Source organism: Acomys russatus, chromosome 4, assembly GCF_903995435.1.
Source record: "Acomys russatus chromosome 4, mAcoRus1.1, whole genome shotgun sequence".
NCBI lineage: Eukaryota > Metazoa > Chordata > Mammalia > Rodentia > Muridae > Acomys > Acomys russatus.
Window position 1 is genome coordinate 51,077,614 of NC_067140.1, and position 72,089 is coordinate 51,149,702.

A 72,089-nucleotide genomic window follows, 5' to 3' on the forward strand; every position below is an offset into this window, starting at 1 on the left:
GGCACTGAGTTTCAGCCTATTGTTCAAAATGAAAACCCTGAAATCCTGTGACTAGGTGAAAATCTAACTAGACTGTTAGATTTTTAAAACTCCAACCAGTCATGCTAGTAAAATGTAGATCAATGGAGCCATTGGTTGGGGCCTTGAACACTTGAAGAGTAAGTTTTCCTCCCTCCCTTATTAGAATGCTTGTGGCAACACCTAAAGTAATATTCAACTGCCCTTAGTGTCATATCTTTAAATAAATGTGATGCATACTTTATAGACATAGAAGCTCACCAACTGGACAAATTGGTGAAAATAATCATTTCCTCTGTAAACAATTATGCTAAATAAGTAGTAGTACTTATTTTTATTTTGCCATTGTTAGTTACTCAATTCTGTTTCATGTGGGTTTTCAAGATAGGGTCTCACTCTGTAACCCAAGCTGGTTTTAGAGGCTTGGCAGTTAATTCTCATACACCCACTCCCCGAGGGCTGGGATTTCATTTTGCTTTGTTATTTTATTTTTTGCAGAGGCATTAGAGAGCACTCAAGGCTTACAGCACAGCAGAGACTGGGGGTGATAGACCCCACTGTTGCACAGCACTGTTGCTAATGGGTACCCTTCTCCTTGCCCCTGTCAGCTACCACAGAGCCTCAGTTGTAGAGGTGTGCCTTCGTATTAGGGATGAACAGGAATTAAGATATTCCAAACCAAATAGAAAATTGACAGCAATATTTAATGAGCTTTTAAGCCTTCCTCTTTATAAACCACCAAATTCTAAGGACCTCTTTTTACAGAAGATGCTTCTTAGGAACATTTCTTCTCCTTTTCCTCTAGATTTGTGCTAGGTCTAATAATCTCAAGAAGTTAAATAGCCAGGCAGTGTTTACAGTCTAGCACAGACAGAGTCATCGTCAATGTTTCTGGCCACTTTGATTTTCTTAGTTTATCAAAGTGTGATCATCTTCCATTTTGTATGTGGGATGCTAAGATCTTCTGCAACTTGTCATCTAGACTGAAATGTTTGTATTTTGACATCCCAAGATTTGTGGACCATTTCAGAGTAACATCCAGTTCTGCCATATAGTTAGAGCGGCCTTTGTAGCTAATGGTAGATTGTGTATAAAACATTGAGTGCATTCAGTATTATGTACCATGTTTGTCACGTGGTGAGTAAGCAGCTTTGAGTGCAGCATGCCATGAGCATAAGGCATCTTCAAGACCTTTACCCATGTTCCATTTTGGCTGAAAAAATCCAGATGTTGAGTGGAAGTTTACATTGGTCTTCTCTCTGAGGGTTTTCAGAGTAGTCAGTATAAAGTCCGGAAGAAAAAAAAAAAGTGAACGGTAGATTGTTCTTAGCATGCAGGAAGTAAGTTGTCAGACGGAAAAAGGATATGGCTCTGTTTGCATGCAAGGGTTGGTATTTGCTAGCTAGATATTTCCGCTGTGTCCACACGACAAGAAAATCCTTGGTTTCCTGTGCTGGACAAATAGCAGGAAAGGGCGTAAGCGTTATTGAATGACATTATCATGTTATAAACTCATGGGCAAGGGAAGGTCTTATCAAAGCTGAGAGCTCACAAGACTGGATGGGGAGGAGACCAAGCTGCTGAGTCATTCTCAGTGTTTTTCCTTTGGGTGCTTTGGCCCTCATAGACCTGAAATTCTTCCCCTGAGATAGAAGGGACTGCCTCTTACTCACTGGAAAATTACTCAGTTCCAGCATTTGCCATCTCTTATCTGGCAAGCAGTTCACATGGAAAATCATCAGAAACAGCCTGATAGGTAAGCAGACCACGTCAAGGCCTTCCACACCGCCCTCTAAGGCTCACCCTTGTGCATTTATGCTTTCCACTCAACCTTAGTCATCCAAGCATGGATTGTGCCCATTGCAAAGCCCATTTCTCGTTACAAATGGAGTGAAAAGTGCAGTTCCGTCTACTACTTTAAACTTGCAAGTGTAAAGAACTGTTTTGTAACCCTTAACTTGTGACTGGAGGAATTCACAGGCAATGTCTACACCTGGCAATTTATTTGGATATCAATAATATTATTAAGTGTAACTGGGCATTCATCTGTTGGTTGTACAATTAATCGGTATTTACCACTTCCAGCAATGATTGTAACCCTGAATCAAGCAACTTGGTAAAGTAGTGGCCCAATGAGAACACACTCATATCAGCCACGTGCTTTGGGATAATAAACAGTTTAAAATTAGCTCCCAGGAAACATCAATGTCGGAAAACACAGAGAGCAAAACAAATTGGTTGAGGTGATGGAGCCCACATTTAACATAATACATTTTGTTTTCCTGTTTAAAGTCTAGTGAACCCCACTCCCCCGCTTTATTATCTGCTAACAATATGTATGTTCCATAAAGGACAAGATCCATGTCTCTTCTCAAGGAGAAGTTTTCTTCTACAGATAAGTAATGGGAACACTTAATCTTCTAAGGAGCACATCAAAGAGAACCGAATTAAACCTTTAAAGACAACAATAAAATGACTAACAGAAAACATCGCAGAGCACTAAATACCAATAGAAGAGAGTTTCACAACTATTCTTTGGAAAATGCATCAAGTCTCTGGCGCACCCTAGGGAGGAGGGGCATAGTTTATCTTGAAGTCGGAAAATCTTTTATTTATTCTCTTATGCTAATTTGGAGGTTTCCTTTCTTCACATAGATTTATCAAATAAAATATTCTTCCAGGGCTATAAGTAGTTCTAATAAATTTACAGCCAAGTTATACAGCTTTAAAAAGATTTATGGCATGAAGAACAAATCATGGTTGTAAGGAGATTTTTAAGGGTAGTTACCAAAATTCTCTTTCTCCAGTGAAAAACACTGTTTTCTAATCATATACCACCGACACGAAAAATAAAGAGCAGCATTTTTGTAGATAACCTTAGTTAGCTATAAAGACAAACAATAATCAACATATATAATTAATATTTTAAAAAATTGATCTATTACATAATCAAGTCAAATGCCTTGGCTTAATTTAGTCAAGTGAAAATTCTGAGAAAAGTCAAAGGGAGCATATTGTTGCTCCTGATTTGATTGACACAAACTCAGTGGAGAGGAGGCTTAAGATGCTATGAGGAAGGCTTCCGCTGTCCTGAGTGACACCCAGTAACAGACTCCAGAAGCTCTTTATGGCACTTTCCACCCAGAGTGAGTGCCATCATTTGCCCCCACCCCACCCCCAGCTCCCTCTTGGCCTGATTCCCAACCTCTCAAGCTTTCTCTGCTTTGAGCATTTTCTACACTCTTTTCAAAATTATTTTGCTTCCTGAGAGCTCTGACCATGCGTGCCATTGCTGCTCAGGCCCCAAGAGGCTTCTTCTTCGCTGTTCAGCTCCGAAGCTGACTGCTGCCTTCAAAACTGGAACATGGTTCCCTCGTGACCCCTCTGTCCTTCCTCCCGCAAAGTCACAGCAGCATGCTGTGTGACAGGCTAAGAGGACAGAGGAAGAAGGCGCTTGCTGCTTACTTCTTTGTTAACCCAGAGGTGTTGGGCCAGCTTGCTTTCCATCCCCCAGGTGTTTTAACAAGGTAAACGAGGAGCTGTGAGTTAATGCTTGTTCCGGCTAGAGGCCTACTTGTACACAAGTAGCAGGAATATATACGTTCAATAGACATTTTCATAAGCAATTTTTCTCTTTTTTAACTTTAATGTCTTCCCATATTGCATTCATCTGCATAACAGTAAACACATGCCCCGACAGAAAGTTGCAGGCAAGGGTATTTATTTATAACAGATGGCACAAAGCAGGAGGATGATGAATTGGTGTGTGGCTCCTGAACTAGCAGGCCCATAAATAAAGTATCCTCAAAGCTACTTTGGGGATCCTGCTTGCTCAGAAGGAAGAAAGGAACGATGATGCTCACAGTTTTGTTGCCTTATATAAAATAACTCCAAACATGTGCAATTTAACCACATCCAACCCTAATTTTGTAACTGAATTTTTCATCCAAAAAAATGTGCTTATAGGTAGCGTTTTAGATCCATGAGACAATCACGACAATTGCAATTTTCTTTCCCTACTTCCTTTTGTGTAGTGACCTAATGGCTCAGAACATTTTTAAAAGGATAGAATTGCAAACTGATAATGGTCAAAATGAAACAAAGACCAATACCATTGGCATAAGCATTTTGGGTGAAACTGGATCTATTGATAGCTAGAATAGAGATTTTCCCCAAGAATACAGTAATTAAAGATGCAAATGGTCATTTGTGACACTGAGTAATTTTGTTGCTGTCCCAATATAAAAAACAAAAGAAAACAAAAAACAGATTAGCAAACATCAAGACTCCGTTTGGTGGATCTTATGAATGTAGATCTTCACTTCAGAGACAGTGTTTTTATTTTATTTTTTTAGTGTATTTTGGAGATTTGTTGCTACTTTTAAGAGATTCTGGGTTACAGTTTTTAACAGTTTCATTAATCCCTGAATACATAGAATAATCTGAATGCTAGCACAAAAAACATGTATGTGTTGGTAAATATGCAGGGACTTGGAAATACTTTTAACCTACCAATATTTTGATGATAGAGGAGACAACTGACATACAGAGGTCCTAGTCCATGAGGAAATATTTTCCATGTTTTAAATGTAACGTGACCTAGACTTAAAGCTTGACATATACATATACATATAAAAATGTATATGTAAAAAAGAAGAACAATAAAAAGGAAAAAAAAAAAAAGAAAGAAATGTAAAACAAACCAACAACAAAAACAGAAAAGGAAGTGTGGGCTTCCTGAATAGGTAAAATTTACAACTGTGTTTGAGCTGCCAATTTTCTATGTGAAAGGAGTCATCTCACTCAACATCAAATATCGTCTTTGGGTTCTTTTTGGTCGGTGAGGGGGAGGAGCACCACAGGCCTGGCATCCTTGCATACTAACAAAGGCTTCTGCTAGTGCAGCTGCCCTTGTGATCACAGTATCAAAGTGCAGGGTGGCCTTCTGCGTGTTTTCCACAATTCCTTGGGGGCAGAAGCACAGAGGGGTGGAGAATCTGGAGAAGTATTTGAAGGAAGGTCACACATACCCAAGATGTGAATTTGAAAGAACCTAAAAAGGAGTGGTCCATGGGGAGTGAAGAGAGTAACGGGGGCAAATATGATCAAAATGCGTCATTACCGTCATTACCCACGCATTAAAACTGTAAAAGAATAAAACGTTTTTTTTTTTTTTTTTTTTAATTAAAGTGATTTTTAATGGTTTCTCTGCTGAAAACATTTCACTGGTCATTTGAAATTGGCTAGGTTCACTCATGACAAAGATGCATGAGGAAGTCTTGCTGGTCTCATGCACAAATGACAGGACTCAGCACCGTGTGGAGGAATGCCAGAGCACGAAGAAGCCTCCTAGCCCACTCTGTGAGCTGAGTAGAAGCAAGACTGTCTTCTCTTTCAACTATGTAGAACAAAGGCATGCGTAAGTACACGTCTCTTGTTCATATGCTTGAGACAAAAAGACTTTGAAAAAGTTTAGAAATTATTTGTATTTGTATTTGATAAATATATAAGAATGATTTGTCCTGCCATTTTGGACACTTACAGTTGACAAACTCCAGAAGATGCTTTAGACCAGGTACTTGTCCTAGTGACTTTTATTGTGCGTGTGACACGGCCTAGAGTCACCCACTAAGGGAATCTCAGTAGAGGTAGGCGAGGGATCAGATTGGTCCTTGGGCATGTCTGTGGGAGATTGTCTTGATTATTGATAGGTATAGGAGAGCACAGCCCTCAGCTATTACCTGAGTAAAATATCTGGCTATATAGAATTTTAGACACACTGAGATAGGAAAGATGTTTTCTTCAAGGTTACCAAATACAGATAGCCAAAACACTATGAATGTAACATTGGTATAATTCCTGATTGTTTCATGGCTTTTTTTGATGTAGGTAGTTTATTGTATATATGTGTAATAATATAAATGTATATATAAAAAAGAAGAACCGTAAAAAGGAAGAAAAAAATGTAAAACAAACCAACAACGAAAACAGAAAAGGAAGTGTGTGCCTATGAGAGGGTCAGATAGATAGCAAACAGCATCCTTCTGTAGTTTCTGTTTCCGGTTCCTGCTTCAGTTAGCTCTCTGATTTTCCTCAGTTACAACCTGTAAGCTGATATAAATAAACCCCTCCTCCCACATTGGTTTTGGGAGTTTTATTATAGCAACAGAACAGAAGCTAGGACCGTACTGTCTTGGCTAGTTCTGTCATCAACTTGATACACCTGGGAAGAGGCGATGCCAGATAACAAACTACCTCCATCCGATTGACCCGTGGGCACGTCTGTGGGGCATTTTCATGCTTGATAATTGGTCCTGGAGGGCCCAGCCCACTGTGGGCAGCACAATGCTTAGGCGGGGGAACTGAGAAAGCCAGTAAGCAGCCTTCCTCTGGGGTTTTTGCTTCAGTTTCTGCCTCCCGGATTCTGCTTCAAAATCCCGCCTTGTCTCTCTTTAATGACAGACTGTAACATATAAACCAGGTAGACCTTTTCCTCTCCCATGTTGGCTCTTACAGTGCTTTATCATAGCAACAAAAAACATGTAAGAATAAACATGTATGAAATAATCCCTCCAAAACCTTCAGCACGTGGGCAGGGAATAATAAGTGTTTTTCTAATCATTGACACCACTCTATGACTCTGGTACTTGGCCCACTGCACAGGTTTGTGTTTAGGAACCTTAAGATATTAGTAAATTAAAAAAAAAAAAAAACTCCTATTAAGCTATATGAAAACAGGAGACACTTTTACTAATTAGGGGTGTATTTAGCATCAAGATACTAAAAAGTTGTATAATGATTAGGGAGTGTTCTGGAAGACTGTGTCTCCTAGTAATGTCAGAAGCTACACCCATAAAGTCTTACCAGCATGAGCTGAACAAATAAGAAGATGACACCAATAGATATGCCGGAGTAGACAGAGGCATCCCCAAGAGGCTTCAAGCCCACAGACAACTAAGGAACACTGAGAGTGGGAGAAATGGTCTTCTCCAGGGAGCCACACACTAATTGACTTTCCAATATCAAAGGGCTAGCCCTTGAAGATACACAGAGTGACGTTATGCATACTGAGCAGGTCACACTTACAAATGTATATGTGGTTACTCATACACATATGCACGTAACAACAATTAATGGGAAAAAAAGACCATGAATTTGAAAGACACCAAGGACAGGGTGTATGGGAGAGTCTAGAGGGTGGAAAAGGAAGGGAAATATGATGTAGTTATATTATAAATTTGAAAAGAAAAAAATGGAAAGCCAATGTTGACTAGTTGATTTGTATTGGAAACAACACAAAAGGCCAGGGATATTGGGGCAATGGTTCGGCGCTTTACAGTCTGCGGGCTGCATCTCTGGTCTAGAGAGATCTGGTCTAGAGATCTTGCATTGATGGTGCACTAGTAAGCAGCAACCATTGGTTCTCTTGGCATTCTGTGTGTTCTTCCCGGCAGGAAAGCAGAGAAGGTACTCCCTTGTGATAATTCACCTCTTGTTCCGGAAGGAATTTTTTTTTTTTTCCCAAAACCAGAATTCACTGTGCTTCTTATTGTAGAGAAAGCTTGTCATCCAGTTACCTCAGCTGTGAGAGGCACCAGGAAGCTGCATGTTTTACTTACAATATTCAATCAAGAAGTGCAGGAAGGAAACTGTTATGGCATACACTTTGAGTAGATTAACCTGCATTTTTCTGACCCAACACTATAGTTAAAATGGCCATGTATCAAAATCCTACTTTGTTTTCATAACTTACTTAGGTTTAGTGTCCGTAATAACATGAGGTCTCTGCAAATCCAAAGCAGTGTCTAATTGTTTTAATGTATTTTTGTGACCTATGTGTCTTAGGGTTTTATTCCTGTGAGGAGACACCATGATCAAGGTAACTCTTATAAAAGAATACATTTAATTGGGCCTGGCTTATAATTTCAGAAGTTTAGTCCATTCTCCTCATGGTGGGAAGGATGGCAGCATCCAGGTAAACATGGTGCTGAAGAAAATGAGAGTTCTACATCTTGATCTGCAGGCACCAGAAGGGGACTGTGTGTCTCATTGAGTACAACTTGAGCATCTATAACCTTAAAGGTTGCCTCCGCAGTGACACATGTCCTCCAACAAGGACACACCTACTGCAACAAAGCCATGCCTCTTCTTATGGGCCAAGTGTTCAAGCACATGAGTCTATGGAAGCCATACTTATTCAAACCATGATATTATAGCAAATAAATTAATCAGAATTTTGAAGAAAGTATAATTTTATATACTTTAATTATAAAGAAAAATTTCAGTTAAGTGAATTTATAGATATTCTTCTTGAACGAAATCTAGTAACTATATGTGTTAAGTGTAATTGTGGCCACTCACTATGATCTTTTCCTCACAGACTGTCTATGAAATTCTGATACTTCAGCCTAGGAGTCTTAGACATTACAAAATTCTAAATGAGGGATTTAATGAGAGTGTGTGCTTCAGCCCTGGAAACACAGCGTGCTAAGTACAAATGCATGCTTGTTTGAATTGGGAGCTATCCCAGGAAATCAAACATACTTAGTAGAGGAACAAAGGCCCAAAAGTATATTTAGGGAAGGATTCCTACTTGCTCCTCCATCACGAAGGACTTGTATGAATTAAACACTAAAATTAATGTGAACTGTGCTCCATGGTGATAGTTAATCTAAGATTCATGCAGAATTATCTGCAGCTGCTGATACTCTGTCACACCTAATACACTACTAACGGTGTGCATGTGTGTGTATGTGTGTGTGTGTGTGTGTGTGTGTGTGTGTGTGTGTGTGTGTGTGTGGTCTATCCCCAACTAGACCATACTCTGTGATTTCTCTCTTCTCTCTTTGCAGTACATACCTTCTTAACCGATGGTCCTGGACTTTAACTATTCTGAGCACCTTTAGATATTCATTGTCTCACGATATTCAACTCACGGCTAGCTTAATATAGCCAATGGTCAGAACATTCTCCACAGTTGAGTGGAGAGTGGGATATGACTTTCTCATGTACTCTGGTGCCTCACATTTGACCATGTCCCCTGGAGGGGGAGACCTGGTGGCACTCAGAGGAAGGACAGCAGGTTACCAAGAAGAGACTTGATACCCTATGAGCATATACAGGGGGAGGTAATCCCCCTCAGGAACAGTCATAGGGGAGGGGACTAAGGGGAAAATGGGAAGGAGAGAAGAATGGGAGGGTACAAGGGATGGGATAACCATTGAGATGTAACAAGAATAAATTAATTAAAAAAAATAGGCCACCCACAAAAAAAAAAAAAAAAAAAAAAAAAAAAAAAAAAAAAAAAGAAAGAAAGAAAAGAAAAAAAAAAAAGAAAGAAAAGAAACAGCAAATGGAAAAGTGGTAAGGTCCTAGGAGAGCCTATCTGGGAAAAACAAACAAGTGTGCTTTCCTACAACCCACACCTTATTTGTAAATTCTCTTCTGTGTCTTCTCACTGGAAAGCAGCAGGATTTATATAGATGTTTTTCATTATAACTAACAGTGTCCTATTTTATTTTTGTATTAAGAGGGGCCACTGACATGATTATCTATTCACAATAAACTAGCCACAGATATTATTATGGCCAAAAATTCAAATAAACGTATGAACACTCCCTTTTATCTCTTCAGTATATATTTACATCAGGACCATAAGAACGCATTCTCTACTAAATATTATCTTTAAAATGCATTATTTTTTCTTGACCACATGTGATGCTTGTGTTAGGGGATTAAAAGTCATTAATTTTAAGAGAATTTATTATAAATCCAATATTTAGATAACTAGTTTTCTTTCTCTTACTCAAGCTTAGAAGCCATCCAAGAAGATTCTGGACTTCAGGTACCTCTCATACTTTGATAATTCAGCAACCAAACTTAGAACTTGGAGAAAACCAAGAGTGATGGATTTGAACTTGTACATGCATTCATTGGCCTAAGAGGTAGAAGAAAAGATGTGCTGGTTTAATTTTGTGTGATAACAGAGGCATTAATTCACTAAGAGTGAGTGACATTGGTTGAGTCACTCTTAGTCTAGTTCTTTTATTTTATTTCCCATTCCAAAATTCTATTAGAAAATGGAAGTGGAAGCTGTGTGCAGTGGTACATGCCTGTAACCCCAGCACTCAGGGAGGCAGAGGCAGGCAGATTGTTATGAGTTGCAGGCCAGCCTGGTCTACAAAGCAAGCCCAGGACAGCCAAGCCTACACAGAGAAACCCTGTCTCGAAAAACAAACAAACAAAGCAGAAAGAAAATGTAAGCGGGAATCTTTCCATAAAGTAACTTATATCAAAGGCACTTTTATTAGGCTTGGGTTTCTGCAATGCTTTGGGTAATTGCCTTCTTTAATATCCCCCATTATCTTCCCATCACTAGTATTTGTCCAAGTGGATCGTACAAGTTTTAGATTTATTTGTCTTATATTCGTGTATATGTGTGTGTCTGTATGTAGGTACTTGGATGTGGGTAAAGATGCTCTAGGAGGGGCTTGAGGCAGCAGATTTCTCTGGAGATGGAGTTACGTGTGGTAGAGAGCATCCTGATGGGTATGCTGGGGACTGAACTTGGGTCCTCTTCAAGAGTATGGCATGCCCGTAACTGCTGAGTCATTCTTCATCCGCTGAATCGGCAGCAGGATTTTGCAGATTAATAAAGATGACTTTCTCTTGGCAGTCTACATATTATTCTTTTATACCTCAGTGAGTTAAATACCTGGAAAATTCAATCTAATAAGTTCTGCTATTTTGACCTGTTTCTCGGAAACCATTTAATCCACCCAATGCTCTGATTGTCTGTAAGAATGTTAATTTTAGATGGAGCCTCCTAGGCATAGCTATCTGGAGAATGTGCTTGCTTTTCTCCGCCATTGTCAGCCTAGTTCGAAATATGGAATTCAAAAGCAACAAGAAAAAGAATGATAACAAATTTGGAGCACATTGCAGCACTGGAATTTGAAAAGTGTTTTCATGGAAGGAGGCGCACTATGAGAGATCTGAGGTGCCTACATGTACAAAGATTTTCCCATGGGATATGAAACAAGAAAGGACCAGAGATGCTTTTCAGAGTGGATATTTTACAGATAATTGAGATTGTGTGATGGCAATGGATCAAGGAAGTCTCTAAAAATGGTCACATGAAATCATTTAAAAAAGGAGTGTGTCTCCCTAACCTATCCACCATATATACTTTATGTTTCTATTTTATAATGCTGCTATGACTTTTCCAAGGCTGGACAGGATTTCTGCTGCTGTGACAAAATGTCCGAGAAAATCAACTGAAGCAGGAAAGGTTTCAGTCATGGCTAGCACTGTTCTGGGCCATGGTGAGACAGTCCATCACATGAGCATAGGAAGCCTCTATGCCTCTGGAAAGTGAAAAGAGAAGAGTTGGGATCCCAGACACAGGGTCTCTGGTCTACAAGTGGCTGCCATTGAATCCTGTCACTGTGGAAGCCCGAGAAAATTATGATGTTTGAAGATTTAGTTTCCTTATCTGTTAAACAAAGATAACAATAGTAGTAGTTAGCTCAATTGATTGTTCTGAGATTAAGTGAAATTATACAGAGCATTAATACTGAGCTAACTATTATTTTCCTCATTCCTTTATTACTAGTTGGTATTCCAGGCATACATTTCCTCTAAGTATGGCTTTAGCTATATCCGTAAATGTAGCATGTCCTTTGCTCGTTGGGTCTGAATAGTTTCCTAATTTTCACTACTGAGTCAGATTTGATTTAGTGTACCCATGTGTTTTTATGTTGCTAAACTCAGGAATCTTTGTAGGGGCCTGGTGCTATATTTCCATATTGAGGAAATGTTTGTATACATATTTATATTTTCCCCATCCGTGAAATATGATTATAGACATATTACAGATAGCATAATACAAATTTCATGGTATTCATCAAGAATTATTTGAATCAAATACATGGTCAGTTGTATGAGTGTTTCAGTGTTAGCTAAAAGGAAATGTGTATACTTTAAATTTTAGAGCTCCATATATGTTAACTAAATAATTGATAACAATGTTGTTTTGTTATTTATATCTTAAGCATCCTTATTAGTTCATATTTTTCTTTAGCTTGTATAGTACTTAACATACGCCATTATAACTGTGAATTTACAATACTTTTAAAGTAAGTCAGAGAGTTTTTAGCACTGTTTTGTTAGATACAAGCTTGGTTATTTTAGCTTGAGTCAGTCTGCTTGTTTTTCATATTAAATATGACCCTGACTATCCCACTGTGCTCTTAAGCTAAATATTCACCCATCAGACACTATAGCAGAATCAGGTTTGTACTTGTTAGCACTTACTGTGCTGTGGGAATTTGATTACATTCAGTGCTCCAATACTTATCTATGGGGGTATTCCTGCTCTCAAGCGTGACTTTGTGGCCCTTCTTGAAAGGTGAAGTCCATGTGAACACTCTGAATATAGGTTATTCTTGTGATTTTGTTTTTTTGCCAATTTAGTGAGTAGAAACGGCAGTGTATCTCTTTAAGCTTAGGCCTGCAGAGGCCTTCTCTGTTTCTTTTCTCACTTAACATTCTATAGCAGCTTAGGGTAGCAGGCTGGAAGATGAGAAACATGTGACTAAGTTGCAAACTCTTCCCTGCCAGTCAAAGGCTAGCACGCCAATCAAGGCATCCTAGACCAAGAACACGGCCTTTGACAGCAGGTGCCTGAGGGAGCCAATGCGCTGATCATGAACCCAATCACTACAAGTTCCAACTTGACCTGAAGGTCATGCTGCTTCTATTTTATGACACTAAATGTTGGAGTGCTTCATTATTAACAGTAGCTAGTTGATACAAACAGTGAGAGATGAGATTCCCGAACCTTCCATTGGCATCCCTTTAAAATCACTGATAATGTATATACAATGTGCCACTTGACTGCTGGAGTTGTAGTTACTTGGATACACTGTCATTTTTAGTGTGCTTCAGATATAATAATTAGATTCTGAAAGCTCAGCCTGCAAATTTTTCTGGTGCATGTGCTTTCCTTGTGATCACTGACTTGTGGGGATGTGTATGCAGCAGTGTTTATGATATTTGCCTTGCATTTTCATTGGTATTGTTATTTTCCTTTCCTTGGTTTACATATCAAATTGCAGAAGGTTTTTCTTTTTCTTTTTACTAGTTTCAAAGGAATACTTTCCAACTTTCTTAGTAGTTATGGTCAAGTGTTCACTTGAGACCCTTATGACGTATTTATCACCTCAGTCGTTGTAGTTTCTTGTCTTTTATGCTTTCTCCATAATACTTTTCTTTCTGGAAGCTACCTTTGATGTTCTTCTGCAGAGGTATGGAATGGCAGGCTCTCGGGTTTTCTTCATCTGAAGATCATGAGTTTTGACTTTATTCCTGAGCATTGAGTAGGTGGGCATAGAATTCATGGTTTGCAAGCATTCTCCGCTAACGTTTCAGCATTTCAGGCATGCCGCTCTCCATCTCCTGCTCATGCTAAGCTCTGTCTGCAGCTGTACTGGGCAATCACATGTGCGCATCCTGCTCCATTTAGTTGCCTGTCAGAGTTTTGGTTTTCACAACCTTACAAAGAATATATATTAGTGTACATTTACTTTTATCTATCTTGCTTAGGACTTTGGATTCCTATATTTTTTGCTTGTGAGCCTAGACTTTTAACGGCTGAGCCATCTATCCAGCCCAAGGACTTAAAATTATTGAATTGAGTATTTTTTCTTTAAATATGGATGACTTTAAGTAGCTTCCATCTTTAAGTATTTTTTATGATTTCATTTTCTTTAGATCATCTTTATTCATTTTTTCATGAATTTTATTAAAAATAAATTTATAATATTAACTTTTTCCATTGTACATATGTACAGTCTTCACTAAGATATTTTCCTACATTTGACATAGAGCACTCGATTGTATCCCTCTTCTCTTTTTAGTCCTGTTGCTATTCTTGACAATTTCCCAAGATTTATGCTTCTATTCATTGACTCTTTGCTATGTCTCATCTTTCATTCACACCATTTCTTGAGGGTTCCATGACGGCAGGTTTTATTTTACAACGTTTCTTCGTTTATTTTCTCAACATGCTTCTGCAACTGTCTACTTCTTTCCTAGGATTTCTTTTCCTTTTTCTTAACAGTTTCGACTTGTCCTGAAATGAGAGCCCATAGCTTCCTGATTAATGTCAGTGTCCTCAGATCACCCTTAAGAAGATTCACGTATGTGTGTTCTTTGGGAGGCAAGGGAAAGACAGCAAACAGTGTAGGAGGCATGCTTCAGACTCATCACCACCCACCTTTCCCTTGTTTAGGAGTGAGGGCCACGTTAGCTAAGGGTGGCTCTGGAGGAGATAGTTCCCTGTAACTGTGGAGTCTGCCATAGGCAAAGCTACTGCTGCCGTTGCTTTAGGGGAAGGCCTCAGGCAAAGGTACAGATACCTGCCTTTGAGAGGTGACAGCAAACATGAAAAGGGCAAAGTCTAAAGCCCAAGGCATACTATGAGAGAGCAATCAATATCCTAGCAAGTTTTGTCACTTGCTCTTGTGTTTCGTAAGGTTTAACTGTGAGCTTGGGTGGTGGTGGTGGTGGTGGAGGTGGTGGTGGTGGTGGAGTGTGTGTGTGTGTGTGTGTGTGTGTGTGTGTATGTGTGTGTGTATTCATATTCAACACTACTGGACTTAACAAAGTATTAATCTATCATGCTTTTACTTTTTCTTAAACCTTGTGGTTCAAGCACAACTTAAAAATTTATTTCTCATTTAGAGGAAATCCTGACCTGTGAAGTGAAGGTAGCATGATTTCAGCCCAGGATTTGGTTTGTGTATGTTGCTGGCTCACAGTTTTTATTAATCATTTTCTTCTCCCTGGAGATCAAGGCAGGCTTCCTCATCATATCCCCTGAGTGCTGGACTTTTATCTCCCTTCTCCTTTTCCCTGAGCCCGTGGCTTTGACAGCCCTGGCTTTATGTTCAATTTCAGTTCTAAGTCCCAGTATCACATAGACCCAAGGTCTTGTCACCTGTTTTTAAGTATGCTTTGCAACCCTAAGCCCCTGGCTGCTGCCAGGTTTGAAGACCCTACCCCAAGGCTGCTGCCGAGTCAGCTCCTGTACTTATAATTAGAACATTCTGTTTCCCTGTTTCTGTCACCTGGGACTTGGACTTGAAACTTTTCAAATTCAGATACAGGGTAAAATCTTTGTATTTCCCCATTGTTTCTAGATGTTGGTTGCAGACTGGTTACAGCTTCACATCTGCTATTCTTGATGGAACTGATCATATGGATTTATCTTTTTTTTTTGTAACCTAAGGGTTATTATTTCAAAATGCGAATGTTTGGTTTTAGTACGGTGTTTTGTTGTTCAAGTAAAAAGATAATTTGTAAATGGAATTAAAAACTATTAATATTACTTAATGCTGGTTGTTAATACAATAGTAGTTATTCCTTTACAGGCTATTTTCCATGTAAAAGACTAAGAGACCTGTTAGATTTATGATAAACCTTAAGGAACTAAAGCTGAGCAGATATTAACCTCTAAGCTATCTTGTTTACTTCCCAGTCACGATCCTCATGAATGTCTGCACAAGTTCCATATGGGCTGCTTCTGCTTCATCAGGCCAGTCCTTGGAACAAGCTGCTCTGGCCATGTACCCCTGGTTTTCCCATGGTGACCTGCTCCTCTCTCCTTCTTCCATTCTCTCCCTTCTGCCACCCCCAAAGCCTGGGAAACTTAGCTCCACCTCGCTCTTCCACAGTCCAGGCTGTAGACAATTTTATTAGCCAATCGGGGAAAAGTTCGGAGGCAAGGTTCACACAATGTCATTTTGGATATGTGTAAATTTGCTCACTGGACAATAAAGATCTTGGGCAGCGAGCAATGAACTTTGAATGCATATTAGCTTCAGATCAATCCCCCCCCCAGCAATACTTGGAAGTCTAGACACTTTAGCACCTTAATGGGGGACTCTTTTATTGATGAACTAGCTCTGCCACAGACCAGCTGAGGCATACTTAGTGTGTGTATGGAAGGATGTGCTCCCTAGATACTACACATGTGGAGGCAGAGGGAGATGTTGAGTGTCTTCTACTCCTCCCCAGCTTATGTTTTGTGTTGGAGTGCTCACCATTTGGAATAGGTTGCCTGGCAAACAAGCTCCCTGGATCCACCTATCTCTGCCCTTACTCCCTCAAAACAACCATTATAGATGCATGGGTTGGCTTTTATGTGGGTGCCAGGATCTGAACTCATATACTCATTGCTTGCAAAGCAATCCCTTTATGCGCTGTGCCATTTCGCTAGCCTCTTGCTTACAGATTTTATGAGTCAATTTAAATACATATAAAAGAGAACAGACATTTGAATAAGACCCCTTACAGGATTGAATTTTTATCAACTAGTTTATAATTGGGTGCTCAATCCTGACACAACCAACTCAAAGTGGCTAATGTAATTAGTACTGCAGTAAGACTTATTCACCTAGCCTCTTTATTAAATTGTTAGTACTCCACAAGAAAGACAAGATGGAGTTTTATATCCCTGTGTACCTAGTGCATAGACGAGCTTCTAGCACAGCATGCTGGAAATTTAGGAAGTATTCCACACAAGAATTGTAGTGATTCAGAGTCACCATTTTATCACACTTCCTTTCTGTTGCTTTTCAGTCATAACTAAAGGCACATTGTTTCAAGCACACTGTTGGAAATCTATGTCCTCTTTCTTTTATTGCCCCTTTCCCCTCCCACAAAGTCTTTGAAGCAATCATGTAGCACCTCTCTCAGCTGCCAAACTCTCCTTCAACTTCATTTTTAACGCTGAGCTCTCCTCCTATTCCAAACTCAATGGTTTCTCATACTTAGTCCATCTCACGGCTCCTTTATTAGTTGTATACCAAATCTTAAAATTGTTCTTGTTTTTATTTCATTTCATTCAATGTTTCTGCTCAAGCTGCACGACCTATTGCCAGAGCTTGAGTTGCTACTCAAACATTGATGCATGTAATTTATTGATTTTTGTCAGTCTGCTCTCCATCATAAATATAAGACTCAGGAATTTCCCATGTCTGTACAAAGGTAGAAAAAGGAAAAAGAACAAATATGTAGAAAAAATTAAAGTCTATAAAGAACCTTTGAGATAAAACTCAAAGCCCAGAAGACTTTGCACAAAGTCCAGAAGACAGGAGGGCAGTTTCAGAGGTACAGCTGAGGTTTTGTTTACTTGAAGGACAGAAAACTTGAAGGGTCCCATGTCCTTGTGACTCTTAAAGGCTGTATAATATTCTGCTGTTCAGGTATTTCTTTATCCATGCATCCTGTGGAAGGGCATTTGCATGTTCCTAATCCATGATTATAAGTAGAGGTGTCGTGAGCATTCACGACTACAACATTGTGTGGACTACATCATTTTTTTTTTTTTATGTCGCTTGAGTAAATCCAGGAACTAGAATGGACAGACTATAAACTAAGTGTTTATTTAAGAAAATGTCAAGCTGCGTTATGAAGCTGTGCTGGTTTGCATTCCCACCAGTTGTGCAAATGACTTCTGCTCCCTCTGCGTCTGTGGCAGGCTTGCCAAGGTAAGCACTATCAATTTACTACTTCAGTAGATAAGTCATACTATCTCAGGGTTCTGATTTGCATTTACACAATGGCTAATAATAATGCATCATCTCTGTATGCTCATTTTTCACATGTATCCTCTGTTGTAAAGTGTCTGTTCATTTTTCTCCAGTTTAACATTAGGTTTCTAGTCTCCTTAGTTTTGAAGCATAAGACAACCTCCCTCTCTCTGTATGTTTGTATGTATGTATGTATGTATGTATGTATTCAGGTGGAAGGCATGGTAGGATAACTCAGTTCATGGTGGCAGACACATGAAGTGGGGATCATTATATCACCAGTTGGCAGAGTGACAGAATCCAGGCCCAATATAATCTTCAAATTCTTCCCCCAAATGACCTAGGTCCACCATGCAGGCTCAGTCCTTAGCCTGGGATAATTTTCTGTAACTATGGGATAGTTTCTGTAAATAGCACTTCCCTAACAAAAGGTCTGGAGTAGAGAGATTGTGATTCAGATTCAGGCCATAATACAATTAAGATAAAATGTGAATGATCTGTGAAGCTCAGAAAGCTATCAAAGCAGGGGTATTTTCTGAAATCTCAGAGAACCGAGTTTATAAAACAGGCAGCAGAAAAGTATTGAATTATAGGTTGATGCATCAAGGTAAGAAATAGGAGATTCAGAAATACCATGAACTAAAAGGGAGAAAACAGATGAGGAAATAGAAGCAAAACCATGCTGTTGTGAAGATGACGACCTTAAGACTATACTTTCAGGGATCATTTCTACAGTTCATGAAGAAAAAGGCCTTTAAGCAGTTTAGATGATATCCTTTGTTATGGAAAAAGAGAGTAGCATATGAGGCCCAAATACCTATCATTAGATGTTTGTTTCTTGGCTTTGATAACATTTACAGGCATAATGGTGCCAACAAAGATAACATTTTAGTTTATTAAGATCACTTCAGTGATCAATAATTTGATGCTTTGAAGATGAAAAACTTAGATGAATGTTTGAGGAAATGACTCCATCAACAGATGTCTACATAGTGGGAGAATAGGGACAAGTATCACATGATAGAAGTTTACAGCATCTTCTGGAGAAGGTACTCTGCCATGCATACTGCTGGTATTGGGATCAGCATAATATGTGATCTTCTGCAAGACTGGAAGAAAGGTTTTTCAAGGAAAAGAGACCCACAATAATGCCTCATGATTTTATTTGATTCCACTACAGTTCTACTGTCTATGTTGAAATTAAGTTAAGCTAAAAGAATACTTGGCCCTAGAAAGGGTTAGGATTAGAGAGAACTTACTGTTAGAAGTGTATTACTGCAGGAAAAAAAATTACCAGGAAAAAAAAAAACATATGGAGAAATAGAAGCCAAAGAATGCTGTGCCTGTGGGAGGGTAAAGGGATGGTTACAAAGAGAAAGGGGCGGGAGGAGGGTGCACCACAGATGATTCAAACAATCTTTTAAAGGTTTGCTTCCTCTTTTTGAAAAATTTAAAAATATTTTCAGCAAACAATATTGCTCCTCTCCTGGTTCTGTTTTATTCAGTCCTTCCTTTCTGCGCTGTTGTCTGTTCTTTGTTTTGTATGCTCGCCTTACATGGGGAATTCTGCCTAACCAGACACTAGGGGAACTGCCAGCTATGTCAATCAACTGTCATAACTAGGGCTAGAGACCAAAAAAAGAGCAGCATAAGCCAAAGGGGGGGGGGGGGGGGGGAGACAGAGATGGTGTGTGGGAGTGCATTGTGGGTGAAGCTGGTGGGGAGGGCTGGAGGAACTTGGTCGGCTGGGAAAAGACATTCTACCCATTTCTCCTGAGTCACTGCAGCTACATTTTTTTTTTTTCTTCATCTCTGTGGGAAATCAAGAGCAAAGGCCTGGCTTATCAGTAGTTTCCCTGGGCCAGGAATCTGAACGCTGAAGGGATATCCTGCATCAAGCTTTGAAATACTGACCTCAGCACAATCCCCACCCTGAAGACCAAACAGAAAAGGATTTGGCGTAGATAGGCAGGCTAGGGAGGGCCAATAGGGATACTGTAGGGCTAAAAAGTACACGTCACAGACTGGACAGAACAGCGGAGCTCTCTCTTGGAAGCATGTTAAATACGGAGGACTTTGTGAACTCCAGTCATTTCCTCTTATTTGGATTTAGTGGAGAAAGATCATTAGATACGCCCTTCTGCCAAACACAGATAGGACTGGTTAAGGCTGGTGCCCAAAGGCAGACCTTGAGCTCAGTGTTGTGTCCACCATGTGCCTTGTCTAATCCAGAACAGGCTCGCTTGCTGGTTCTTGTAGGTTCTTCCCAGAGGTTACACAACCACCAGGAAAACTGTAATTGGCCAGCACTATTGAAGCTTAAGTGTTGTTTCAGTAGAGTGGGAGACTTAGGTCATAAACTTAACTGAGGTCGGATGCCTTCTTTGACACAAATGTATGAAAAGCAAAAACAAAACAAATCCCACCCTCTTTAAAATAGATCACCCTGGTTGCTTATGAAGACTACATTCATATTTGTTCTCCTTATCTGGTACCTATTCCAGTCACTATCTATAACTTGATTCATCCTTTATGGTCATGTGATGTCATATTAACCCAGATTTAAGTGTGTTAAGGCTTGATGAAGAATAATAATTACATATGAATTCCCAATTACATTATTTTTAATATCCAACACTGTATATCAAAAGATAATCAATTTAGCTAAAGAAGAAGTTGGACTGCACGGTCCTTTTATTATCACTCATAGATACAGGAACTACAATAATATACTTTGGGTAATCAATAGATTAGAATCAATTATATATTAACACTTAGGAGGTTCTCATTTCCAAGGGCCTCACCAATATGGATAATATTTCTAGTGTCAAATTTATCTTTAAGGATTTTGACTTCAGTGATTACAGACAATAAATTCAAATGGCCATCTGCCCATCTGTGCATTGTTATTGAAGAACACTCAGTTTAGCAGAGGTTGACAGTTGCACTCTTTAGCATGTCTCTAGAGAGTCATCCTTCACTTGGTTAGACCAGAAAAAGTTTTACCTATTTCTGTCCAGCTACTTCTGATTATGTGTGTGTGTGTGTGTGTGTGTGTGTGTGTGTGTGTGTGTTGTGTTCTCTCAAGGAGAAATTCACATCTATTTGTGATTATAAAGTTTCAGGCAAGGATTTGGTTGCTTTTTTTAACAGCTACTTATAGAGAACTCAAAAGTCAAACTTGAATAGCTTAAAAGGCAAGTTGTTTTTCTTAATAAGCAGTTCATTTTGAACACACTTGAAATCGATATATGCACCATAACAGGAAATGGTGTACATGAAATAGTATTTTTACGGTATGTAACATCTTGTCATTTGTCAACACATTTGCCTTTCATATCCCCCTGTAGCTAAATTTGGCATGAAAAAGTCTATATAAAAAGACATCTATGTATTCTTATGTTTCTAGTGCTCATCTCAGAAAGGCCAAAGCACTTGACAAGCTGGCTATTTTAACATAAAATGATAGAACGGGACAAGGAGCCAATACATAAGGAGACTAGCCAACATTTCTGCAAAACTCCAGGCTATTGTGACACTGAGGATTTATCAGCAGACTAGGTCATTATAAAAAGCAGAGAGCTTCCTAAGACAAAGTGATGGTAAAGCTCATTCTCCATTGAAAATTCTCATTGTTGTGTCTTGAGATAAAATTATTTCTGCGTATATACATGAATATAAATATTTATTTACCTTGGTAGCATTAGGGGTTGAACTTAGAATGTCAGTGCATACAGACTGAGTATTATATCAATAAGCTATAGTCCAGCTTCTGTGAGTTTATCTTTAAATAAACTAGATTTCACTTTCTTTACAAGGATGCAATACAACTTATTTAAGATTTAGAATCCAGTAGTGCAACATAGTGTGCTGAACTTGTAAAGGAGGTTCAATTGAAAAATGTAGGAGTCCTAGTAAGGAAGAATGATCATAGAAAACATGTAGATGATGGAATGTCGAGAAAAAAATCCTCTTCATTCATTCATTCATTCATTCATTCATTCATTCATTCATTCATTCATTTTCCTTAACATCTATAGCAAGGTCCACTTAAGACATAAAATTACCTAACCTTGTAACTTATGTGAGCTTATATAGTTATGAAACAAATTAACATGACTTTTCAAGGCTTGAAATGTTTTCAGGGCTCCCAGTTGTCACACATACACATAGGGTTGCACACACACACACACACACACCCTTCAGTAACATCCATTAAACATAAGGCTGGACATTTTATGCCTCAAGAATTTTGCTGTTCATTTTCAAGGTTTAAAATTTGACTCAAATTCTAGAAATTTGACTCTTCTGATCATTTCATAACATTCTTGGAAAAAATTTCCACTAGTCTTCCCAGAGACCAGATCTTTCCCTGCTGTGCTCATGTTTCCTGGACATACCTTCCTCTTCACCAGCTGCACTGAATGTAAGACTGACTGAAAGAGTACAACTTACAAAGAGGAAAAGTTCCAGCCAACAGATATTTTTATTTGCTTTCATGGAGAAGAAGATCCTTCCTCCTTGGAGCATTGAACAAGAATCTCAAAGGTTAGCTTCCAAGTCCAGGATGAGGGGCTATGATTCACCCTAAATTCCCTAGCTTTTTTGAGTGAACACTTACTATGCATTCTTTCCAGAAATATATTAATTCCATGCAATAGGTACTAGAAGGAAAAGTAACATATTATCTGAGATGCAACAGTGGCAATACTAATGAATGCTGAGAACATCCCTTTAAAATTTGTGGTATTTTCCATAAAATGGTACTGAGAAAATGAATGGAACTTTCACATGTCAGCATTTCTATAGAGTACATTGCCACTTCCAGTAAATGTACTCCATAGAGAGTAATTCTTAAAATAAGATAAATTTGCTTCAACAATCAAACAGTATTGCTACGTAGAAAGCCCTTTGACCTCATGAACCCTCTGCTGGTGTGAGGGTAGATGTGGAGCTTTCCTAGCTTAACTGCTATCTTTATTTCTCTTTAGCTGTCTCCTGGGCTTTGAAGTTCTGTTTTATATTGCCCCTTGAGTATATCCATCAGCATCCAAAGTTCATGCTTAATGTTAAAAAGGTGGATACTGGCAACGAGGCAGTCCAGAGCAAATTCCTGATGTCCACAGAGACAAATGGCAGGCAATGGACAGTTCTGGCAATACAAGATCAGCTTCTGCTCAGCAACCTAGTCAGACACAGGAGATTATTTCTAAGCTTGCCAACATTATTTGGGCCACACCTTTTCAGAGATTGTGGGAGCTTTTTTACAATATTTCTTTTTAAGTAAGAAATTCTAAAAGATAAGTAAAAATCATAACTCCTTCCTTCTCATGCTAGTTAGAGAAATGTTATTGTTTATACTGTGATCTTACCATTAACAAAGTAACCTAGATTATAAAAAATTTTCAGTAGACTCCATGGGGATTTTTTAAATCAGAAAATATTAGTTATGTCTGTACCTTCTATAACAAATAATACAACGTTTTATTTTCAGTGGACACACAATTCTTTTAAAAATGTGAATAATACATATTTTGTTCATCTCTGACAATTTTCCAGGAAGGTTCCCAAAATGTATTAGCCTTGCCAGATATAGTCACTATACTGGTAATCCCAGATTTTGTGAGGTGAAGGACCAGGATTTGGAGAGTCAAAGACAATCAGGATTTTATGAGACTTTATCTTTAAACAAAACAATATCATCAACAAAAACACAGTGAAAAGAAATAAGCAAAACCCACATGGTTAATATATATATATATATATATATATATATATATATATATATATATATATATATATCCAAATACCTTCAATAAAACTCAATGCATAAACAAGATAATAAATTCTAGATATCTATGTTTGTTTTATGTGGAGTCAAATATAACTTGGCGAATGTGACCTCTTCTGGGATGCACACACAGATAGGTAGAAGAAAAGAAAGATGTTGGAAAAACAACTAAAACAACATATCTAGGTCAATTCTCTTCTGGAATTATGTTTATATTTAGCACCAATAAATCTGCACTATTTTTGCCCTTTTTTAGTATATGTAAAAGAAAAAGGTCAAAACAGATTTTCAGCCTTTTGTATCATAAACATTACTCCAGAAGTATTTTTAGTTTTGTGTTTTTTGAAATAGCACCTTGCTTTGTAGCCCAGGCTGGCCTTGAAAGGTACTAGAATTAATGATGTCTGCCACTATGCCTAGCTACAGAAAAACTTTCTTAAAATACAAACATAATTATCTTGATGAGTATTACATTAATATATTAGCACTAAGTAAGTACTTATTTAATCAGCAAAAGTCGGGGTTAAGCAGTCTTGTAAAGGCAGAGGATGGTGGTAGAGCGTGGCAAAGCTGAGCATGGTGTTGGTTAGGCAGAAGTGTATGGGATGCGAGTAGGGAAAATGCACATTTTGAGAACTCACAGAAAGTACATTCTCTCTGAGGAACACAACCCAGCTAGCAAGCACCTTCTTGAGTTGGTGGTGAACTCTATCTTCTAATGTGATGGCGGTGTATCAGTGACAATACGGGAAAGAAAGCAAGGGAAGGTATGATTCCTCAGACATCTTTCTGAGATGTCTGAAGAAATAAGAAACTGGTGGGTCTTCAGTAAGTATCAGTATGTTTGCAAGAACCAATATCTCTAAATGTGTTATTTTCTCCAGACATGGTGACACATGTCTCCTGATCCCAGCAACAGGGAGGCAGAAGATGAAGGACAGAGAGCCCAGAGTCAAGCTCGGCTACATTACAAGACTCGTCTCACAGAAACAAGGCCTAAGGAGACTGACTGTCCAGTGACACAGCACTTGACTAGAACGTGCACAGTCCTTACCTTGATTTCTAGAACTGAAGGAAGAAAATGGTTTCTTTCCCCAGGTATTTTCCTGGACTGCTGAGAATGTGTGTTGGTTGACTTGAGGAAAACATTCAGTTTTTCATAGTTTCTAAATTTAAAAAACTCAATCCTAACCTTACCCAGTCTTTTCTGTGCTCAGATTTCTCAGGAACTTAACAAAATATTATTTTGTAAATAGTTTTACTTTAACTCATTATGCTTACATTTGTAATGATATGTTTGTTTTGTTGGTTTTTAACATTAAAACCACCCTAGTAAATTACATAAATGCCAATGTCTAAAAGTATGGAGAAACACTATTATTTTCTGTCTTATCTACAGTGAGATAATTTGATAAGTCAGTAGGCTAGAAGCTAAACTGTGCTAAACACCAAAGGACACTTCCTGGAATTTAACTGGTAGCTTTAAAAACTGGCAGAGATGAATATTATTTTAGCTAAAGCTTCTTAAGTTGTGTTTATATTTGACCATGATGTTCATTTTATGGATCTGTAGGGTGAAAGAAGAACATAGGGCTGACAGGACCATGTTTTTAGTGCTTAGGGACCTTGGTTCTAGAATTAGATAGATCATCAGTAAAAGGAGACATCTATGTAGATAGATTTTTAATTTATGAGTCTGATTTCTGTCGATGGAAAACTATTTCAGCTACATAGATAGATCTGAGGGATTTGTTATGACACCTCAGGGATATAATTAGCTATCTTATAGTGGAATACATCCAGGGCTTACTCTGTCTACTGCTTGTGGCTAGTGTAGAGCACTCTTACACGTGTTGAATGTGGAGACTACCTCAACTCCTTTGTCACCTAATCCCAAATGCCTGGGACCAGAGGTTGGATCCCACTCAGATAGGCTGTTCATCCTTGATTTCATCACCTCCTTGCCTTGTGCAGATAGGTCCTATGAATGAAAAGGTCAAGTAAGGAGACTCAGCCTACTGGGAAGCGACTTTCTTTCGTGAGCAGTTTCCAAAGAGGCATTCAACTGAGTAGGCCAGATACCCAAAAGTAGTCTCATGGAGCCTGAAGTGGGGCTAAAACAAGTAGGGGATGTGAGAGAACAAAGTGAAAGAGAAGGAAATAAATGACAATAGAGATAAAAGTAATTTTTATTGACTGGGCCTGGCATCAGTCATTATTAGACATCAGAGAGTATTTCCTCTACCTTTTCAACATGAATGGGAGGCTGCTTGAGAGCAGTGCACTCCGTAATTCACTTCCTGACTTCTTTTCTCACTGGCGCCTTTCACCTCTAAAGGTCTACATTGCCTGTGGCTTGTACCTGCCACACTGAGCTCTGGGTTTGTTTGTTTATTGTTTCCACTTTTTAAGCTATATGTAAAGAAATGATAAGATTATGTATATGTAGGTAGAGATGGTGTCTTTGAGAGGTGGCTTCATCATTTTTGTTTATGACCCACCTGATGCTAAGAGGACCAAGGATAGCAATCTATCTGAAGATCAAAAGACAGACCTTTCCTCCACTCTTCAAAATCAGGAAACTGTACTGGGATGAGCTCTCGGATGTCCTCTTGCCCTTCACAATCTCCGACTGCCTGGTAAACTGCAAGATGTAACCTTTGCCCTGTGAATGAAAACCTTGTGACAGATTGCAACTTCTTGGGATCAGTGATAATTTTAGCCTGCAGGTGTTTCTGGGATGTAGGAAGAATTAAGAGGTAGTAAGGAACACATCAAACAATGGAGATAAAAAAATGTTTTCAAAGATTTTGTTTACAACACACATAGAAGGACGAGTTTCCCCTACCCCAGCATTTCTCTATGAAAGGACAGGGGTCGATTTTTCCAAACAGGGAAAAAGCAGAGGGTGTGTGTTCTCGCCAGCTGGACCTTTCTATCTGAAAGGATGTCCTGTTTACACTTGGCACCAGAGACTAATGATCGCACTGCCTGAGTGCCCAGAGAATAGGATGGAAGGCAAAATGTATTTTCACACAAGTTTAAAAAATAACACTGGCTGACCCTGTCATCATACCACCTGGGACTGGTTTACTGGAGAGAATGCTTACTAAGAAGGGCGAGGCCATGGTATCTATGGAATGCACTCTGTGGTAGCCTGCAGGATTTTAGGCTTCCTTTCTTCTCACCTTTTCTTCTGCTCCCAGCACATACTTTTTCAGTTCTTCCTTTTTTTTTTTTTTACGGGCCTCGGGGAGGGGAGGTGGGAGCTTGGCTCACAGCCAGATTCATTTCATGAAATGACCTGTGTAGGTAGCTGAACACTGCACAGTCTAATATTATTATAGCTAAGCAGTCAGTAAAGGGGAAATTAACACAGCAAGTATATTTTAAGGTCAGAAAAGTTCATTCTCTTGTTAAGGTAATATTTTATCTTTAAAACAAGGTGCAAGGGGTGGTGGAGAGCCAGAACTAAAAAGCAGTAAATGAGAAGCAAGTCAAACACTTCCCCAGACGCCTGAGTGCTGTGGCAGCTTTGCAATGGGTGAAAGTTCCCCTGCTTACGACCTGAAAGTCTTTGTTAAGCAAAGATGCCTCTATAAGACTTCTCCTCGGAGAACTTTTCTCTTTCTAAAAACTCACCTCTCTAACTCGCTGAACTGTCTATAGTTAGCACTAAATGCTGTCATGATTCACAGTTAGCTTCCACTCTGCAGTCCATGCTTTCTAACATAAAATTGGTAGGGAATGTGTGTGTGTGTGTGTGTGTGTGTGTGTGTGTGTGTGTGTGTGTGTGTGTCTTATACTCACAGAAAGAGAGTATTCTCTCTCTCTCTCTCTATATATATATATATATATGTATACACACACACACACACACACACACACACACACACACACACATACACACACACAGAGAACATTTGAGAGGTATAATTCTGCCTCCTAATGAGATTATCAAGTTCCTTAAGGTAAAGAAAATAGGTTCCCACAAAATTTTCATTTTCATGATTCTAACACGGAAATTGGTCAAGAAAGATTAAGGGAAAAAAACCAACAACAACTAGTTTTCTGAGTTTTGGCTTTCCCAATGAATTTGCACCCAATTTCATGCTGTCTTTGTTTATCTGACATTGCATGTGCAAAGATCATGCCTAGGAATTGAGTTGTGTGGACTTGAGGATGGCAGCATTGCTTGTACCAGTGAAGCCAGGGTTAGCAACTGAAAAGTCAAAGAAATGAAGACCAGGTACTCATAACCCACCATTTGTCACGGGCTTGCAAGACAACTGCATTTATTTCCATCTATGTGTGAGAGAACGTGCCTAGCAATCAGGTCAGCCCTATGAACATTGCACTGTATTTATCTTTAGTCTCTAAACATTGTGTGTAATCAAGGAAGTGAGATGGAGTAATAAAAACCCATTATAGAGTTCTGAAAGCCCTCAATTTCATATTTACATCTTGGAACCAGCTCATTCTGACTTCATAACTCCTTAATTAAAGGCACAGTCGTTTTCTTTTCTGTAGGGCATTTTTTTTCACCCTCACAATACAAGCATACATTTGGTAACTAATACCAGCAATTAGCCTCATCTGCTATGTAAATGAGTGTAATTGCAATTAAATACTTTAGTAGGCCCAAAGGGAAAACATGCAATCATTACAAAGTAAGTAGGGAGAGCATGGTTAAGGGACATTTAGAAGTGTTAGCAGAAGTGCTTTTCCCTGTGGTGTCAGGAGCCTTTTCTATGGTGAATTATTTCACTGCAAGCTATGAAACTTGACTTGCATTTCTTGTTCTATTTTCCTACAGAGATGGGAGAAATCCTCCTTTTTTGGCATTTGTAAAGTTGATTAGTTTTAGCAAAAATTGGTCTAGAAAACAGGTTTCTCTTCAGCATGGATCGAGGGCCTAAAAAAGTAACTTCCTGCTACTTTTGTTCTATAGCTTGGGAGATAACATGATACACACACACACACACACACACACACACACACACACACACACACACAACCCATCCTGGTTTAGCATCAATATTTTGTTCATTCACAGCTATAGAGCTTGAGACCTGTTGAGAGGACATAGCACACACAGAAGAGAAGAGCAACGTGCTAGGGTGTCCAGTGGTATTGTTACTAGTTAGTATCACATAGACGCTTATGATTCTGAAGCCAGGGTGGAGGCCTCTTGCCCTCACTAGCTGCATGCACTTGGCCAAGTCAAGCACCAAATCTCTCCCTGATATACTTTGAAGACATAGTGAAGTCTCAGAGCTTTGCTGGAAGAAAGAGATTGGCTCATGCGTATCAAACAGCTAGAATATAACCTGACAAAGAATAAGTACCCCAAAAAAATGGACAGCGAAAGATCTCCAGTCTTTCCATTCCTCTGTGAAAATTTTCTCTCCGGATGAAGCTGAAATTCAGTGCAATGTACTTGAACATAATTCTTTTATTCCCTCATAGTTTCCTGCAGGTTAGCACATTCTGTAGACAACATTTTAAAGATTATTAGTTTCTCTATGTGTATATGTGGTTGTCTGGTGTGTGTGTGTGTATGTGTGTGTGTGTGTGTGTTGCCTTTGTGTGAGCAGTCGCACATATGCATCTGCATACAGAAGCCTCAAGGTCATATATTGTGTGTCTTCCTTCGTGGTTCTCCCTTTATTTATCGAAGCAGAGGCAATCAGTTGAACAGAGGCCTTTCACACTAGGCCTTGCCCTCTTGCCCTGAGGACTTCCTGTCCCTATCTTCTGAGGACTGGGATTATAGGCAGTTGCCATATCTGCCTTATTTTAATGTGTGAAATCCTCTCGTTTACTCAGCAAGTGCTTTTTCCACTGAGCCACTTCTCTAGCCCAGTGTGCCATAAGCTTCTTGGCTGATGTGATGTCCATCCCAGCCATTCATCTACCGTAGGTGTGGTTCACACTGCAAGCCAGGGCCTTCGTAAAGTTTTATTTTGTCAATTGGCAGTGAATGTGCAACAGAGGTTTTCTTTACATTGATTTCTATGACTCTCAAAAGCAAATTTATAATCAATACATTTAGTAGTAATCCCTCTGTCACTTTCATAAGTACCCGTTTACTGATTTAAAAAGTAGGTTACTCTATAGTTCTTGAAAATCTCCTTAAATATTATTTAACTGTGGGCTACTTAGTGACTCCAGTCTCTTTAGAACAGCTTCTTCATCTTTACGCAAAATATAAAGTTGAGGCTGTGACCTGTATACTTCCTTCCAGTTCTAAAATGCTAATCTTAATTTAAGTAAGCCTTTTTGGTCCTGTTTGAAATGGTAACTCAGTTAAAGGGCGGAAATACTCCGTAGAAAATAAGTGAGTCATAATCTCACTATCAGAACAAAGAAGACAGGCTTCAAACCTTCTCTTTTCTAATATTTCTGCTTTTTCTCCTATTCCAAATTACCCCACATGTTCTCAACCAGTATAGGCATTTAAAGACATGATCACAAGTTTCCATCATTTTTTGGTTCCTTTCCAACAGTGAAGGGAAAGGCTTGCCTTTAGACATCAGAAGTAGACAAAGCATTTTGGTGACTATTCTTAACAGTTTCCCCTCTCTCTTATTCACTGAACAAGGAATAGTGGAAAAATCAGAATTAAAAAAAAAAAAAATAAGAAAAGGACATAAACATCTTTTGGTACATTTGATAGAAGGGAAAAGCCTAGTGTTCTTATCATCGTCTCTGTTTTGCTCACTTAAGAGCTATAGGCAGCTTCAAAGGCTGAGCACTGCCCATCCTACTGAGCTAAGTACGTTATCAGAGAAAAGACTGCCAGATGTTTAGCAATCAAACTTGGTGCAGAACATAACTTTAATGGAAAACAGGCGAGCATTCTGTTTCCCTCCCACTGTGCTATCTCTCAGAGAGACTGTCAGGAGCCCACTCTCCATACCCTCTGAAAGCACATACTTTCTAAAGTCCTACAGTTTGACCCAATTCGATATAATATGAATCTTTGTGTATACGTAGGAAATAAGTAATTTTGCTCTCTTGTGGATGAAGTGTATAAAGCCTGCATCTTTCCAGAGTTAAGACTACTGCAGACAGCAATTAATTAAACACAAATAGGAGCTTTGATACTAAAAGTATCCCAAAGGAGGCAAATTCCATTTTCTCTGTGTATATCTGTGCAGCATACATGGGACCTTAAATTCGATATCACTTTTTAAAAGGCATGATCACTTTTTAATAAGCTAAGGGGTAAAGGAAATGTGTTTCTTTTTAAAAGGTGAAACTTAGTCCTTTTTCATTAAGATGTCTTCACATACACACAAAAGAAATACAAATCATTTTTAGATCAAATTTAAGGCAAAATGGCTTTAATAGAGAAAAGGCTTGGACCACTGTGAGAGTGAAGGAGACAGTGTCCCCCTTCACTAAGATATTATCTGACATATTCAAAGTAGAAAAGCTTTCTCATAGCTTTAGAAAGCAGAAGTGTTTAACTTATTCACATATATATATTTATTCAAGTTAAAACATGCTTATTTAAAAGAGTTTATCTCAAACCCAAATAGCCCCCCTTTTTTAACAAGTATATAGTAATATGCCAATCTTGGGTTATAAAATAACTATACAGTTTGTAAGATATCTGATATCTGGTTGTAGAGCAGTTGTGCATAGATGAGTGTAATACAATTTTATTTTCAAGTCTGCTTCTTAGAAAATGCTAAGTAAGCATTCTGACCCTCACATAGAATGACAATAAGAGAGAAATGAAATAAATGCACACTCAAATTGAAATAAGGCAACGTACAGATCTCCCCTTTGTTCATATTTGTTAGCATTTAACTTTGAGATCTAGTAGAGCTATAAATAAAATTCTCAATGTAATTGCAGAATAGTTTGTTGAGCAAATGTTGCACTATTTGAGACACAGATCCTGGCTTTATCTGAGTCCCTGTCTTACTTTCTCTAAAATTCCCAGTGATGAATAGGCAGAAAATGCTAGGAAATGGACCCTAGATTTGATACTGCTTATATTGTCTTGCACAGACCTGTTAAACATACTCCCTGTGGCCAGGCTTGAGTGAGAAATGGTATTTGGAAAAGGAAATCATTCAGAAGGTGATGAAAATATATTTGCTTGAAGTCTAACTAGAAATAAGATGACAAAGTGTGGCTTTTTTTTTTTTTTTTTTTTTTTTTTTGCCAAGTTCACGGCCACATTTCCAATTGCACAAAAGACCCTGGATTGGATTTGGGTAGGGAACACTTATTTTAGCCACTCAAAGGAATATGTAGCTTTGGGGAGAGAGGTTTTTAATATACTTATTACCTTTGGATCATTCCTTTAATACATTGAACTTATTTTTCTTATAATACAGTTATAACAAATTGATGACATAGGAATATTTTTTATATAGCCATACTGACTTAAAAAGAAGAAGAGGGAAGACTGGAAATGTGTATGTTTCATTTTAAGGAAATAGGTATTTATAAAGTATTTTTTGTGCTGATGATATAGCTCAGTCATAGAGTGCTTACCTAGTAAGCATGAATCACTGGTACCTTAAATAAGTTAACAAATAAATAAAAATGTATCATTATCTTATTTTTAAAAGCAAGTAAATGTAAGATGATATGAAAATTAGCTGAGAGACAACTGGTCAGTAAAAGGTGAAAAGCCTCAGAAGTGTATCTTTTAAAAAATCTTATCAGCTGTGTTCTCTTGGATATGTTATTTTATTTCGATCCACAGTTTCCATGTCTGAAGTTCTGAATTAATTCATGGCTGCTGTTTGCTAGGTTACTTCCTGTTGACTAGGTCACTTCCTGTTGACTAGCACAGAAAGGAAGGCAAATCAGGAAAGACCAGTATAAAGTCCGCGACAATCTGCAAAACATTCTGCCTGCCAACCACACCTGTAGGATTTTAAGTAGCAGGCTTTCTGGGTCTAATTTTTTGAGGAGTAGGGTTGGGGGATGGGTGGGAGTGTAACTGAACAATTGCTTTGTGTTCACCAAGTAGCTGAAAATCAACCCACCCACAATTGGGAACTTACTCAGGGCATCATCAGATGTGTAGCCAACCTAGTCTCTTTATGGTGGGTTACAATATCTTCTCAAAGCATGGATTGAGTAGAGACTTATCACTAGTATTAGCAAAGAAAAGTAAAACTACCTTTTTTTTATTGATAGGCTCTGTTTCTCCCCTCCCCCACCAGTGTCACTATGTCGCCTTAGCTGGCAGCCTTGCATTCTAGAATATGAACTCTGGTCTTCATGATAGAGTGGTAAGTGCTTTCAACCATGGATCCATCCTCTGGTTCCCAGAATTGTTCTTGCTTCAGGCCATGTAGGAAAAGGGAGTCATCATTAAAGGTAGGTGCCTGTAGTGATACCTTTGTAGGGATGAACATGAAGCATATATCTTTGTGTACAGGAAATCACTCAAAGAGTTCTATTTAATCATGTTTGAACCAAACAGGAGTTCAAAGGCTAAAGTCAACAATCCCTATAAAAATCTTTAAATTATCCCATCCCCAATATTCTACTGTCATTTAATGGCAAGAGGCTGTGATTGTGTTGAGGGCAGGACACTGGACCGATCACAGGACTGATCCATAAGCTTCATGACTCCAGAGAGCTTGCCTGATGTTTATAAAATCTGCTCAGAAATGTAGTAGTGTTTGTGAAAGAGTGTGGAAAATAACATGAGGATCTCTGCTTGGAGAGTCTCCCCACAAGGCCTACACATCCTATTAACGTCTTCACAGATTGTTTACAGTTTATGAAATCCACTAACCTATGTTCTTAGCATCAGTAGTTTCAAACCTTTGTTGTTTTGTTTTTGCTTTGTTTTGTGTTAAGAAGTACCTGGAAAGAGAACTGTGTGTGTGTGTGTGTGTGTGTGTGTGTGTGTGTGTGTGTGTGTGTGTGTGTGTGTGTGGTGTGGTGTGTTTTCAACCTGTTTTTTAAGGAATAGAGTCTTAAGAAAGTGGTTGGTTTTGTGTGCAGTTCTGGCACTCAGTATATCCTAACAGAGTGTGCCATGGAGTCACTAGCAGATTGCTAAACTCTGTAATCACACGAGATTGGAAACCTAGTATTAGTAATTTCTAACTCTATAAATGTAAGATTCACTGCCCTAAGGCACAGTTTTCTCATCATAAAATGTAAAGATGAAAAGTCACTTCTCCAATGGAACTGATGGGACCATTGAACAGATCAAAGGAGTTAGTGGTTGGAAAGTTCGTATCCTAGTGCTTTCACCGATTCAGGACCCAATAAATGCTTCTCCTCAGCGCTTGTCACTTGGACTTCAGCTCATGTTAGTATGAGATCTAAAACAAATGAACAGCTACTGAAGCTTCATCCTGAACTCTGTCCAGAACCACGTAGCTATTTGGCAAGGCTGAGACAGGGCAAGAGTATGGCATTTCCGATCCCCCTTGGACTTCCTTGTAGGATGAACACTGTTGTTTCAGGATTTCCAGCCAGGCTCAACTGGGAAAACAGAAGTTGAAGTTATCTGGCCACGATAAGATTGGGAAGTACGTGGAACCGTTGATTCGAATCTAGTTTCCAAGGTCATCAAGGGGTCAGAAGTTGAGAAAAGGGTGACGGTTGGTGGGCGAAAATGTAACACGTTACCCACAAGGGAACAGTGTGCTCTGGAGTAATACACTTGTACTAAAGTTAAATGCTCCAAAAATCAGGTAATGCAAAATGAGTGATAAACTACACTCTCCGCTGTCAGATAAGCAAAATGAGCAGCTCTATTAGGTGAGCTTTATCAGAGTGATAGGAAGGTCAGGCTGACAAATCGAGAGGCAGGGAGGATGAGTTGCCTGGTGACTGTTATATAACCAACATTGCTACTAAATTTAAACTCCAGCATCCTTCTCTGGAGATGTGTGGGTGGAGAGGTGAAGTGGCAGATTGAAAACAATGGTCTGTATTTTCATAATGTGGTTTAATTTTAGGCCAGGCATACATGAGGATGCTAAGCCACCAGTGTTCTTTCTGGCAGTCTTGGACTTTTTTGGACAGAAGCTATCCTTAGCCCCATGAACACCCCCACTTTTCAGTCAGACTACTCCCGCAGTCCAGTTTTTGCTGGCCTCCTTGGAAGTGGAATTGTCTGGGCCTTTCCCTTGCCGAAGCCAAACATAAACACTAGGGTATTAAAATGGAAACAGGATCTTGGTTCTCACTGTTTCACCAGGCTCTTTAGCTCTGACCTCTGACCCTCATTAAGATCCATGGAAGGTCTGGGCATCTGGGGTGTGTAGCTCACTGTGGGAATTTTTTTTTTCTTGCTATGATTGTTGTTTTCCTCATCCTGGATTATTTTGGTTTAACCTAGGGCTATCATGTAAAATAAGCTACTTTCAAGAGCTTTCCCTGGCCTTGTTTGGGGACAGGGTTAGGAAATGTGATTTGACTACTGCTGGCAACTCCAAAAGTTCATTTTCAAATTGTCACCTAAAACTCATGTGAGAGGCTAGAAAGCATTTTTTTTTTTAACTTTTGATATTGAGCAGGAAAATTTTGATGCAAGCAAGCATTCTCTCTCTCTCTCTCTCTTTCTCTCCCGCCCCCCCGAGTGTGTGTGTGTGTGCACGTGTGTGTATCTGCCTGTGTGTGTGAAGATATATATGGAGATCAGAGGCAGAAGCTAGGATCTTCTTCAGCCATTTCTCTTCCTTATTTTCTTGAGAAAGGGCCTTTCACTTAACTTGTAGATCACGGACCGTTTTAGCTTAGCCGTTGGCCTCTGACCCCTTGAGGTCCAGCTGTCTCCATCCCCCAGTGCCGGTGTCATATCACAGATGTATAGTTGCTGTGGCCAGCCTTTGCTGGGGTGCTGCAGATCCAAACTCAGGTCCTCGGGCTTATGCAGCAAGCACCTTACCTACTGTGCTCTTCTTCAGCCTAAACTCTAATTATTGAAAAGTCACTTGAACAGTTTGTGATTAAAGCATCTGTATGGCTCTCTATATATGCTTTTTAAATACAGGCCTTGGGTTAGAATATCTTCTTCTCCCATGTTTTCTCAAGTTAGACTATCGCTTCTAATCTGTGTTAAAGACTCTGTTCCTGACCATCCCATCACTGGAATTTCCTCACTGAGATTAACCTTTTTGCAGGAATTCTTTGATCTTCTTGAGCAGTTTTGGTTTGTGTGTGTGTGTGTGTGTGTGTGTGTGTGTGTGTGTGTGTGTGTGTGAATAGAATCCAGATATATAACAAAAAGAACATTTTAAATACCTGACTTGAGTGGATAATTTATGTATACATTTAGAAGTAGTCATTAGGGGTTTTAGTAAATTTTTGTTAAAAGTAGGAAAGAAGCCATCTAAAGTAGAAAAATCTGTGTGGTTTTACTCGGACAATCTTTTTCTTGCATTTCTCTAGGTCAGAGACCTCAGTTTGGCAAGGGCTGTGACTCCTGGTAAGCCTTTCTCATCTGTAATGGGCTTTCTCGTGGCTCAGTTCCACTGTACAGGAAAAATGTAAGAGGCATGGAAATGCTGTGCTTAAGTATGGCGAACTTTGTTTCTAAGTGAATAGTAACAGAATGTGGGTAGGATTTTCCCTCATGAGTAATGTAAGGGAGAAAGTCCACATCACACACAGCCCAGGAAAATTACCTTTGGTTTAGAAAAGCATGAGATTTGGGAAGGTAAGTGGGTAAGCCAAGGCCACTCTGTGATGTCCCTGCACCATAAACCTTGAGCTCCAGCCTCTTGTGTGTTATTGTAGTGATCATAAAAATGAAGTTAAAAAACAAACAAACCAAAAAAAACAAAAAACAAACAAACAAAAAAACCTGCTCTGTTCCACCTCAGAAAGAAGAGACAAACAGCCCTGAGTGCACGTGTGTGTGTTTCCAGTCTCCATACATAAAACTCTGCCTTTCCCAGGAAGCACTGTCCAGTGGGATGGCATCTGGAGGATGTTCTAAAGCCTTCCTCAGGGAGATGAGTTTTACTTTCATTTCAGGATCTATACTTCTAGAAGACAGGTGTGCGTCTACTCCCCACACTTAATACAGGGCAGCTTCTTATTGCACACGAACCTTCAAGAGAGGCATGTTCGGGAGACATGACTATGAGATTACTAGGAGCCATGAAATAAGTACTTACTTTTCCACACCACTCTTTCCCACTAAATACCTTCCCTGTTGCATTTTGCTAGTCTAGTCTTAGAACTTTTTTCTTCTCTCTTTCTCTCTCTCTCTCTCTCTCTCTCTCTCTCTCTCTCTCTCTCTCTCTTTAAATTCTCCTTGACTGACACAATTCAGTCATCTATGACTATTGGGATAGCTTGCTTTGATTTGACAACTTTCACTTCCCTGAGCATTCTTCAACTCTTTTGTACATCTCCTTATGTCCTTTAAACAAAATTATGTACTCCTCCCGGCCCCTGCGACATTTTAAAAATAAGTTTCGTAGGGCTCACCATACTGGTCCAGACTCAGCAAACATCCATGGTAATTTACCAGATGAATATGATATGACTCTATATAGGAGCCACACAATCCTCTCAACTCTGTAGAGAATGAATGAAACAGGGAAAGGGACACATTTGCCCATTTCACATTGCACAGCGCAGAGTCCCAGATGAAGAGGGTCAGCTGATGTGTAAACTTGAGTTACCTTTATTAATAACGGCAATGTATTCAGACATACCTGTTTGGCTTTTAGATAGTTTAATATCTATCATCTCGCAACTGTGAAGTTCTATATGAGCTCTGTTTTATGGCAAAGGAAACTGAAGTTCACACCCATCCAGCTACTTGGCCTCAATCACATCTCACAGTAGTGGAGCCTCAAAGCACTGATTGTGTTCGTCTTGTTTTCCCTGTGGATCACATGTCTTTCCACACCACGTGCTGCTTCCCTCACTCCACATAGCTGGCACAGAAATGCCCACACTGTGGCTCACTCTGGAGTCCTGACCTTGCTCCAAGTCACATTTATAAATACTATTGATGGGAAAGGCCTCTCTGCTACTCCATGCCCCATGCGTCCCAGCAGAATGAGTTTGTATCCTGAAATACTGGGGGTATCACGGAACTGGCACTTAATGAAAAAGATCCACAAGGAGCTGCAGCATGGTACCCAAAGTGAGTTGAGCTCTCGCTCCTCCTTGACCGTAGTCTAACTTAGCTCAGGAGGACATGTGGTGTAAATTTCTAGTCCCATGACTGGCCAGAGGGAAGATGGATATAGCCTTGTTTTTCCTTTTCCTTCCAACTGAGAGCATACACTTTCAATAACTAGGAAATTGTCAGAGGAAGAGAACCCAGCAACACAGCATCACCATCGCCACAATGCGCTTTCAAAGCAACATTACAATTGTAGACATCACAAAAACGCCTCCAGGCAAACAGAATTCTTGGTAGACTAAATTCTTATTGTCTACCCCAAACACACCCCAGTGGCCACCCACCATCTCCCTTTCCACATACTACCATCCAAAGTGTATTTGTTTCTGCTCTACACTGTCTTTAAGCACTGCTCTGATAAAACACTGAAGAGACTTAGCATTGTCTCCGAAACTCACTGCATCTTCCCTCTCAGCTGCACAGACCTAGGCGTCCCAGTTCAGTGGGCATCACTACTCTCCATAAATTTTATATGCATTAAAGGTAGTTTTTCTCTCTTGTAACCACTGTTAATATTTGATGACCTAGGTATTATTCTTTATCGATAATTTTATAGATCCTAGTTAATTTAGAAAGGAAAAAAATCAGAACTGTAATGCAAGGTAGTGCCGCTCCAATTTAAAAAGTGACCTTGTCAAATAGACGCATTTTTACTTCAATTAAATTCAAAGTCAGTCAGTCCCATAGGTAATGTTAGCAATTATAAGAATACTTTGCAAAAGTAGTTAAAAAACACTCAGAGAACTTTTATGTGATGCTAGTTTTTAAAGTAAGAATGACTTTCTTCCCAAACTTCAATTCTTTATGAGATCATTGCGGAGTGTACTGTTACATAAAACATGAGGTCAGTAACGGAGGCTAATTAAATTTTAGTGGGAGCAAAAGTCACCAAAAGGTTTTTGCATTCATCCTACCAATTCTAAAACAGTGATACAATACACCATTAATAGCCTTAGAATTGCTAATTATTTCAACATGAATAGCGATATCAACGCTGTCAGTTTAATTTAATACACTCCAGAGAATTCCTGCAGAATGCATGATTTTTCTATTATTTCCTGGTTTTCACAACCACTAAAAGCTATAAATTTTCCTTCTTTTCTTGAGAGAGAGAGAGAGGTAGAGAGGGGAAAAGGCACTTAGGGGAGGGGTATCAGCAGTCCAGATCTTTCTTGCTTTTGCAAAATACTGCAATTGCCAACCTTTCTTTCTTTCTTCTTTTCTTTCTTCTTTCTTTCTTTCTTTCTTTCTTTCTTTCTTTCTTTCTTTCTTTCTTTCTTTCTTTCTTTCTTTCTTTCTATCTTCCAAAGACATAGACTGCAAAGGAAAATGTAAATTCTAAAATAAATGTAGACCAAGTTTAATTCTGTGACCTACTAGGATACAGAATGATTTTAGCTTGAAGAACCACAATGCTCATGTCTTCTGTTGGGCGAGTAGAATCTTCTTTTTTAGAATAGCCAGGAGGTACTATGATTGGTGTTGATGGTGTCCTCTTCTTGCAAGTGAATTAAGGCAAATGCCCAGAGGGATAGAATAAGAAGAAATCTAATAAATGAGACGCTTTTGTTCTTAGAGACAGACTTTACTCACCTAACGAGGAAGGGTTGTTCGTTAATTTCATAGAAGACACTAGACAGCCTTACATGGTAAAGAAAATGAGGTAAAACATATTCTGCCAGGTGTGGTGACATATGCCTGTCATCCCAGCACTCAAGACTGAGACATTAAAATTATGATTTTATAGCTAGTTGGGGACACATGGTAAGTTCCAGGCTAGCCTGTATTACCAACAAAAATTATTCTAGATAAAATTAAGTAAATGAGTAAATAGCAACTAATTAACTGTATTGGAGTTGGCCTACAAATATAAGATCAGACAATTGGTCAAACAATAAAGATATTCTAAGCTATAATATAAGATTCTGACATATATTATTTTCTGTTTATAACATAATTCTTCATAGCTTGGTATGACGGTATATGGTTATAATTTTTGAAGTTATATGGCAGAAGCAGCAGGATTAAGTATGAAGTAAAATTAGGCTACATAGTTAACTGTATCTCAAAACCAAACCAAACCAAACCAGTAATGATTTGTAAATATCCATTGCCAGAAAATTTTTACTAATTAATTTTAAGAATATCCTAATCATTAGTTTTGTCCCAATAATATCTTCCTTATAAAATTTCATTCCTTTTCTCATTCAGTGCCTTCTAAATGTCATCTTAACATGATTAGCAAAAACATAAGAAAAAAATTGATCTTTAATGATAATATTATGTCATCATGCATTTAAAAATAAATGAGTGAGACAAACATATAACTTCGCAGATTATTGCTACTGAAGACGCCATGAGGGAAATGTGAGTACATGTGAGGCTGAACTGAGAAGATGATGTTGTGGCTGTACCATTTATGTGCGCATGACCATGGACTATGCTGTCACCAGTTTGCATGACCATGGACTATGCTGTCACCAGTTTGCATGACCATGGACTATCCTGTCACCAGTTTGGACTATGCTGTCACCAGTTTGTTAGAAAGGTGACTGTAGACTAGGTGAAGCAGGAAGAGATGCCACACTTGCCAAAAAGATGGGCAGATGCCATAGACTGGACCACAACAGAGGCAACTGCATGGTTGAGCGGGAAGTGTATCAGGGCGTTTCGTGGAATGAGGGTTGTGCTGTTTAGAGCACTCAGGTCTTAGCCTCAGCCTTCTCCCATTACAGCTCTTTTTAACCACGCCTCACATTTGTTCTTCAGGAGCCTGCGGATGGGTTTCACGTGATCACCAAACTTTCTCCCAACTTTTGAAAACTTTTCATCAAAAAATTAAAAAGCATTTATGTTACGTGTATATCTGTATGTCTGGGGATGGGGTATGTGCATGTGAGTGCAGGTACCTACAAAGCCCAGAGGCATCAGATACCTTAGAACTGTGGTTGTAGGCAGGTGTGAGCCACCTGACATGGGTGCTAAGAGCTGAATGTGGGCCCTATAAGTGAGCAGTAAGCACTTTTAACCAGTGAATTATCTCTTTACCATCACCCCTGAAAAATTTAAAAAAAAAAGTTATTTTGAATGTGTGCCTTTGGCAAGTGAATGATAATATGAGTAATGGGAAAACTGAAGAATTAAGTTAATAGTGTCATTTATGGAGATAAGAAAGTCAAGGTGAGGTGGGAACAAAGGATCAGTGGACAAGGAAAACTGCTTTGAACTTGTTGGGATGGAGATGTCAATGTACCCAACCTCGTTCTGCCATCCCCATGTTGCTTGACACCTGGGGACAACTGAAACTCTAATAGCTCACCTGTAAACCTGAAATGAGGCTTACATAGGGACCTCAGGATAGCTTACATAGTGATGGAGTGTGCAGACACTAAATGGAGAAAAGTGCCAATGAAAGAATATAGAGAGCTGCACAACTAAAAGTCACTCATATGCTAATATGTATCTTATTTAAACCTTAGAATACCTCACTGAGCTGTATGTCATTCTTTCCATTGCCTATACTGGGGGAGGGGGAAGAATGATGCTCACATCAAAGACTGCAGAGTAGGTAACATGTAGCTCAGAACTGAACATATCTGCCTGGTACCAGGAAGACAGAGCCATGAGGCACTTGCACAACAAAGGGAAAGATGAGCATACAGACAAAGAGTCATCGGAAGCATTGGAAGGGGACTCGTGGATATTTTACCATGTGATGTGATGCTACTGCAGCCAAAAGCTAGGGAGAGAGAAAGGGAAGGCCACACTGTGTGTATTTCAGGAAAATACGTGGGGAAGAGCTGTCAATAGGAGAGGGGAATGTGACAATCGGAGAAGCTGCTCCAGTCCGTGGGTTGGGGAGGACCTGAGCATAAGAGGGCATGGATGATGACATGGTCACTGTAATAGTAAATATAAACTGGGTACTTACTACCTGCCAGATATGTATATAAGTCTCATAACACATTTTTAACTTGTCTCATCCTGACAACCAGCTCAGCAGGGTTCAAGACAAGAAACCAGCTTCTCTTAAAACAGCCTTTCAGTATAATCCCGCAGTCTCCTATGACCCCCTCTAGACATCCTTTTGGGCATATAGCTTTCCTAATTGCTTTTCAGATATACAGAAAAAATGTTATATGGAGAAAAAAAAGGGAAAATATAATTATCTACATGTATGTAATAGAGGAAAAGCATGCTTCTATCTGGTTGTTAATGCATTAAGTATCGCTTGGAAATATCAAGTAACTAATAAAAGTATTTGAACCTAGGCAGGAAAAGCAATTGGTTTGGCTCACTATAGAGGGAAAGGAAGTTTCCATTGAATAACTTTTATTTTCTTAGACTTTTAATTTACAGGGATATGTTGGTATTGATCTTAGCCAGCTGTTGTCAAAACAGTTATGTATATAATAATTTCCAAGTTCAAGATGATTGCACTGATTTTCATGCTCATAGGCACACAGTGCTGCTGGGTGGCTGCTTTGGACTGCAAACTGCCCATGAAAGCTCAGAGTGACCGGATATGTTATCCCACCAGGACAATGGAGTTGGGAGTCAGGTCTGTGGAAGTAGAACCCTAATAAATGAGATTAATGATCATCAAAAGGGATCTCAGAGAATGTTCCTGCCCTCTTCCTATAATGACTGAACAAAATCGGAGAATAGTAGACTGTAACCCGGAAGAGAACCACACCGCAGCCCAGAGATGCTGGCACACTGATCTCAGACATCCGGTGTCCACATGTGTGAGAACTGGATTCGAGCCATGAGAGTGTATTATAGTGCCCCCAAGTACTAGAATACTTAGTGTCACTGTAGTAGCCACATTAAGAAGACCTAGTTGGCCAGGCATGGTGTCGCTCACCTGTATTCCCAGCACAGGCAGGAGGATCTCTGTGAGTTTGAGTCAAGCCTGGTTTACAAAACAAGTCCAGAACAGCCAAGGCTACACAGAGAAACCCTGTCTCAAAAAACAAAAAACAAAAATAAAACCAAAAGGAAGAAGGCGTGGCTGCATTCCATTTCCGTTTGCCTCACTCCTGAGCTCCAGCTAGAGTGGCAGAAACATTCTAGGACGTGTTCTTCTCACCGTGCCAGCAGGATCATTTAGAAGGAGACAAAACTTCACTCATACTTCTAGCCAATGTCTGAAGCTTTGAACATTTACCCATGCACTTTCCATCAGCCTGTATAGATGAGCAGGGAGGCATACAGCTCCCCGAGGCAGAGTGGTATGAGTCATTGCTGAACAAGACTCGCCTCCAATATCTTTAAACAATGTAAATCCAGTTGAATATGAAAACATAATCTTTCACACAATCTCAAGCTTTCCTTCCCCCCCCCCCTTTAATCTATGGTTTAAAGTCTATAGTAGAGGCAGAGGTGGGACCAGTTTTCGTCCTCCCTCCATCCTTCCTCCCTGCCTCTTTTGCCCTTCCTTGTTTTCTTACCAACCTTACTTCATTTTAAATTGGCTATTATTTTTGAATGTGTGTATGTGTGCACAGATGCATGTTTGTGTGCCCATATGCTCATGCTGCACCAAATGTGTTGAAGTCAGAGGGCAGCGTATGGAGTCTGTTTACCCCCTCTACCCGCTAGGTCTTTGGGATCAACTCTGTTCATCAGGCGTGGTGGCAAGCATCCTTACCTCATAAGCAATCTTTCTGCCTCTACTTATTTACTTACTTCTGGGTGCTATTTCCATTTGGTCTTCTCCAAAGTGAGATGTAAGAAAGAAATATGACTTTGAGAGCGGAAGGATCTAATGTAGTTATGGTCCTCTCTGTGACTCACAAGAAGGAACGCTTCATGACACATTTGTACATCTATCTCAGGGATTGCCTTCTGGAGTATTTCTTATTACCCATGATGTAACTCCCAAACGATTACACATGACTCCCTTTCTTGATTGCTTATTGTATCCTTATAGAAGTTTTCCTTGTAGGCAACCTTTCAAGCATACCCAAGACTGTCTTCTATAGCAACCCACAAGAAGTAATTCAAAGTGTGGCCCTCACCTCTTATCAAGGTCTTACTGTCCCTCCGTTCACGTCTCTTCACTCATTCAACTTTTTCAGGTCGAAATTGATTATCTATTTTCACTTTCTCAGAATTTGTTCAACACAGCTCGACAGCGGGGTTGGTCCTTAATAACAGAGCTCTAACCAACTCCTCCCCAGCAAACCCTTGCTTTTCTCATTCTGAAATGAAATCTTTATTACCCAGGCTAGAAATAAATGGTAGGTTAGATGAGTGAATGGGGTGTCGGGGGAATGGGTTCTAGGTAGACCTCCACTGGTAGTGATGTTGTGACGTGAGTGAGAATCTGTTGAGACCCAATTTTCCCAAAAAGTATATGGAAACTCATAAGGTGTTTATAACTTATCTTCTTCTACTTGATCATGACGAAGATCTGCCCAGAATCTGTTTCTTTACATCACTGTAAAATATATGTTTCTACCAAGTTGAAGCAGGAAGTTTTTCTTAATATTTAAATAATCCTCTTTTGTGATTTAGATCCTTTTCTTTGTTCTGGCTCTATAGCAAGGACCATAGCAAAGAAAGCAGCTGGTTACTATTTTAATGTTTGAACACTATGAATAAAATCTTTCAAATTCTTCTCCCAGAACTGGGATTTGTTTTGCAGTCTTGAGCTTCAGGGACTCATTTACATCCATTCAAACTTCAGAATACTTTGGTGCTGACGATCTTCTGAAAGGCCCCAATGAAGACATATCTTCACAGACTGCTCCTTGGGTCTTCCCTCGGTAGGTCTGTGTGAGGGAGACACACAAAGCCAGATGGATTTAGAACTTGTTCCTGGGGGAAGGTATATTTCAAAACTGATGCAGAGATTCAAATTCTTTTCTCCATAGGGATTGCATTATTTAAGTAAAATAACATTCTTAACTGAGTGTAGTATTCTTAAACGACTTTATCATCCCTTTTTCCTATTTTTAGAAATTCAGAATGCAGTCAGTTACTAACCTTTGAAAGCATGCAAAGTCCCACTTCATTGTCTGCCAGCCTAAGTCTTCCCTTCTCTTTGTCAAAGCTTCTTTCCCTATAAGGATATGTTCTGTTCTTCAGTGCTTCATGGTTCGGGCATCTCAGCGCTGTTGCCTTGTCTGCTCCTGGCTTTAAAGGCTTGCAAATGCATACACGCATACCCCCCCCCCCCATTCTCATACCCAACACAGATAAAAGAACAAAATCTGTCTTCTGAGAAAAAGCTGAACTCTCCTCAGATATTGTAGGTGTCTCATTTTATATTCCTGCTTGAGAATATAAGAGGATCCCTGAATTGTGATCTTGAATTATGCCTCAAAGCAGGCCGTCTTAAAAATACAATTTCCCCCCAAAGGAAATGAATGAGCTATTTAAAACAAGCAATCAATCCAGTCAGAACTCACTCCCAATCTGAAGAACATTTCTTACAGTGATGAATAGAAGGAAAAGAAGCACAGAATTAAAAAAAAAAAAAATGGATTTAAAGGGAGATTTGGGTCCCATCAGTACTCACTGATTCCAAACATAGAAATTCAATTTGATTTATCATGGAAGAAAAAGATTAATCACTTCCAGCAATCTTGAAGTCAGTGTGCTGCCTTCAAAGCGGCTAAATGAGAATCATTGTTAATTACCATTCTCTGCTCAGGGCTGAACTTTTCCACATTATTGAATTGTCCTGGTGTGGCACAAGTCATCTTAAATTCCCTTTTCATTCTATCCTCAAACAAACTCCTAGAGGTCCTGGGACCATACTTTATTTTTTTTTAAAGTTAGCATTTTGCAGACAGTAATGATTGCAGATGACTGCATATGCTGTAATACGGACATCTGATGACTACTTTTATTATTTTCTTTTACTTTTTGTACCATATGCACAAAAGCATCGTCTTTGCTAAACATTTAGCCCTCTTCTATGTGTAACCTGCTTCCTGAATCTTCAGGCTATGGTTTAAGTTCACTCTCAATTTGGCCAAAACCCTCCAATGCTACGACATTTCTGTTGCATACTTTGGTGGGTTGATGGTTTGTTTTGTTCTGGTTTTGGGGTGGTTGACACTTATTGCTCCTGGTAATATCATCTCAATGTGGATAGGAAAATCATTAATTGTTCTATTACATAGAATCCAGGTGCACTGTCAGTCAAGGTGTCCTGCTTGCCTCTGGCCTCTGCAAAGGAGCAAAACATTTCCTCTAGCTTTTAATATGAACAGAGTGACAAAATAAATAATGTTAGTAATTATAATGCAAATACAAAATAAACAATTCTCTGGAGGTAGCAGACACTTGTTCTTTTCTGTGAGGATAATTTATCTCTCCCTCTTCTTGGGATTGTGAAGTATATTTAGACTCACCCTTGCTTATACTCTTTTAGCTTTCTATATGACCTGAGCTTCTCAATAGATTTCCAATAAATCTACTTTTTCATAAGCTGGAGGATATAAAAAGAATATAACCCCCACCTTCTATCGACACATCATGAAAGTGTTCTCAAATGTCCTCTAGGCTAGTTGATTTTCCTATATCCAGTCAAAAACAGAAGAGTGTCTTTGGAAGCTGTAAGTTGGCCCCTCGGTCTTTCTAAAATCCCTTCCTTCCTGCGACACCTGCTGTACTTCTCATCCTTTTTAAACATCTCTTTCAGACTTCCCTCTGAGAGAGAGCTGCATTCAGCTTTCTACACTGACAATCTCTCCAGAACAAGAAAACTCTCATATTCTACTTGCCAGATCTGACATGAAATTTCCCTGCAACCATCTCTCTTCTGCGTGGAGATGGGTAGCAAAAAGAGGGGGAAAACCCCACCAGAGTCCATCTAACTCCTGCACCTTTTCAAACAAATGCTGAAGACAAATCATAGTTAGACCAATCTCACACACTATTCTCAAGTACTAACCATCCATACAAAAGCCATTGTGAGTCCTTCAGAGCAGAGCTAGACTCACAGTGCAGTGGGAGTAGGGACAAATGTAGTCTAGGCAGCTGTTGGGTGGACACAATGTATTTTTGAGTCATACCATCAGAACAGAAGTAGTAAGTTATCTTAAAATTTTCAGTGTTGTCACACAACAAAATTGATTTCTTACTCATCCTAGGTGTTCACACAGGTTAAGGCCAACGTTAAGATTAGACTCAAACAGTGGCAATATCCTGGCAATGAGCAGTATGTCTGCTCTCTTCTTGCACAAAGCAAAGGTCGTGATGACACCATCTTTAAATTATCAGGAAGAATTAAATTATTTACTGTGTCTGGAAAAGACAGAGCTAGTAAATACACTACAAATGATTGTACCTGGCTTGTGCCCTATCTGCATCCTTTTCGCACCATCCCCAAACAGTCTTAGCTTCAAACTTCTCACTTCATCCCATAATGTTTGATGCAATTAAACTTGTACTTAATCATGACCAGGATATTAATACATGCTTGAATTGTGGTTTTTTTAAAAAATATTTTGCATGGTGTTCCTATATGAACGCCATATATAGGAATAATATGTGTTTGACCCTTCAACCATTTAGGAACACCAGCAAGAGAGAGAAAATGTCAATTCCAGTTTACATAGGTGCATACATAGGATTATAATGTAGTAAATTAGCAGGACCAAAAATCACAATCGTAGTGCTGGGTTAACAACACAGTGTCTTTTTATACCACGGAGTTACTGGATAATGCGTATGGCCCCTACAGAATGTATTGCCTTATAAAAAGGGTCCCCAGGTATAGACAGTTTTTACAGAACCAAAGAGATTAAGCAATGAAGAAAGCAATGGTGGTCCTATAACACATGATGCCTACCTTTTACGTATAGGGATGACTGCATGATTTTTTTTTAGACATTTTTCCTGAACAATTTGAGGTTGGAGGTGAGGGGCAGGGGTGTTTTGGTGTGTCTCACTGTCAACTGATTAATAAGATAAGAATATGGCTATCCTACACTTATGGCTAATATCCACTTATAAGTGTGTGTCTTCCTGGGTCTGGGTTACCACACTCAGGGTGATCTTTTCTAGTTCCATCCGTTTACCTGTTTCATGATTTCCTGTTTTTAATAGCTGAGTCATATTTCATTATTTAAATGTACCACAGATCCATTCTTCTGTTGAGGGACATCTTTTTTTTTTTTTTTTCCAGTTTCTGGCTATTATGAATAAAGCTGCTATGTGCATAGTTGAGCAAATGTCTTTTGGGTGTGCACAGGAGTGGTATAGCTGGGTCTTGATGTAGAGCTATTGTCAATTTTCTGACAAAGCACCAGATTGATTTCCAAAGTGGTTGTACAAGTTTGCACTCCAACCAGCAATGAAGGAGTGTTCCCCTTTCTCCACATTCTTGCCAGCATATGTTGTCACTTGTGTTTTTAATCTTAGCCATTCTGATGGGTATAAGATGAAATCTCAGAGTCATTTTGATTTGCATTTCCCTGATGACTAAGGACTTTGAAAAATTCTATAAGTGCTTCTCAGCCATTAGAGGTTCCTCTGTTGAGAAGTCTTGGTTTAGCTCTGTACCTCATTTTAAAATTTGATTGTTTGGTTTGTTGGTGTTTAATGTCTTGAGTTCTTTATATATTTTGCATATTAGTCCTCTTTTGCATGTAGGGTTGTCAAAGATCCTTTCCCAATTTGTAGGCTGCTGTTTTGTTCTATTGACAGTGTCCTTTGCCTTACAGAAGCTTTTCAGTTTCATGAGGCCCCATTTATTAATTGTTGATCTTAGTGCCTGAGTTGTTGGTGTCTTTTATGACAATGAGTTTAAAACTCCTCCCTGCTTTCTCTTCTATTTGGTTTAGTGTATCTAGTTTTATACTGAGGTCTTTGATCCACTTGGATGTGAATTTTGTGCAGGAGGACAAATACATGTATATAGCCAAAGGGAAGCTTGGTCTTCATGTGGGTCCCCTAGAAAGGGGAGCAGGGGCTGTCTCTAACATGGACTCTGTTGACTGCTTTTCAATTACTTTCCTCTGGCAGGGCTGCCTTGCCAGGCCACAGGGGAAGAAGATGCTCTCAGTTCTGTTCCAACTTGATGTGCTCGTATGGGTTGTTGTTGGTGGGGCTCCTCTTATCTGAAGAGTAGTGAATGGGAGACAGGGGAAAGAGGGAGGGAGGGAAAGGAGGACTAGGAGGAGAAGAAAGAAGAGGCTATGATCAGGATGTAAAATGAATAAATATATAAGTCAAAATGTGATGAAAGGAGAGGATTGCATAAGAAAGAACTGCTTTAAAGCAAAATAAGAAACATAGGGAAGAAAATAAAGCATATATTTAGTAGCATTTTTTTTTTTACATTTATTATCAAATACTATTAAGGCGTTGCTCGTCTTCCCGAGAGAGGATCTTGTTATATAGGCAGCATTGATCTTGAAGGTGTTGTCATCCGCCCTGAGCCTGGATTTAGTGCATCATAGTTCTGATTAAGGCACACATTTCTTTTCTTCCTCCTTCCCTCCCTCTCTTCCTTTCTTCATTTCTCTCTCTCTCTCTTTCTCTTTATTGTTTTGTTTTTTGAGACAGAGTTTCTCTGTGTAGCCTTGGCTATCCTGGACCTTTTGTAGACCAGGTTGGCCTCAAGCGCACCTTAATCTGCCTGTCTCTGCTTCCCTGAGTGCTGGAAATAAAAGTTTTATGCCTGGCTAAGACACACATTTCTTTTTCTTTCTTTCTTTCTTTCTTTCTTTCTTTCTTTCTTTCTCTCTTTCTTTCTTCCTTTCTTTCCTGTTGTTATTCCTTTTCTGTATATTGGTAATTTTTTTTTTTTTTTTGGCCTGGATTTCTAAGAGATTACACCCACTGAAACAACAGTTACAGATACTTGTGTGGAGCCATGTGGACACTGGGAATTGAACTTGGGTTCTCTGGTTCTCTGCTAGAACAAGCAATGTTCATAACCACTGAGCCATCTCCCCAGCCAAGACACACGCATTTCTAGTGTTTATTTTTCAGGGTAAGAAATTGCCTTAAGGGAGGTCACTTTAATTGCTCAGTCACTAGGAACTACTTTGTTGCAAGAATTATGTTAATTCTACACCCTGAATTTCTTTTTTCAGACAGCTGTCAGTACATCAATTATTTTGGATGTGAAAATGCAGTTACATCACCCACAGAAAAGGAAGCAGTGTGACTGTGAACTAGGTCTTGGCTGCACCCTGACCTTCCCTTCTCTTGTCAACTCTCAAAGGCATGGGTTGTGTTACAGGAGCGCATCGTGGATAACACAGAAACTTCAAGGTACGAGAAGGAGAACAGCTGCAGTACAATTGAAAATTCAGCTAAGAGATTCTCTAAGACAATTGAAAGTGTGAAATTACCTAACACCATTTATCCCGGAACATCAATCACTGCTGATCACTAATAAACTTTCCCAATAACTCAGGCTGGTGTGTAGCATTTTCCCAGGGAGGGCCATGTCTGGTCATGAGCAGCACACCTGCAGGCAGGCCTCTTCTAGCATTTGCCTACAGGAAGGTCATTAAAAGGCAGTACAAATTAGGGCAGCTCCCCCAGCAGCAGCAATTAACCTTCAGGAACCTGGCAGGCATAGGTATATTTTAGGACAATAAAAACCATTAACCTTCTCATAATTTACAGTCATGAACAGTAAGAGAAAAACAGATTTTTTCCCCCTGCATCTTTCTCTTCTTTTTCCATTTCTTATCCCTCCCCTGTGTCATTCCCCTTTGTCTCATTTGTCCTATATCTGTCTTTGAGATGCATCGAGTACCCTATTCGTACTACAAACACCATGTGGGGACGGTGGCAGTTGTAACTTAGTACCAGTTTGTAAAGTCACAGTGTAGACAGCCATAGGAGGGCCATACAGATGGTTAAGCCAGGCCTTACTGTTCTGGGTCCTCCCTGAAGGGACTGGTCTGAGATGACTTGGTATTGGTCCTGACACCTTCTGGCCTGATTCCATGTCATGGCAGGTGCCACCATCGCCTGTCACACATACAACACCCCTGCAGGTGCCTTGTGAATGCGCATCCATCTCATTGCTGTACTTCTTCCTTTGGAAAAGATGAGCACCCGCTCCTACTGCACAGGAGAGCAAACAGTGAGCTGGCTCATCCGTCATGGCTTATGTCAGGTGCAAGCTGTGGATGAATGGCACAGCACAGGTCAGAACCTATGAGCAATGCCCCATTTCCTGAAAGGTATGGATTTCTCTGTGGGAAAAAAATATCCACATCATTTGAAAATATTGATGTGCAAGGCATAGTATCTTACTTTAAACACCTGGTGAGGCAGTCTCTTTGATCTGACATAACCTTCATTTAGAACATATATATATATATATATATATATATATATATATTTAAATTTTACTGTAAATTAAAAATGCTTTATTCCAGAAAAACCAACAGTAAAAATGAAAAAAAGAATCATGGATAGTTGTTTTATAAACTCTTTGTCAAGTGTCATCATCCATTTAAAAAAGAGAAAGGAAAAAAATCCTATGTTTTACTAATAAACAAAATAACTCTTAGTATAGTTTGAAGAATATTCCTAGGTCACTAGATAACACTATGAAAACATAGTATGTGGCAATGTGTTTGTGACTGTCATATATAGACACCTATGAAGAAATTCTAAAGAGACAACTGATTCAAGATTTGATGTGGCTTCTGGCAAAGGGAAGAGATGCCAGGATTGCCCCTGCCTCTGAGGAAGCCTCTTTAATTTAAATGTACATGCTGAGATGCAGCTGTGCCGACGAATGCATATTTATTGGATCTGGATAGGAGGCAAATGTGGAACTAATTAAACTATCCTAGCATTAACTACTCTGGCCAACACCCCCTTACAGGAAAGCACCACTATTTAAAATGTAGTCTGGAAGCAAAAAGTTTACTACTCAAGCCTTTTAGCAAAAGGTGAAAAAGTACTAAGGCAATTTTATTCAGATTAGAGTGAATAAAAGGACCTAAGTGATGCCTTAATTTAGTGGTAGCTTTATGAGAATTTACTAAAGAAAGAACTCTGATAACGAGGGTTGCATATGAGTTGAGACTGTTTTCTCCCACTTTCTGAGGTCAAAGAGACAAGTGCCTGCAGGTGACGCAGGGATCTCTGTCTGCACTGTCCCAGCTCCTCAGTGCTCGTGATCTCCATGAGAATAATTCACATGAGGGACATGAGGGCGTAGTGTAGAAGAGAGAATCTACTGCAGAGTAAAGTGCAGCATTCTCAAGGGATGAGCTAGACCATGGCCAAAGAGACCATTGTGCCAAGCTCTATTTAGGGTAGGCTTTGTACTATTTCTAACAGAGAACTTTCCATCGTGGATATTTTCCTTTCCAGTTGATTGACAGGCTCATTTAGTTTGACTCTTACAATGATAGGTCTTTGTATTTCATGAGAAAGTTTCCTGCTATCCAGTAATTTTATGACCTTTCGTGTAGTTTGGGATATTATGTTGCTTTTATTTTTTAATTATGATAGGTGTGCGCTCGTGTGTGTGTGTGTGTGTGTGTGTGTGTGTGTGTGTGTGTGTATACATTCAAGTGCTTGAGAAACCAGAAAAGGGTTTCAGATTCACAGAGCTGGCTCTGAGCTGCCTAAGTGGGTGTTAGGAACTGACCTTGGTTGAGTGTACACTGTTATTGGGAAGGAACCACAGTACTTTCTTCTTCCATGGAAGAGCCAAGCGTAGAGTATACATTTATGCAAAAATATTGACTAAATGCCAACCACATGTATCAGAGCGCCTCCTGGGCACCAGGACTACAGCAGTGTAGCAGATGGGGTAGAGTAGAGAATCGTAGGGTTGTCATGCTCCCTTCTCCAGTGAAAACAATTCAGAATGTTTGATACCTTTGCCAAGTGGTGGATGTCAAGGAGAATGAATGGTCATGAGCAGACCACAGTCAACCTTGAGATGACCCAGGAATCGAGCACTCTAGCTTCTGACTTCCGACCTGAGTGCAGGAAGAGGGAATGGCACTGAGGCAAAAACCAAATACTTAAAAGCAAAGACCCGAGAGGCCAGAGTATTGGCCACAATCTCCCGCTAAGCCTACCCATCCCAGTTGGTGAGGAAAAGGGAGATTTTGGCAAAATCCATATGAAACTGAATTTCTAAATGATAGTATTTACGCCACCCCCATCCCACACCCCCACAAATAGGAGCCATCTCTGAACTGAATGGAAGTTTTCTATGGGAAAGAAATCCATTTATATTTGCATTAAATTTACTTCCATTTTTATAATAGTATTCTCTGCCAGAGTGTTGGCTGTGACATGTTATCACCATGATGTATAATATTAAAGACATTTTAAATATAAGTTATAAAGATGGAAGATAAAAGGAATGTGAAAAGGGAGCTTAGCCCCTCCTACTGCCTGAGGATCAAAAGACTCTTACAAACAAGACATGAATCATGTTTGTGGTCAAAATACATGCTTTCACTTCTTGTAGTCTATGAATAGTAAATCTTCCTTTTACTGTTTGACCTAAGTTTGTATTGTATCCCCTATTAGCATCCAATGCATCTCAAAACCCCCTTAGGATTTCATTAATAAAGAAAAATTCTTTTAGACAATGGTAAGTATAACAAATATCTTCGTTTAAAATACCTTTTAAGAAGTTCTTTGGAAATTTCATATGTGTAAGTAATGTATTTTGATCCCATATAATGCATTTTTTTCTATTATTCCTCTCAGGTACCCCAACACATCCTCCCTCTTCATAATTTCACCTTTTTATTTTTGCAGACCACTAAATCCAATGAGTGTTGCAAGTATGCCAAACTAGTTCAAGTATACCAATCATTTTAAACCAGTCTTTTAAATCCTTTGACGAGTTCAACTTGTAAAGTTTTCAAAATATTATATAGCTATGACACTTAACTGTGGCCTGCTCTTGAGAACACTGTTTTCTCTCCATTCCTTAATGCCTATGTCTTTAAATCTACATTAAAAATATTTCTTAATAATCTGTAACTCTGCTTCGTACTGGTTCACCTTGAGGTTTTCTTTGGTATCTGAGAATCTTGAGCAGAAGGCTCTGGAATGAATTCCTCTGGCAGCAGCAGAGAGCTTAACCTCCGCACTGCTGAGTTTACTTATGGTGGCTAAATGTTTGTGTCCTCCACTTTCTTCAAATTCATACGTTACAGTCCTGGCCTCCATTAGTCAGTGCTGGAGCCTTGAGGAGGTGGTTATGGAGGTAGAACATTCATGAATGACATTGGTACAATTATAAGAGGTGATGTCAGGCAGCTTGCTTCCGCTGACTGCTCTGTTGTGTAAGGGTGAATGGAGGGTACAGCCATCTTCAGTCCCGGGAAGTCTTCACTAATGACTGAACATGGCCAACACCAAGATCTCAGGTGTCACCCTTCAGAATTATGAGAAAGAAGCATTGGGTGTTTAGAACAGCCATCTGTGGGGACTGTGCAACAGCCTTAAGCAGATAAAACAGTCACAGAGTCTGTAGAGTTTCCTGACTCAATGCAGATCTTCATTCTCAAATCAAATCTGTGACAGAGGAGAGCCATTTCTTTCTGTTTGAAGCCAGGGCCTGTAGGTACTTCTGCCTTCAAGAGGAGGGTGACTTGGTTCTGAATCTCACTAATGGCAATGGAAAAATGATAAAAGTTGCCATAGGAAGGACTGTGCATTGTTTATGATACTGAGACTTTAGTTTTCTTCTGGAAAAGAGTTATCAAATGGGGTGACTTAATGAGAAAAAAATCAAGTTACTGGCTTCATAGTTGGGCTCATCCAAGGATTTTCCTTCAGTCTGGTTCATTTGATGGGTCCTAAATGTCTCTTTGATTCTTCAGCAGTGTCTTTATTTCTTTTTCTATCTCCTCAGATGTCTACCCGATCTTATCACTTGAATTGCCTTTCCAAATGTTAGTGGGGATCTCCAAACCTCAACTCATTTGTGGCCTTTTAAAACAACATGTGAGTTGTTCTCACATTTCTTTCTGGCTCTGGATCTCATGGGTGAGGCTCTACTTCTCAAAATCCACAGACTGTGATGATCTTTCATATGTTCAGCAAAATTCTAAGTGTCTTAGTTAAGGTTTTATTGCTGTGAGGAGACACCATGACCATGACAAGTCTTATGAAGGATAACATTTAATTGGGGCTGGCTTACAGTTAAGAGGTTTAGCCCACTGTCATCATGATGTGAAGGATGGAGGCATGCATGCAGATATGGTGCTGGAGGAGCCAAGAGTTCTACATCTAGATCCTCAGCCATCAGAAGAAGTCTTTGTTCCACACCGAGTGTAGCGTGAGCAAGCACAGGAGGCCTCAGTGCATGCCTTCAAGGTGACACACTTCCTCCAACATGGCCACACCTACTCCAACAAAGCAACACCTCCTAATACTGCTACTCCCTATGAGGCAAGCATTCAAACACAAAAGTCTTTGGGGGCCATTCCTGCTCCAACTGCCACACTGAGAGCTGCATTATTTTCATTCAAAATGTGTGTGTCACTGTTCTTGTGTTCTGTACTCAGAACGTGACTATATTTGGAGACATGATCTTTGAAAAGGTGGCAAAGTTGAAATGAGCTTATCCGTTGCCCCAGATGCAGTGTTAGTCATTCTTTCATGAGAGGATGAAATTAGGGCACAGACTTATATCGAAGGCAGATGACCATGTGACAACCAGAGAAAAGATGAAACAGCATTTATGAATGAAGGGACCATGCCTCAGAATAAAGCCCCCCTGCTAATGTGTGACCTTACATCCCTAATCTCCAAGTTATGAGGATGTAAATCTCTATTTGTTGTATATGTAGTTCGTGGTGCTTTCTTTTGACTATCTGAACAAATGATCTCATTCTGTTTTTTCCTGCTCACCCAAAGTTCAGCCACTATCCAAGTCTTTGAGCTTAGACCTGCTAATTTCATCGACCTCCATGTCATTGGCTTCTTTATGAAAATGTTCCTCAACCATGTGACATAGTTATATGTTAGGGTGAAGGTGAAAAGCAATTACTATTAGAAATTTCATATGGCTTATGTTTACATGGGTGTACTGTAAATTCTCTCTGGAACTCCAATGCTACATCTCTGTACACACACACACACACACACACACACACACACACACACACACACACACATGCAAACAGACACACACACCACACCATGTTATAATCACTGCTCGTCTGGACTTCCCTGCTCCTACTACCAACTTCTAGCATATAGGTGTGTTCTAACATTGCAATGTAGTGTAGTTGGTGCATGGCATGTGGTATGTGGTCCCTTCATTGCCTCCAAATTAGTAACAAATGGAGACACCATCCCCACTTGGACTTGTTTAATCAAAATCTCATTTTAGAAAGATCTCCAGGTGATTCTTTCACAAATTAAAATGTGAGAAGAGATGCCTTAGAATACGGTGGTCTTTATAGCCAGGGGAGTTTTTCTTACTCTACACAAAGATTATATCATTTTATTTCCCTTTGGAATTAGGAAAGTGAAAGTAAGCCCAATTCTTTTTTTCATAGACTTACCAAAATAGAGCATTATTCTCAATTTTGAAAAGGCGATTTCCTGATAAAGTTGACCATGCTTTAATGGCGCTTGTCTCTGTACAAGCCGGTAAAGAGCCCTAGCAGCATCTGTTCATGAAGTGTCTACTACGGCTTTCACACTTTTCCCCTAATTACTTGAGTGTATTTTGTTGCAAGATGAGCACAGCCCCTAGAATCTTATATATACTGAATTTGTACTCAGGATTCCCGATAGCACGGTTTGACATTATATAGGATTCAAAGAACAAATTGCTTTCTTCCCAAATGTTTATAACTGGCTACACAACTTAGAAGTCTTTGCTTAAGTTTGGAGACTCATCTGAGGAAAATAGTAGCACCTGACACACAATGGTGACTTGGTGGATGGTGCTAAATTAAATGGGAGAGGGAAACATCTATTAAAGCATGGGCCTGTCCAGTAGCTTCCTTGTTAAGCATGATAATTGTAACACACACACACACACACACACACACACTCCAGTTTCTTGAGCCAAAATGGCGCCCTTCTTATCATTCACAATGATTAGGCTGATGGTTGCTGAGATCTGGGCGACCTGGGAGGTGGCTCGACAAGGTGACTCAGGTCAGAGCAGGATAACAAGCAGCAGAAGAAAGAGCTATGAGCTATTTCAAAGAATAAATAAACAGCCTGCCCATGCTTTGGAAGGCAGCGGCTTCACGGTGCTCCCGAGTAAGCTGTGCTTGTCTTCCGGGTTTCCCTTTGTTTATGAGGTTTGCTAAGTCCTTGCCTGTTGATGGTGTAATTTGCTAAAGCCAGGCAAGCAGGTACTGTACACAATAAGTTCTTCTAAATATAAGGGGCGATTAATCAAGGAAAATCAAACTGTGAGCCCCAGTACCACTCCTTCCTGGCTGGTCCCAGACTCCCAGCTTGTTTATTTAGTGTCACCTATAGTCTGTCATGGCTGACCTAAAACTATCAGGAACAGCCGCAATGGCAGCCAAGCATAAACAAAAACCTGAACTGAAGGTGCAGAGGGACTGCCATTCCACAGATAAGATCTATTGCTGTAATAGCCCTTGATTATGAAGACCAAAGGAGAAAAAGCACCAGCTACACAGACACGTTCTGTTTATTTATATATGAAGAGGGAGGGGGGAGCAAATCATGTTCAGAGAGGAGGCGAAGGAGGGAATAAGGTTTCTTGCCTTCCATGTCAGTGTTTCTTGCTTTATAAAGCAAGATTCTGTGATAGCAGGGGGTTGCTTCAGGTTTCCTTTGTTTGTGTATTGACATTTTGCAATACTTAAAAAACATTGCATGCTGAGGCCAGAGATAGCAACAGAAAAAGGAATGGGGGCGGGAGATCTGCTAGACTGCTACCCAGGGAAGGGATGTTTTCCTTCCTCTGCATCGCTATTCTAACTAAGCTGCAGATTTGGGCTTCTGAACCAGCTTTTATATAAAATTACGGACTTTGAACTTGTGTGCAAAATGCATGCTTAACATTCAAGGAGTCGTCCCTGGCTGGTGAAAAGCTTCACTTGGGTGGTAGTCCTAGACCTTAGAGATTTAGATTTTCCACTGCAGTACTTATTTTTATATAGCCTGAGAAACACCTGGGAAGTTATCTGGGGGGTGCTTCCAATCTGCCTGTCAGTCTGGTCACTGCCTGAAGATGGAACGTGTGGAAAGGTTATTTTCCCCCTTCAAAGAGTCCTCACAAGCTCTCCAAAGCAATGAGCATGGATCTGGGTCTGTCTATTGTTTGTAGGGGCTTCGCTGCTGCTGCTCATGTTCAAGGGGTCAAATCTGTCCATTTAATGGAGATGTGTGTGTCTCCTCCTACCAGCATGCCATTTAAACACATTGTAAGAGCAAGCAAGGGGCCTCGGAGCCGGGTGCTTCCAATAGGACGCCGCTGCTACTGAGAGCTACTGCCCATTGTTCTCTGTTAGTCAATTACTAGGACAAATGGCCACAAGAAGTCCTTCCCATTCTATTTTCCTACAGCCCATGCAGTGCATCTCACTGGAAGAGTGAAGTCCTACTGCTTTATCACATCGCAGTGCTCAAAGGGAAATTGCTGCTTAGGTACTTAACCCTGAACGCATCCATTTTGGTATACTGGCATTGCCTGGGGCTGAGAGATAAATTTCAGCAAATCACACCTCAGCTCCAAGGACTGGGGAATTGATTCTCTGAAGCCCTGGTGGAGAGAGAAGTCTCTGTCTCAGCATGGCACAAAATAAAGGCTGGTGTTATCAAGTACCTGGGTTGTAAAGGTGACACATGCACTTGACCACAATGAAAAGCCCGAACTGGGCTCACTAGCTTTAAGGGCACAAAGTTCATGTCTTTTCCTCCTTGAATGTTTTGTTTGTGGTAAAGAAAAAGATCTGGGGACACCTGGCAGGAGTTCTAGGACTGGGTATACAATAGCCTTATAAAGGTCATGGCTTCATTGACAAAGCTCAGTGGTTAGCACTGGATTAACAGCAGCACTGAGAGGGCTGCTTCAGTTCTTCAGCTCGGAGCCTTTCTAAGTTCCTATTTCTACTTCCACAGTCCTCTAACTGTTGGCAGCTCAAGCAAGTAGCAGTCGGTATCAGCGTTTCATTCTGTATGGCCGAACAGTATGCCATTGTATAGGTACACCACATTTAAGACAATTTTTTTCCATCAGATAATGCACATTTGCACTTATGGGTTACTGTGATAATGTTGCTATGTTGATTTACATTGGGGACCAAAGACAAAAACAAGGCAGTCTATTTCATTTCAACTTTCTTCTGAGTTTAACTTCTCCATACCAAACAGCTTTATGTAAATGATGATTATGCTTAATATAATTACACTGACAACTAATATGCAGAATAGTTATTGATTTAGTACATATTAGTTTATATATATAATATATACTCTATTTTATTTATGGGTAGCTATTAGTAGAAATGTATCTTGACAATCAATTATTTGGGCTCTTTTTGTACTTTAAGAAAAATTTTTTTTTTTTTGGTTGAAATGATATTGTTTCTTGAAAGTAAATCAGATTTGCAAAATACTAACTGAGCCCATATCCCTAGTGTGAAATGTGCTATTTCACCTAAGAATATTAGTAGAAATCAAATGCATTTTAATTTAAAGGAGGAGGAAGAAGACTCGAAAATAAAACAGATTATAATTAAAAGCACAGGATTATTAACTTGACAGAAGAAAAGTGAATCACGCCGTTTACTGTTCTTCAGACAGTCAGCAGCTGATCGATTGCTTATGGTGTTGGATTAGATTATGTTGTGGGGACATGTAAAATTTTGGAGATTAAATGCCTTTAAAAAACATGATGACATGAGAGAACTTTGTCAGAGGTAAGTACAAATGTTGAATTTGTTTATAAATAAATCCCATCGTTCATTTTTCCAGTAAAGAAGAAATTGTTGGGGTTTGTTTTTGATCTTTTGATTGTAATCACGTTATTTTTCATAAGTCAAGAGTGCACTGGGGATGCGGCCACAAAGGAATGGGCTGTACTTACTCCATAATTTAGAAAACTGCCTCTCTCCTAGCCCGCTAATTAGGCTCCACTTTTTTCAGCTTCCCAAATTTTATAGTTACTTTACGTGTTCTATTCCCATATAAGGCTTAATGAAGGGGAGGTTAAAAACCCACAAGAAATTGAATGAAGAAAAAAAAAATCCCCTGTGAGAGACTAGCAAGTACATTTTGGAAAATGTTTTAGACATGTCAATAGCTAGATGTTTCTACAGGTAAATAACAGGAGACAGGAAGCCGGCAGGTGCCATTATGGTCAGTGGTTGGGTTAGAGACATCTCCTTCTGTAAGGGCCTGTGGCACCAGGAAACCAACCCAGACTCTGTTAAGATGTTTGAAATTGTCTCATGTAAAAGATCTACTAAGTTATTTGAGACCACATATCCCGCTTAGGTGGAGAGTTTCTGTCAAGTCTAAAAGATATGATTATTGTGTGGAAGGCTGCTATGCTTTTGCAGACTCAAAGATCAATTTGCATGCAGCAAATTAACTGTGTAGGCTGACACAGACGCATACCCATTTACAGGAGGAGACATGGACAAAGCCTTCATAGGAAGAACTTTGAAATTTCCATATGTGAAAATAGTTAACAATCAATGTCAATTTCAGGGGCTTTTAGAAACACACATTTCTCTCTCTCTCTCTCTCTCTCTCTCTCTCTCTCTCTCTCTCTCTCTCTCTCTCTCTCTCTGTAGGGGGTGGTTTGTACACACACATGAGTGTGTGTGTGTGTATGGGATTTTTTTGTACACACTTATATGAGTGTGTGTGTGTGTGTGTGTGTGTGTGTAGGTCAGCGGACAATTTGCAAGAGTGGGTTCTCTTTCCTCTTGCCATGCAGCTTCCTGAGATCTATCTCCGGTCTTTAGGTTGGAAAGAAGTGCCCTTACCTGCTGAGCAAACTCACCCTTCACACCATTTTTAAAAAATATATTTTATTAATTTATTCATATTACATCTCAATTGTCATCCCATCCTTTGTATCCTCCCATTCCTCCTTCCCTCCCATTTTCCCCTTACTCCCTTCCCCTATAACTGTGACCGAGGGGGACCTCCTTCCCCTGTATATGCTCATAGGGTATCAAGTCTCTTGGTAGCCTGCTATCCTTCCTCTGAGTGCCACTAGGCCTCCCCATCCAGGGGATATGGTCAAATATGGGGCACCAGAGTTCATGTGAAAGTCAGACCCCACTCTCCACTCAACTGTGAAGAATGTCCTATCCATTGGCTAGATATGGGTAGGGGTTCAAAGTCTACTGCACGTATTGTCCTTGGCTGGTGCCATAGTTTGAGCAGGACCCCTGAGCCCAGATCCACCTGTCATAATGTTCTTGTAGGTTTCTAGGACCCTCTGGATCCTTCTATTTCCCCATTCTCCCACGCTACTCTCACCTAGAGTCCCAATAGGATGTTCTCCCCTCTGTCCCACTTTCCTGATAAGTGAAGATTTTCATGGGACATTCCCCTTGGGCCAGTTGACACCAATTTTGAAAGGGCATCTCTTGCTCTGCTGATGTGCTGTTGGCATTTATACTGATTATGTTATTATTATTTTATTCCAGAGATGAAGTCTCCTGACTCATGCCTTAGCAGATTATTTGTTTTCGTTAGGAATAATAGTGAGGAAATAAGAGCAAACCAACCCAGTGAGTGCAAGCAAGCAAGACAAACTTATTATAAGAACAAAAAGACATCTAATGGGACCCAGGGAATTTATCCAGGAGCTAAGGCATGGATCTATAAAGTTTCTCTCTCTCTGTGTCTCTGCCATGTTCTGTCCTCCTCCCTTCCCTCTTCATGTCATCTCTGTCCCTGTCTTTGTCTCCCACCCCCTCCATCCCTGCATGACCAGAAGAAATCTCCCTTTTTCCCTTTCCAGGGCTTCATCTCAAGGCTGTCAGTTCAAATCCCACATCTTAAAGGAAGGAAGGAAGGAAGGAAAGAAGGAAGGAAGGAAGGAAGGAAGGAAGGAAGGAAGGAAGGAAGGCTATCTCAGGCTCAGATTAAAGTGCTGGCACATTCTCAATCTACTCAACCATGGCTAAAGAGACACAGTCACAAAAAAAAAATCAGTTTGTATGTTCACTATCATGTTGGGGAACTACGGATGTAGGAGCTTTGTCAATGCCATGTGCCATGCTGTGTGTGTGTTGTGGACATAATATGGTCAAAGCATAGGTAGCAAAGTAATTTCAAGTGAGTCACATACGATGGAGATATGAGCAGAAGGTGATTTTTTTCTGCTCCAGACAGCAGAATGCAAACCACACTAAATGTCCTGTGTTTAGAGACCTCTTCTCCACCAAGGACCCATGGACCAGAGAAACCAGCACAGACTCCGTCGAGATACTTGAAATTTCTATGTGCTTAAGCAAGTGTCTTACATAAAGATCTGTAGGTAGCTATATTGTAACCCTGCCATAGAAAGCCCTGTATGTGGTTATTATAAAAATAAAAAGTATTGACTTATGTGTATTTTTTCTTCAAAGTAAAAATCAAAGCACACATTCTTGAGGGAGAGCATGGGAGATATTGTTTACCAATCTTTTGAATACATACTCAAACCAGGGGGGAAAATCAATTCCTTTTCGGTTGTCTTTATTAAGTCTTGTGAGGTCTTCAACAAAAAGCTGCTGGTACAAGAAACTTCCGACCTTAGTAACTACTTATTCACAGGCAGAGTATAAAAGTGCAATAGAGCACCACAATTGGGAGGTTGTTGGAGTGTCTAAGAAATTCTTAGCATGTACAATCTTGTCTTCTCCTCATACACTGAGGGATACAGTTCATATGGGCTTTGTTCTTAACAGTCAGCAGTCTATAAATACTCAGATAAAAGCCATCATATGAGCCAACTGTTTTCTAAAAACATCCTGCCATAGGATTTTTATATTTATTAAAAATAAACCACAAGATTTAGTTTTCTCCCTCTTTGTCTATTTTGCCTTCATTGTTATGTACATGTGTTTAGCTGCACCCCATTTTAGGCATGAAAGTCCTTATTTTTAAAAAACAAACATAAAATCAAAACCAAACACATATGGCTTAATAGCAAGGGTTTGATACGTGACTGTTGCTCATTAAAAATGAGGATTTACTATTTGTTCTGGAAGATAGACATTTTTGAGAAAGAAATATTTTAATTTAGAGAGCCAGGGATTTCTTTATGGAAGAAAGTACCTTAAAAGCATAAGGTGGAAGAGATCGTAGCTAAAGAGATATCATGATCAAAGTCATGGAGGGGAGTTGCAATGGTGTAAACAATTTAAAGTAATGATGTGTGGCAGAGACACAGCTAGGCAACAGAGAAGATTTAAAAATTGTTGGCAATAGGGAAAGCTTGACTGTAACATAGACTACCAAAACTGGATAGTCTGTAGCTCGGCCTAGAGATGTGGGACTTTTTAAAGTGGTCATCCAATGTGAAGCCATCAAAAGTGATCTTTAAAATATTGGGAAAAGTTACTGTTGTTTAGTGATTTACAAAAATTTTTATAAAGAGTAAAAGTCATCTTACTGTCAGCTACAAACATGGTAAAATAACGAGGCCATGTCTATTGGAAACATCCAGAGCTAAAACACATTGATTTTTTTTTTCCTTCTTTTTAAGTTGGAAAAGTAGTTTAACAGTGTTTTCCTTCTTGTCTAACTTACCACAGGGCGTGGGGGATCTTTCTTTTGCATTGGCATATTGTCATACTTTTTAAGTTTTGATCAGCTTCCAACATTTTATCCTTCAAGCTTGCAATGTCACAAAGTATCTCTGAAAGATTTTGTAATGTGAAGTTGTTTGTTGGCATAGCTTCCTCTGGGACATCTTCATCCTTTTTGTCAAAGCCACTTCCTTCATTGATGTTGATAAGTTCACCTGCACACATCCCTCTGGTGGTATATTCTGAGCCTCTTGAAGTAGCCATGCCATGTGCTATGGACTAAATGTTTGTGTTCCTCCTGAGTTCACATGTTGAAACCCTAACTCTTAAGGGGATGGGATTAGGCATGTAACCTATGGGAGTTAAGTGTGACCTGAGGTGGGGCCTTTAGGATTAGGAATTGTGCCCTTCTAAAGATGGCCTCAGAACTCTCTTAACCTTCTTTCCATCACAAGAAGACTGTGGTGTGTTGTTATTGTTATTACTATTAGTGATTTACATTTTTCTCACTATCAGTAAAGTGAATTCTTTCTCATATGATAAATTTCTATGTGGATACCCTGTTGTAAAAAGTCACCTCAGCCTTTTCTCATTTTCCTATTGTTATGCATTCTTAATATTATTGGTATATTGAAATTTTAAATTCTGAATAAATACATTGACTATATATGTTATGACTATTTACCCAGTTTGCCTTGCTTTCTCATTCTCTTACTACTCTTTCTAATGAAAATAAGTTTCTAAATTTAATATATTCAAAATCATTAATTGTTTCCTTACAATAACACATTTTCTGCCTTAAATTTTTTATCTTAATCTAAGCCTTTGAAGGAACTTCCTCTACCTTCTTTTAGAATTTGTTTTCCCTCTTGGATTTAGATCTACCTTGAATTAAATTTAGTGTGTGAGAGCAGGAGTAGAGATGAAGATTAGCTTTCCCAGCGTAGATTTCCAGTTGACTCTGGAGACCACATGGCCCTGTCATCACCGTCATGAAGCAGCTGTCCAGTCACTATAGCTCTGTTCTGGTCTCTGTTACTTAGTGGTAGTTTGAGTTATTGTTGTACAAGCAATGCTGTCTTAAGCATTACAGTTTTGTAGTAGGGTTATACATATGTATATGAATACACTGTGTATAACTCATTTTTAAGATAACCTTAGATTCATTTTATTGGAGTCCTAGACTGAATAAAAAGGAGATAGCAAATAGCAATTGCATTCAATGCTTTCTCCTTGCTGTTGAATGAACTCTTACCTTCCTGTTTCTATGACGTTCCTGCCATAATGGAGAAGACCTTTAAAAGGTAGAAATAAACCCTTCCATTCCTTCCTTAAGTTGCATTTGTTAGACATCGAGTCCCAGTAACAAGAAAACAGAATTTAGCATCGTAATGTGATTCTGACTTAAGAGTGGAGAGAATGACAAGAAAGCAGAGCAAGTGGACAAAATACAGTCCCAAAGCATAGACAGGCTCTTCCCATAGTAGGTGCACAATAATTGCTGTGGTATGAGGCTCGTGCAGAAAAATAGTCAATAAATTGGCTCTGTTGCCAATAGTAAATGATGCTTATTAGATAGTCCCATCACCATTCTCCACCCAACAAGGCAGCCATATGTAGCTTGTATGTTTTTGGCAACATTACAGAATAAGGCTGTTGCCTTGGGTACATCTGTATCCAATACAGACTGCAAAAGGCCTTTTTATTTTCATTTCCTAGAATAGGGCTCAGAGACTTTCTCACCAGCAACCCTCTACCCCAGCTCCTCCCATTCATTATTCAGAATTTGCCTGAAGCATTAAGACTAGAGGGAGAAATCCTAGGACAGCTACTGAGAGCCCCAAATTATAAAACTAAAAGATGGTTGGTTGTGGCTAAGTTTCCCGTTATGGGATGCACTCCATTGCACTTTAGGAAAAAATGTCATGCTGAGTTGCTCTTTTACAAACTCAATTCTTACCTGCTGTCATTCCTCTCAGCCAATTTCTAATGACTCCGGAAAGAACAGAACAGGTGCATCTGAAACCACCCAGGGATTCTAATACTTACACTCCCCCAGAATCTGGCTGCCAAAGGAAAATCCTGAAGAAATGGGTCACGAGGCAAACTAAGGTGAAGCTGTGGGCTAGCAAGCTGCTCTGTACAAGGCAAGCAAAAGGAACTGTTTAATGAGAACAGGCTTGTGTGGATCTGATGCCAAGCATTTGGAAGACTCAGAGGGTCTGCATGACATGGCATGGAGTGACATTATCTGGTTGGAGAGTTTTAGTAATGAAAATGTAAATCTTGCTACTGCAGAAACCCTGGAGACTCTACAGAACCAGCAGTGTGACTCCTTACATGAGCCAGGCCTCCAGACCTCAGGCTGTTACAAGGCATGGAGAGCAGTTGTTAAATTGGAGGAGAGGAAGGAGGGGGGAGAAAAAGAAAGAAAAAAAGGAACCATGTGATTTGTGTTAAGTGCGAAGTCTTCTGAGCACTTGGTAGTACAATGGCATTGGGAAGGCAGATAGATGCTTTAGTAAACACTGTTGATTGTCACGGTGACAAGACAGGCTGTCAAGCCTTGCCTTAGAACTACTTCTGCACACAAAGTCCCTGCTGTTCCTGTGGGTTGTCAAGAGTTAGAATGGATTCTTAGTGAAAATATTTCTATACATTTAGAAGCATTTTAGCAATCTAGGTGAGTGACTAGTTAGTTGCTTTACACGTTAATTGTCTTGATTTTATAAATTACCTTTCAGTCACTCAGTTCCATTTTAATGTGCCTTGAGCACTCGCTATGCAGCCACCATGTTTGAATTTTCTGCATTCTGTGCTGGCAAGATGAGACAACAAAGGGTCACACCACAGATTTTAGTTATAAGTCTTTCCAGGTGAGTTTTTCACCAGACATCATTTCAGACATTAATAACTAATGCAATCTACAAAATGACATCTAAGCAAACATTGCTAGCATTGTCCTACTATTATACAGAGAGGATGGGAATCAGTGAATTCAAGAGGTTTGGGGAATCATATGTCCTGAGTGATCACCAGCATCATCGCTACCATAGCACATAATAATGAGGATTAGTAATCTGCCCTTTCTTCCTTCTGGATTGTGCTGCTTTAGAATATTTCAACTTACTTTTATTTGCAATAGAGTCTGTCCTCCACTCACTCCCTTTTAATGGCATTTTCCATATCTTCAGAACAACAGCAATCATTCATATCTTTTTACATCTCTTATAGAAAATAGTATCTTAAAACATAACCATACAAACACTCTACTGCAACGAACATCAAAATCAGTGGACTTAACAGTCACTGGTCATTAATATTCCTCAACATCAATGGTCTCAACTTTTCAATAAAAAGACACAGACTAACTCAATGGATGAATAAACAAGACCCAACATTCTTCTGCATTCAAGAAACACATCTCATCCACAAGGATAGAGATTACCTCAGTGTAAAAGGCTGGGAAAAGATATTCCAAGCAAATGAACACAAGAAGCAAGCTGGTATAGCCATATTAATATCTAATGAAATAGACTTTCAAGCAAAATTAATCAAAAGAGATGAGGAAGGACACTTCATACTCATCAAAGGTAAACTCAACCAAGATGACATCACAATTCTGAACATTTATGCTTCCAATACCCACATTTGTAAAAGAACTATTTTTATATCTATTTTATTAAATTATTCACATTATATCTCAATTGTTATCCGATCCCTTATATCCTCCCATTCCTCCCTCCCTCCCACTTTCCCCCTACTCCCCTCTCTTATGACTGTGACTGAGGGTGGCCTCCTCCCCCTATATGCAAATAGGGTATCAAGTCTCTTCTTAGTAGTTTGCTATCCTTCCTCTGAGTGCCACCAGGCCTCCTTATCCAGGGGACATGGTCAAATATGGGGCACCAGAGTTTGTGTGAAAGTCAGTCCCCACAGAAAACTGGAAATAAGGCTTCCTCAAGACCCAGCTATTCCACTCCTTGGAACAGACCCAGAAGATGCTCCAGCACACAAGAAGGACATATGCTCAACCACGTTCATAGTGGCCTTATTCATAACAGCCAGAACATGGAAACAGACTAAGTGTCCCTCAGTAGAAGAATGGATAAAGAAACTGTGGTACGTTTACACTAGGGAATACTACTCAGCTTTTAAAAACAAGGAATTCCCGAAATTGGTGGATAAATAGATTGAACTAGAAATGATCATAATGAGTGAATTAATGCAGAAGCAGAAAGAGTCAAATGGTGTATACTCACTTATATCTGGACACTAGGTCAAGGGGCACGTCTCATGAAAAGAATTATTAACAAAGCTTAAACTATACACTAATCCTCACACATTAATAATGTATGACTTCAACACCCAACTTTTACCAGAGGATAGGTCATTGAAACAGAAACTAAACAGAGAAATAATAACACTAACAATGTCATGAATCAAATGGATCTAACAGATATCTACAGAACTTTTCACCCAAACACAAAAGATTATACCTTCTTCTCAGCACCTCATGGAATCTTCTCCAAAATTCATCATATAATAGGTCACAAAGTAAGCCTCAACAGATACAGAAAGATCGAAATAATACCTTGTATCCTATCAGATCACCATGGTAAAGCTGAACTTCCACAGCAACAGAAATAACAAAAAGCCTACACACTCATGGAAATGGAAATTAAACAACTCTTCTTAATAACACCTGGGTCATGGAAGAAATAAAGAAAGAAATTAAGAACATTCTGAAATCCAATGAAAATGAAGGAGCAACATAATCAAATATGTGAGACATATTGAAAGAAGTGCTAAGACGAAAATTCATAGCACTAACTGCCTTCATAAAGAAATTGGAAACATCTCATATAAGCAACTTATTGAGACATCTGGAAGCCCTAAAAAAAAAAAGAAGCAGAAACATCCAAGAGGAGTAGATGTCAGAAATAATCAAACTCAAAGCTGAAATCAATAAATTAGAAACAAAGAGATCAATTCAAAGAATCAACAAAACAAGGAGCTGGTTCTTTGAGAAAAACAAGATAGACAGTTAGCCAAACTAACTAAAAGGCAGAGAGACACTATCCAAATTTTAAAAATCAGAAGTGGTCGGGCATTGTGGCGCACGCCTTTAATCCCAGCACTCTGGAGGCAGAGGCAGGAGGATCACTGTGAGTTCAAGGCCAGCCTGGTCTACAAAGCAAGTCCAGGACAGCCTAGGCTACACAGAGAAACCCTGTCTCAAAAAAAAAAAAAAAATCAGAAGTGAAAAGAAAGACATAACCACAGATACTGAAGAAATACAAAGAATCATAAGATCCTACTTCAAAGGCATATATGCCACAAAATTTGAAAATCTAATGGAAATGGACAATTTTCTTGATTGATTCCACTTGCCAAAATTTAATCAAGATCAGATAAACAAATTAAATAGTTCTATTTCTCCTAGAGAAATAGAAGCAGTCATTAAAAGTCTCCCAATTAAAAAGAAAAAAGCCCAGGGCCAGATGGTTTCAGTGCAGAATTCTACCAGAACTTTATAGAAGTGCTAATACTGATACTCTTCAAGCTACTCCAAAAGATAGAAATGGATGGAACATTACCAAACTCATTGTATGAGGTCAGAGTCACTTTGATTCCTAAACCTCAGAAACACCCAACAAAAAAAGAATTTCCAACCAATTTCTTGTATGAACATGAGCAAAAAATACTCAAAAAAATACTCATAAACTGAATACATGAAAACATCAAAGATATCATTCACCACAACCAGGTAGGCTTCATTCCAGGCATGCAGGGATGGTTTAATATATGGAAATCCATCAATGTCATCTAGCATATAAACAAACTGAAAGAAAAAAAAAACATGATCATCTCCATAGATGCAGAAAAAGCATTTGACAAAATCTAATACCCATTTATGTTTAAAAATTTGGAGAGATCACAGATACAAGGCACATACCTAAGCATAATAAAAACTATATACAGAAGCCAATAGCCAACATCAAATTAAATGGAGAGATACTCAAGGAAATTCCTTTAAAATTGAGGGCCAGGTAAGGCTCCCCACTTCCTCCATCTCTTCAATATAGTTTGAGAAGATCTAGCCAGAGCAATAAGACAACAAAAGGTGATCAAGGGGATCCAAATGGGAAAGGAGGAAGTAAAATTATCCCTGTTTTCAGATGATATGATAGTGATCCCAAAATTCCGCTAGAGAACTCCTTCAGTTGATAAACATCTTCAGCAAAATGATGGGATAGAAAATTAACACACACAAAAACTCAGTAGCCTTATTATATACAAATGATAATTGTGCAGAGGAAGAAATTAGGGAAACTACACCCTTCACGATGGCCTCAAGCAATATAAAATATCTAGAAGTAACTCTAACCAAGCAAGTGAAAGACTTGTTTGAAAAACAAACAAACTTCAAATCTCTGAAGAAAGAGATTGAAGAGGACATTAGAAGATGGAAAGTTTTCTCTTGTTCGTGGATTGGGAGAATTAACATAGTAAAAATGTCCATCTTACCAAAAGCAATTTACAGATCCCTTTGCAATCCCTATCAAAATACCTAGACAATTTTTTTTAAAGACATTGAAAGCTCAATTCTCAACTTCATATGGAAAAACAAAAAAACCCAGAATAGCTAAAACAATCCTGTACAATAAAAGATCCTCCAGAGGAATCTCCATTCCTGATCTTGAGCTGTACTATAGAGCAACAGTAACTAAAACAGCATGGTACTGGCATAGCTATAGGCTGGTTGATCAATGGAATTGAATCAAAGACCCAGAAATGAATCCACACACACATATAGACATTTGATTTTTGACAAAGTAGCCAAATCTATTCAATGGAAAAAGGATAACATCTTCAACAAAAGGTGCTGGTTTAACTGGATGTCTACATGTAGAAAAATCCATGTAGACCCATATTTATCACCATGCACAAAACTCAAGTCTAAATGGATTAAAGACCTCAACATAAAACCAGAGACACTAAATCTGTTAGAAGAAAAAGTGGGGAAGATCCTGGAAGTCATTGGCACAGGAGACAACTTCCTGAACAGAACTCCAACAGCTCAGGATCTATGGTCAATAATTAGCAAATGGGACCTCATGAGGCTGAGAAGCTTCTGTAAGGCAAAAGTCACTATCAACAGAACAAAGCGATAGCTTACAGATTGGGGAAAGATTTTCACCAACTCTACAACTAACAAAGGTCTTATATCCAAAATATATAAAGAGCTCAAGAAATTAAACACCACCAAACAAAATAATCCAATTAAGAAATGGGGCTCGGAATTAATCAGAGAATTCTCAACAGAATAATATCGAATGGCTGAAAAATGTTCATAAAGAAATGTTCAACATCCTTAGTCATCAGAAAAATGCAAATCAAAACAACTCTGAGATTCAATCTTACACCCAGATCAAAAACTTAAGTGACAGCACATGCTGGCAAGGATGTGGAGAAAGAGGAACACTCCTTCATTGATAGTGGGAATGCAAACTTGTACAACCACTTTGGAAAACAATATGGTACTTTCTCAAAAAACTGGGAATAGGGCTACCTCAAGACCCAGCTATCCCACTCCTTGGCATATGCCCAGAAGGTGCTCCACCACACAACAAGGACATATGCTCAACCATATTCATAGCAGCCTTATTCATAATAGCCAGAACCTGGAAACAACCTAGATGTCCATCAGTTGAAGAATGGATAAAGAAACTGTGGTACATTTACACTATCGTATACTACTCAACTATTAAAAACTAGGAAATCCCGAAATTTGTGAGGAAATGAATGGAACTAGAAATGATCATAATGAGTGAGTTAAAACAGACCCAGGAAGACTCACATGGTATATACTCACTTATAATTGGACATTAGCCCAACAGGGATGTCTCATGAAAGTCTTCACTTACCAGGAGATTGGGATAGATGCAGGGATTCCTACTGGGACTCTAGGTGAGAGAAGCATGGGAGAATAGGAAAATAGAAGGATGCAGAGGGTCCTAGAAACCTACAAGAAGAACATCTTGTTTGGCGGATCTGGACCCAGGGGGTTCTGTTCAAACTACTGTACCAACTAAGGACAATACATGCAATAAACATTGAACCCCTACTCAGATCTAGCCAATGGACAGTACATTTTCCACAATTGTGTGGAGAGCGGGGACTGACTCTGATATGAACTCTGATGCCCTCTCTTTGACCATTCCCCCTTGGTGGGGGGGCCTGTTGGCACTCAGAGAAAGGATAAGCAGGCTACCAGGATGAGACTTGGGGGAATAGGGTGAAAGAGGAAAGGAGGGAGGAATGGGAAGATACAAGTGAGAGGATAACAATTGAGATGTAATCTGAATAAATTAATTTAAAAAAAGAATGAAAGTGCCTATATGAGCTAGAAAGTGAGAGAAAGGGCCATCTCATTTACCTCTAAGGTATGTGTGTTCACCTAGAGTGATCGTTTTGTAAGTTAGTTTGGCAATCTAGATTAAATATCATTTGCCTTTTTATTATTAAATATTAATTTAATATTAACATTTTAAATTGATACCCTATGAGTGTATACAGGGGGAGGAGGTCCCCCTCAGTCATAGTCATAGGGGAGGGGAGTAAGGGGAAAATGGGAGGGAGGGAGAAATGGGAGGATACAAGGGATGGGATAACAATTGAGATGTAATATGAATAAATTAATAAAATATATTAAAAAATATCAAAGGTTTAAAAAATATTTAATAATAAAGAAACAAAAACTGTCAAACATACATTGGGAGAATATGCTTGGATAAGAATGATTATATAAAATGCTTAACTTTCTGTCTATGATATTCAGTGCCATA